Below are 60,948 nucleotides of genomic sequence, written 5' to 3' on the forward strand. Positions count from 1 at the left end.
ATTACGAGTTATCACAGACCCTGAGGACTTCTGGTACTGGCATTTTAATTGTTCTCATAGTCAGAACTAAAACCTATGACGAGGCCTTGTTCTATCACTACAGCCCTCGTCTGAGGAACAGCCTGCTGGAGAGCCTTTAGAGCTGCAGAGACGATTGATATATTAAAGAATATCAGTAGCACCTGAATTAGATTGATGGGTAAACATGATTGGGCAGAACTTGACAACAAGATGTTGAGGAGGACCATTTAATTTGAATCAGGTGTGTTGTAACAGGGAAAAGTCGAAACACCTGCAGGACTGCAGCCCGTCAGGACCAGAGTTGCCCTTTCCTGCTCCAGACCTAGCTTTTTAGCTTAGCATATAACTGAATTATTATTTTATTTTAGTTTTTTCTTCTTAGTTAATTAATTATGTACTTGTTTATTTTAAATGCTACCTGTTTATGTATCCTTTACAATTCTGTTTATTCACAAGCACATTGATTTTATAAGCTCATTTATAGACTTTTATACTTGTTTCTCTTATTTTTTATTATTGTTTTTAGGTATGCTTGTTTTTGTTGTTTTTAGCTCTTTTTTTAACTCTAGTGTTGTACTCATGCACATCCTCCACACCAGGAGCCATGCACAGGATAGTTGCCGTGGTGATTTACCCTGGGTGGATTTGAATCAGGTGTGTTGGAACAGGGAAAAGTCAAAACACCTGCAGGACTGCAGCCCATGAAGACCAGAGTTGCCCTTTCCTGCTCAAGACCTAGCTTTTTAGCTTAGCATATAACTGAATTATTTTATTTTAGTCTTTTTCTTCTTAGTTAATTAATTATGTACTTGTTTATTTTAAATGCTACCTGTTTATGCATCCTTTACAATTCTGTTTTTACACAAGCACATTGATTTTATAAGCTCATTTATAGACTTTTATACTTGTTTCTCTTATTTTTTTATTGTTGTTTTTAGGTATGCTTGATTTTTTGTTTTTAGCTCTTTTTTTAACTCTAGTGTTGTACTCATGCACATCCTCCACACCAGGAGCCATGCACAGGATAGTTGCCGTGGTGATTTACCCTGGGTGGATTTGAATCAGGTGTGTTGGAACAGGGAAAAGTCGAAACACCTGCAGGACTGCAGCCCATGAAGACCAGAGTTGCCCTTTCCTGCTCAAGACCTAGCTTTTTAGCTTAGCATATAACTGAATTATTTTATTTTAGTCTTTTTCTTCTTAGTTAATTAATTATGTACTTGTTTATTTTAAATGCTACCTGTTTATGCATCCTTTACAATTCTGTTTTTACACAAGCACATTGATTTTATAAGCTCATTTATATAGACTTTTATACTTGTTTCTCTTATTTTTTATTATTGTTTTTAGGTATGCTTGATTTTTTGTTTTTAGCTCTGTTTTAACTCTAGTGTTGTACTCATGCAAATCCTCCACACCAGGAGCCATGCACAGGATAGTTGCCGTAGTGATTGGGGGTCCCCCAGACTGCATCCCTAGGATGCGTACAAATTGAAAATCATTGTTACGTAAATATCATAAAATACCCCATAAGACTGGAAACTCCAGCCTTAATCTTTTGTGTATTTATTCAGTGAAATGTCTTATTCTCAACATTTCATAATTAGAATTATTTAAAATGACACACATTAGGACTATACTTCATTGCAGCTGTAAGCACACTGCTATTTGCTAAGGTTAGTGAATTTTAGACTCCATATATGGACGGGCTGATAGGCTTCTGGTAGAATCTAAACATAGCATTATGTAAGACACATTCTATTAGGCACAGTCAGGTCTTGACTATATGAAAGAGGAGATAGACATTTGTCTTTTTTTGGCCTCATGCACAGGTTATGAGGACACATATGAATGTAAGAAAAACTTTAGAAAGTGAATTTTGCATAAAATAGGACCGTTAACATTATCACATTCAGCTACCAGAATGTGCAACACTTGTATTTTAAGGATTTTATAGAAACTAAAAAAGGAAAAAGTCTGAGAAATTACTTATATTTTATATATATTTTTATTTTTATTGCAAGGCTGGAGAGAAGAATGTGCCGTAGTTGGTGTTGGCACAGCCGTCCCAGTATGAATTTGGATCATACAACGGGAAATCTGGAGGGTTGCTGCAACAGTCTTGAGAGAAGACAGTGCCGTAGTTGGTGTTGGCACAGCCGTCCCAGTATGAATTTGTGTCATACAACGGGAAATCTGGAGAGTTGCTGCAACAGTCTTGAGAGAAGACAGTGCCATAGTTGGTGTTGGCACAGCCGTCCCAGTATGAATTTGTGTCATACAACGGGAAATCTGGAGAGTTGCTGCAACAGTCTTGAGAGAAGAAAGTGCCGTAGTTGGTGTTGGCACAGCCGTCCCAGTATGAATTTGGATCATACAACGGGAAATCTGGAGGGTTGCTGCAACAGTCTTGAGAGAAGACAGTGCCGTAGTTGGTGTTGGCACAGCCGTCCCAGTATGAATTTGCATCATTCAACAGGAAATTTGGAGAATTGCTGTAACAGTCTTGAGAGAAGACAGTGCCGTAGTTGGTGTTGGCACAGCCATCCCAGTATGAATTTGTGTCATACAACGGGAAATCTGGAGGGTTGCTGCAACAGTCTTGAGAGAAGACAGTGCCGTAGTTGGTATTGGCACAGCCGTCCCAGTATGAATTTGGATCATACAACGGGAAATTTGGAGGGTTGCTGCAACAGTCTTGAGAGAAGACAGTGCCGTAGTTGGTGTTGGCACAGCCGTCCCAGTATGAATTTGCATCATTCAACAGGAAATTTGGAGAATTGCTGTAACAGTCTTGAGAGAAGACAGTGCCGTAGTTGGTGTTGGCACAGCCATCCCAGTATGAATTTGTGTCATACAACGGGAAATCTGGAGGGTTGCTGCAACAGTCTTGAGAGAAGACAGTGCCGTAGTTGGTATTGGCACAGCCGTCCCAGTATGAATTTGTATCATACAACGGGAAATCTGGAGGGTTGCTGCAACAGTCTTGAGAGAAGACAGTGCCATAGTTGGTGTTGGCACAGCCGTCCCAGTATGAATTTGTGTCATACAACGGGAAATCTGGAGAGTTGCTGCAACAGTCTTGAGAGAAGAAAGTGCCGTAGTTGGTGTTGGCACAGCCGTCCCAGTATGAATTTGGATCATACAACGGGAAATCTGGAGGGTTGCTGCAACAGTCTTGAGAGAAGACAGTGCCGTAGTTGGTGTTGGCACAGCCGTCCCAGTATGAATTTGCATCATTCAACAGGAAATTTGGAGAATTGCTGTAACAGTCTTGAGAGAAGACAGTGCCGTAGTTGGTGTTGGCACAGCCATCCCAGTATGAATTTGTGTCATACAACGGGAAATCTGGAGGGTTGCTGCAACAGTCTTGAGAGAAGACAGTGCCGTAGTTGGTATTGGCACAGCCGTCCCAGTATGAATTTGGATCATACAACGGGAAATTTGGAGGGTTGCTGCAACAGTCTTGAGAGAAGACAGTGCCGTAGTTGGTGTTGGCACAGCCGTCCCAGTATGAATTTGCATCATTCAACGGGAAATTTGGAGGGTTGCTGCAACAGTTTTGAGAGAAGACAGTGCCGTAGTTGGTGTTGGCACAGCCGTCCCAGTATGAATTTGTATCATACAACGGGAAATCTGGAGGGTTGCTGCAACAGTCTTGAGAGAAGAAAGTGCCGTATTTGGTGTTGGCACAGCCGTCCCAGTATGAATTTGTATCATACAACGGGAAATCTGGAGGGTTGCTGCAACAGTCTTGAGAGAAGACAGTGCCGTAGTTGGTGTTGGCACAGCCGTCCCAGTATGAACTTGCATCATTCAACAGGAAATCTGGAGAATTGCTGTAACAGTCTTGAGAGAAGACAGTGCCGTAGTTGGTGTTGGCACAGCCGTCCCAGTATGAATTTGTATCATACAACGGGAAATCTGGAGGGTTGCTGCAACAGTCTTGAGAGAAGACACTGCCGTGGTTGGTGTTGGCACAGCCGTCCCAGTATGAATTTGTATCATACAACAGGAAATTTGGAGGGCTGCTGTAACAGTTTTGAGAGAAGAAAGTGCCGTAGTTGGTGTTGGCACAGACGTCCCGGTATAAATTTGTATCATACAGCGGGAAATCTGGAGGGTTGCTGTAACAGTCTTGAGAGAAGACAGTGCCGTAGTTGGTGTTGGCACAGCCGTCCCAGAATGAATTTGGATCATACAACAGGAAATTTGGAGGGTTGCTGTAACAGTCTTGAGAGAAGAAAGTGCCGTAGTTGATGTAGGCACAGCTGTCCCAGTATGAATTTGGATCATACAACGGGAAATTTGGAGGGTTGGTGTAACTGTTTGCAGAGAAGACAGTGCCGTAGTTGGTGTTGGCACAGCCGTCCCAGTATGAATTTGTATCATACAATGGGAAATTTGGAGGGTTGCTCTAACAGTCTTGAGAGAAGAAAGTGCCGCAGTTGGTGTTGGCACAGCTGTCCCAGTATGAATTTGGATCATACAACGGGAAATCTGGAGGGTTGCTGCAACAGTCTTGAGAGAAGACAGTGCCGTAGATGGTGTTGGCACAGCCGTCCCAGTATGAATTTGTATCATACAACAGGAAATATGGAGGGTTGGTGTAACTGTTTGCATAGGAGAAAGTGCCGTAGTTGGTGTTGGCACAGCCGTCCCAGTATGAATTTGGATCATACAACGGGAAATTTGGAGGGTTGGTGTAACTGTTTGCAGAGAAGAAAGTGCCGTAGTTGGTGTTGGCACAGCCGTCCCAGTATGAATTTGTATCATACAACGGGAAATTTGGAGGGTTGCTGTATCAGTCTTGAGAGAAGAAAGTGCCGTAGTTTGTGTTGGCACAGCCGTCCCAGTATGAATTTGTATCATACAACGGGAAATTTGGAGGGTTGGTGTAACTGTTTGCAGAGAAGAAAGTGCCGTAGTTGGTGTTGGCACAACCGTCCCAGTATGAATTTGGATCATACAACGGGAAATTATGAGGATTAATTTAACTGTTTGTAGAGAAGAAAGTGCCGTAGTTGGTGTTGGCACAGACATCCCAGTATGAATTTGCATCATACAACGGGAAATTTGGAGAATTGCTGTAACAGTCTTGAGAGAAGAAACTGCCGTAGTTGGTGTTGGCACAGCCGTCCCAGTATGAATTTGCGTCATACAACGGGAAATCATGAGGATTACTGTTGTAGGGTGGAGAGATGAAGGTGTCTCTGGGAGGAATCAGGTTGGAGTTTGGTTGGACAACTGGATAATGAGTATAATCTACAACCAAGGGTGGAGTGAGTTTGGTGTTATCAATGGCAGGTTCAGAGGAAGAAAGATGGGATGTCTCTGGATATAACTCAGAAATGTTGACAGGATAAGAGAGTGTTTGAGCACTGAAGGTGGAGCAAAGTTGAGATTCCTCATGAGATGGATGTGAATCGAAAACTGAAAATTCATCTTGGTTCTCAGGGAGACTCAAGGGTTGAGCATGAATCAAATCCTGTGTTTCTTTTTCCTTTTCTATCACATGATTTAGCTCTGCTCCCAGTTTTTCCTGTTTAATCACTACTCTCTCCTCTTCAACCTGTTTTTCCAGCTGCTTCGCTTTTCTCTCTTCTTCCAGTTGATTTTTTTCCTGCTCCAGATGTTTTATCTTCTCTAAGAGTTCATATTTCTCCAACTCCAACTCTTTCTTCTCCTCTTTTAGTTGATTCCTACTGATTTCCACATGAGTTTGTACTCTCTTTTCCTCCTTCACCAAGTCTTTTCTCGCCTTTTCAAGCTGTTTCTTCTCCTGCTCCAGATGTTGTTTCTTCTCTAAGAGTTCATTTTTCTCCAGCTCCAACTTTTTCTTCTCCTCTTTCAGTTGATTCAAGATTTCCACATGAGTTTCTGCAGTCTTTTCCTCCACCAAGTCTTTTCTCTCCTTTTCCAGCTGTTTCTTCTCTTCGTAGAGTTTATTATTTTCCTTCAACAGCTGATTATTTTTCTTTTCTGCTTTTTTGAGCTCACCTTCCATCATTTTAAATCTCCTGCTCCAAATTTGTTGTCTCTCCCTATATTTTCTTTTCTCAAGCTCAAGTTTTCCGTTACTCTTTCCCTCTTCATTCATTTCCACTTCAGGGTGTATTTTCCCACCTTGCTGCTCCTGGACTTGCTTTTCCAGCTGTTTACTTTTCTGCAGAATAGATGTTTTCTCTTGCCTCAACTGATCTCTCAGCAGCTCCAATTCCTCTCTCTCCTTTTCCAGTTTTTTTGCCTCCATGCTCTGTTCTTTTTCTTTCCTGCTCCAGAGAGATTTTTTCTTGCTGAGTTTAATTTTCTGTTGGTCAATCTCTCCTCCTCTCTCCTCCACTTTGCTAATTTGATCCTCTAGGTGTTTTCTCTCTTTTTCTAAATCAGCCTTCATTGCCTGAATTTCTCTCCTTTCATCATCAAAAATTTTCATCTTGTTCGTCAGAGCTTTGTTCTCTTGTGACATTTCTTTGATCAGATTTTTCATCGTTAGCCAAATTTCTACCTGTGTTAATTTTTCCTGATCAGTGGCTCCAAATGCTTCCTCCATTTCCTTCCTTTCTCGTTCAAACATCTTCTGTTTTTCAGTTTTGCTTCTCTCTTTCGGACGAAAAGCCTTAGTGTTTGTCTGTTCCAAATCTTTTACTTCTCTCTGGGTTTGTGAGTTTTCACCCTCCACTTGTTTCCCCTCTTTCAGAGCTGATTCTGTTTCTGGTGAATATACCTTCACAATTTGGGAGAGGTATTTCCATGTCGGAGATTTGGCTTTTTCCTCCCACAGTTTCCGTTTATGTTCTTTCTGGAAAGCTATCTCTTCAGCTAATTTCTGACTTCTTGATGGTTTCTTATCTGTCAGTTCACAGAGGTTGTTCTCCTCAGACTTCTGCAAATTTTCTTCATAGTTTTGGCTCTTGGTGGTACAACTCTTCTGGTTTTCATCAGAGTTTGAGCCTTTCATGTTACCGCAAAACTTGAAGCCGTTGCAGTCGGTTTTCAAGGAATTGCTGCTCTGACTAGATGGATTTATGTCAGATTTTGGTGTCTCGATGCTAAACCTGAAGCTGTTAACAAGGCTGGTTGTTTGAGCCTGTGAGGTTTTGCTAGCACCGTTAGAAAAACTGAATGGTCTGTTTCCTGATGCCATCTTAACAGATATTCAATAGTATTTCTTGTCAACTTATCTGTAGAGAAACAGAAAAGTTTTGAAGAAAAATGCTATATTCTCACCAGTGTAAAATTCTTCCAAAGTGTCGAGGACGTGTGCACGCGATCGAAGGTTTGGATGATCTGAGAATCTTTAGAATTTTTCAGATATACTGAATGTTTGACATCATCAGTCATGTGACCAACATCAAAGAATTCTAGAATTTTATTACACAAATCTTTTGTTTAAGCTCCTCCCACAAACGTGGGAACAGGCCACGCCCACAAATAACCTGCCCGTTTAACTAAGAATTTAAAAAGCCGTCTAACTATTGCAATTATTTTATTAGATACTGTTTCTACAATAAACACTTAAAAAGTAAAAATGACTAAAATGTGTCAAACTACAAGGTTATAAAACATGAATGTGTTTTGGTCATACACATTTAATTTATATCCTAATATTTATATATTTACTTTGCTTCAGCATTTAAAGCATTGTAATTGTACATTTTTGGCTTTTCTAAGAATGAACATGAACATGGTTTGTTGTGAAATTGAGTTGCAGGGAAGATCCTGGGCGAAGCACAGTTAGCGGGATGTGAACTAATACTGATCTCCTCCAGGTCTTACATTCACATTGTTTTAGTTGAAACTAAAACAATATGAATGAATGAATGAATGAATGAATGAATGAATGAATGAATGAATGAATGAATGAAACTTTATTGTCATTGCAACAGGTGCAACAATTTTTTTTTCTAGTACAAACCAGTCAAAGAGTAGACAACAGCAACATATAAACAAACAGGATCAGGCAGACTGAGGCAGCCACCGAGCAGTGCACCATTTTCACAGATCATATTTAGTGATGTGATGTATGTAGTATGTTTTGTTGTTTTTGGCAGAAAGAAGTGACATAATGACATACCCTATTAACATATTACAAATATATAAGAGAAAAAAAGGTAGATGGAAAAACATGTTTTTTAAGGTACATATATGCCAGTGAGATTGCTGTTATATTATCAATCTCTTCTATCAACATATACTGATTTTATTTGTTTTTGCTTGACTAAGCAGCATCCAGCGACTGGACAAAACGCTGTCGTTGCCTGGTTCTGTTGCTGAGAAACAGCAACTCATTACTTTCCTCTCTACCTACCTACCTACCTACCTACCTACCTACCTACCTACCTACCTACCTACCTACCTACCTACCTACCTACTGTATATTAAAGGCCACAAAGAAATTAAATATAAAAAAAATCCATCTTTGTTCATTAATTAATGTGAAAACTAATTAAAAAAATTATTTGTGCCCTTTTACAGGAGAACATTTTACCACGTGATCATGGCTGCAGCTGATTGGTGCTGAACTATAACCTTCAGTGGAAGTTGTATTTTCAGCTGTCTTATCAATGAGCAAAGATAAACAAAAAGAGAAACAGGAGGCTTTGCAGAGTTGGGAGGAGGAACTTGATGAAAGAGCTCTTAATTTTTATTTTTGAAAGAAAGCAGGACTCTGAAAGTTTTTCTGCGTTATAATCATTCATACAAAAATAAATAAATAAATAAAAAAAAAAGTTTTTTGCCAGATTTGAGGATGACTGAGTTTGTTCAATGATCATAATAAAACACAGCTTTTGGCAAACTGGCCAGCTCCAGTGCAGATTGTTCAGACTCTGTCCTTTTTCTTTATAAAAATGTTATTAAAGACAGCACTCTGGCTAAATGCTGTATCATCTCTCTTTTATTTGTCCAGAATTTCAATAAAGGAGGCCACAGTCAACAAATCAACACCTACAAAGACACACGCAAAACATTTAACATTTTAGTGTGTAAAGCACAAGTGTTAAAAGAACTAATAACAAAAAGAACTAACAGGTTAAATGTTTTCTTTAAATAAAAGGTTTGTTATGGATTCACTACAGAATAATTTTTTTAAACCTTAACTGTGACAATTACAACCACACAGAACAAACTATCAGAAAGGGTTTGGACACCCCAAAACAATGTATTATGACTTCATGATGATGATATGATGGGCTGTGGGAATAAAATGTTGATTTTATTGAGTGTAGTACAGAAAAGATTTGAGTAGCTAAAACTACAGCATAGTTTATATGACTGGGAACAAGAAAACCCAAAACAAAAGCAAAAATGTGAGTGTGGTAACCTTAAAATGTGCAGCCCCTTTTGTATTTGTGCTTTTGTTTTTAATTCCCTTATTTTAATTACATATTTCATATTGTGAAGTGGTGATAATCTATGGGGAATTGAAGGGCGGAACCAATGACGCATACCAGTGTTGCACACCGTTTCCTTAAGGTGAGGGACTTCCCCCCTCCCCTCAGAGGAAATACGGGATGAGAAATACGTGGTTCTGTCTTCATTCCTGCTCACATTTTACCTGTGTTTTCCAGGTCAGTACTGTGTTAAAACTACAAAAAACTGTCTATTGAAGTTAGACCTTATGTATTGATATTATTTACAGCGTTAATAGCAAATTGCAGCGTTAAATGACGAGTTAAAACTATGGATGAAAAGAGTCACATGTCACGGCCGCTGTAAAAGGTAGCAGTTTTCACGTGGCCAGCATCACGCTGCATTGACACTCCTGTGAACCTCTGTGCACAGCATTAGCTTTACTGTTTACAATAATAAGCATGATTTAACTGCTTGGCCCCTGAATACTTGACAATGTGTTGCGAATTATTGTTCTTTATGTTGTTAATAAGTTTGAGAGGTGTGTGAATCTGTTTTGACTCTTTGAATTAATTAGTTCGGTTCTAAACTGGTATGTCCCGTGCAACCTCTTAGTGTCAGTCATTGGCAGATCTGTTCAAGAACTGCATTATTTGGGTTTGCAAAGCCATGAAGTTGTAAATACATTGTAACTTGTAGCTCTAACCACCTTGCTATTGTGGAGGAACCAGCAAAGCTGCTGATAAAGATAATTGCACAGAGATAATTGTGTTTTATTTTGGATTAGACTGTGATGAAGGTTTGTGAGAAAAGAAATCTGAACTATGTGCTTCAAGGCAAAACAAGGACTTCTCATTTAGTTATGGACCTTAAAACAAATGGAGACACTCATGCAAGGGAAATAGTGGATGTTTATGCTATGTTCTTTGACACTGTAATAAATTCAGAGGAAATACGGGATGAGAAATACGTGGTTCTGTCTTCATTCCTGCTCACATTTTACCTGTGTTTTCCAGATTGAAGAGACCAGGAAATCTAATGTTGCCGTGGTTCATCCTTTTTTTGGGGACCCGTAACATGAGCACTAATTAAAGGTTAAGTGATAGTTATTACACTAGCAATAATTGGATTATTAAAGTATTCTTTATTTAATCTTACCAACAGCAGTTTCCACAAACTAAAAGCAGCTGTATGCTGGCTGGGCCAGCTCATGGCAACAATGGCAGCTGCTCTGGAAAGTTGTGGCAGTCCATTTTCAGACTATTTTATAAAATTTTCCATGAAATTTCCGATGCTTCTCAGATTAGAAAAATACAATTACTTTGTCAGCATTGTGTGTTTATCAACTCAGTTTGTCAAATTCTCCAAATAGTGCACTTGATCCATTCAGTTTCTTTCAGTAATGTTCGTACTCCGAGTATGACATATTGGCACGACTGTGATGCTCGTGAGGTGCGCGTACACGTGACTTGGAAGTCGTGGTGCTCTCACGAAAATAAGGCTCCCCAAAATGTTTTTAAGTGATCACTGACATACAGCATGGTCTAACGGTAGGCTATTAACAACAAGGACTCTATACTTTTATAATACAAATACAAGTCGAGGCTGAAAATAAAATGACAATAATCCTCTCATTATACTTACTGTAATATATTAGCGAGGCTGAGGCAGGAGTAACATGCAACCACCTTTATTCTTGTACTGCACATCTTACACTAGACTCCAGATACAACTTCCGGTTTCGGTAATACCCATGCATCAGTATCCAAATGTCTGTAAGGATGGTTAATACACCACATCATCCCCTTTCTTAACTGAAAATTACTTAACTCAACTCTTTGATGTAATCAGTTTAATTGTACCAAAAATGACTTCAACAAAGACTGAATAACAACAGCAACTACTAGTCAGCAGATTTAAATAACAACTAAACATAACGTCCACTGACTCAGTTAAACATCGCATTTATACCAACATTTAAACTATTAAATTAAATGCATACTGTTGTGAAGGACCCCTCGGAGACAGGACTGGTTTAACAGGTTTTATTCTGAACAGAGTAACTGGCTGAAGCAGGAGTCTTTATGATCTCGAAGGTCTTCACAAGTCCAAGTTGACAGCTTGGGGAGTCGGGACCGGGACGGGGAAGTGGAAAGATTCAGCGTGCTTGAACGAGGTCTGACAGAGACTGGTAGGAGAACTGGAGCTTATAAGTCCTGGAGCCGGGATTACTTGCAGGTGTGCTTAATAAGTATTTTGGAGAGGGAGAGCGGCGGTGATTGGCAGGAGCAGGTGTAGCAGAGTCTGGTGCAGCGGTGACACATACGTACTGAATGTTTAATATGGTCACAGAATACAGTAATAATTACTGCAGATATTGTTTAGGTGGTTTAATTACAACGTTTGAGCACCTAAGGATCACAGACAGAGACTCTGGCGAATGGACCGTTTGGGGCTCAGGTGAGCAAACAGTCTGAGGCTCCGAGCAGTCCCAAGCCGTGTCACGTTCAGCGTCATCCGCCTGCTCAGTCGACAAGCTTTTATCCCTTGCGTTAGGCACTGTTGTGACTCGAGCTCACAGCTGACCAGCGTGGCGTCTATGTCGTTTCTCAGAATCCTGCTCTCTCACTTTGTATGACACTGAGCCAGTACATTTGGTCACTAATCCTGGAATCCACTTGTGATCTCCTCCCACTGTACTACGCAGGTACACAGCATCAGCCGCCTGAAAAGGACAGTCCACAGCTTTGCTATCATGGAGGTCCTTCTGGTGATACTGGCATTTGCGCCCCAGTTCCCAGGTGCACAGCTGAAGGAAGTCCAGCCTTGTTGGCACATGTCTGTGCAAAAATAAATCTGCTGGAGATTGCCCGGTTGTGGAGTTAGGTGTCGTCCGACACTTTAGCAAGAACAGCAAGATCTTATCCTCAATGCTCAAGGACGTGTGCGCAAGTTTCTTTAAACTTGTTTTGAAAGTCTGTACATATCTCTCAGCCAGACCGTTAGTCGCCGGGTGTCCAGGAGCGCAAGTGGTGTGTAGAATGCCGTTCAGTTTGACAAAGGACTGAAACTCCTCTGACATGAAGGTGGTGGCATTATCAGTCACCAGCTGTGCTGGAAGGCCAAAAGCAGCAAACAGTCTTTTGAGTCTGGTAATGGTTGCTTTAGACATCACCTGTGACATGCGAAACACCTCTAACCACTTGGTCTGAGAGTCCACAACAATCATGTTGTTCAGAAACGGTCCTGCAAAGTCTATGTGTAGCCTTTTCGAGGATTCCCCCAGAAACTCCCACGGGTGCAACATGACTTGTGGCATTTTTTGGTCAAACTGACAGATCTCGCATGCTTTACAAATCTGCTCCACATCCAAGTCAAGGTTGGGCCACCACACATATTTGCGGGCTAAGGTTTTTGTTCTGATGATACCTTGGTGCCCTGTGTGAATTTCATTTAGTAATGTCTCAGTTTTGAAGGTACGATGACTCTGGTTCCCCACAACACACAGCCGCTCCCTGTGGATAGCTCATTTCTTTTTGTTTGGAAAACTTTCAGATTCTCTTCAACCTGTGCCGGCCAGCCCTCCATAATATACTTATACACACGCGACAACTCCTTGTCCGTGCGTGTCGATGTGGCAACTTGTGTGGCGTTTAGCGGTGCTGCCTGGAAGTGTTCGGTCATCGATGAGCGGATTATAGCTGAAGTCACGGCTGTCCCCGTGTCACTGGTTTCTGGCAACAGGCATCTGGAAAGTCAGTTCGCATTACTGTGTTCCTCAGATTTGCGGTAAGTTATATGATAGTCATAAGCTGATAAGATAATTGCCCACCGTTAGATCAGTGCTGCCGCGAGAATAGGCAAACTCTTATGTTCTCCAAACAGCGTTAACGGGGGGCGGTGGTCCGTGACCAAAAAGAAAATGTCTGCCCCATAGGTGCTGATGGAACTTCTTAACCCTGTAAATCAGTGCCAGTGCATCTTTTTCGATCTGAGAATATTTTTTCTCGGCAGGGACCAGCGTTCTTGAAGCACAAGCAATCGGACGTTCCTCGCCGTTCGGTAGGGTGTGTTGAATGACTGCACCTATTCCACAAGCAGATGCGTCACAAGCTACCCCGCCCCGCTCATCCAACACATGTCCCAAATACTGAATTTGAATTTTTCTGAACTCACATTTTGCACATTTCTGCTGTCCACTTTCCTGGAGGCGTCGCATAACACTTTCAGGATTGTGAAGGTGCCCCTCCTCAGAACAACCCATAACCAGCACGTCATCCAGGAACACAACCACAGGCAAGTCTTTCATCAAATTTTCATTAATCTTCTGGAAAGTTGCAGGTGCAGAACTGATTCCAAAGGGAAATCTGTTGTAAACAAACTGCCCCTTGTGTGTGTTAATGGTGGTGTATTTCCTTGATTCGTCATCCAGTAACACTTGCTGATAAGCTGCCGCCAAGTCGATTTTTGAGAAGATTTTCCTTCCACTGAGTGTTGCTAACAGTTCTTCTAAACAAGGTAGGGGGTAGCTATCTGTTTCAACAGCTTGATTTACGGATACCTTGTAATCCCCACATAAGTGCAGTGATATATCTTTTTTTTCCACAGGCACTATTGGTGCTGCCCATTCACTGTGCTTTACGGAAGAAATGATGTTTGTTTCCTCCAGACTCCAGAGCTCCTCCTCCACTCGCTTCTTCATGGAAAAGGAAAGGAGTCTGTGTTTGCAAAATTTGGGAGTTATTTCAGGTTTAACGATGATGGAGGCTTTAATATCTTTTAGAGTTCCCAACTCTTCTGTGAATACTTCAGAGTATGTCTCCAGCACATCGTTAAGTGTTTTCCTCTCATGCAAATACTTGATCTGTTGCCAGTTTAAGTTGAGGTATTCAAGCCAATTTAGACCACAAAGAGTCGCTCTATTTCCTTTAACAACTAACAGTGGCAAATCTTTTGACTGTCCGTCATGCACTACTACACTACTACAGTTCCAGCACCGTAAATGGAGCTGAACATATTTAATCTTTTCTTTAGGAAATATAAATTATATAATGTTTGCATTGAACAAGAAAATGACTAAATTACTCTTTTTATATATATATGTATATATATATATATATATATATACATATACAAGGCCTGAAAGAAGAACTTGAGAAGGCCTGGAAAGTGAAGGCAACAGTGGTGCCCGTGGTCATCGGAGCACTCGGGGCAGTAACCCCCAAACTGGAAGAGTGGCTACAGCAGATCCCAGGACAAACCTCAGACATCTCGGTCCAGAAGAGTACAGTCCTAGGAACAGCAAAGATACTGCACAGAACCCTCAAGCTCCCAGGCCTCTGGTAGAGGACCCGAGCTTGAATGGATGAGAGACCGCCCACGGAGGGCGAGGGGACAATTTTACATTATATTATATATGTATATATATATTGTTTGTTTTTGTTTTTTTTTCTTTTTTTTTGGTCCAAAGCATAATTTTTTCCACTTTAAATGCAGCATGAGGTAAATAAGTGAACAACTAAGAGACTCTTCTTGTAAAATTTTGTCTGCTTTTCAATGACGAACCTGGTTATTTACAGAATGTAACATCTTGTCTTTTTATCTCCATAAACTGCACAAGTCTCACTCTCATAGTGACTTTTGAACATTTAATTTCAGGATTTGTAGAGAGAGTTGATCTCCCAAAACTCTGACCAGACATTTAGAATTTTTTTCAATCCCAGATCCATTTGCTGGTGTGTTACACAGCGCCATAAAGCAAAATGCAACTGACATGTGATGGTCTGTGCTGGAAGAAAAAATAAAAAAAAAGTATAGTTAAGTGCAGTTTCTTGGCCTTGGGACACTGGAGGACAATGACAGCCCCAGGAGTCTGCATAATGAATAACATTTTGTCATCAAAACGACAGCGAAGCATGAGGTCAGGAAGTTAGGTAGTGTTGCTTTAACACTAGAAGTCCCAGGAATTTTGATGTCTCCCTAAAGTCCCAGAGAAGGGTCGAAAGACCTTTAGTCCAAACTGACGACTCTGCTGGCAAAAATTAGCATCTCTTCATTTGTAAATGCAGCCATTACCTGAGGAATGCACCCATTGCATCCAGCCCCTCCTTGTTACCTTGAAACGTCTGGTAAATTCTGTGGCAGTGGGGGATGGTGGGCTGAGGGGGATAAATAGTAGCTAGCTTCACCTCGAACAAATAGAAGGAAGCAAAATGCAGAGGCGGCTTACAACTCAGCAGGCATTGGACCTGATCCTCAGCGATACAAACCCTTGTGACTCAGATGGAGAAGAGATACAAATTCAGCTGGATTCGGACTCTGACTCTGAGCAGTCTTCAGGTAAGATTTGAAACTATTATTGAACTTTTTGGTATGACAAATTTCTTTCTTTCTGCTTTGTCCTGTACTGTGAGTTGCAACACTGGAATTTCTCCATTTTGGTACAAATAAAGGATTTTTTTAATCTTATTTCCAAAACATCCTATTTTCGTCTTCTGAAATTGTGAAATTGTTTACCTTGCAGATGATGAGACTGCTCCACTGCCAGAAAAGAGGGCTCGGTTGGGAAGTGAGAGGACAGAGATGGCTAAAGATGGCACAGTGTGGCATGAAGAACAGCTGGGGACATGTCTCAATTTCACCCCAATAGAACCATACGGCACAGATGGAGAGCCAACTGCTAAGGCCAGAAGAAGTATCCGGACTCGTCTTCAAAGCTTCTTCTGTTTTATAACACTTGAAATGCTTCGTAGCATTCAAGAATGGACCATTCAGCATGCACGGCAAAAGGAGCAGGCAGATTGGTTCATGAACCTCCCAGAACTAATGGCATTTATTGCAATTATTATCTTGCGGGGGGTGAAGAAAGTTCCATCACTACGTGACAATTGGTCAGCAGAGCTGGGAAACCCACGAATCATTGCTACTATGGCCCGAAAGCGCTTCCAAAACATCATGCAACACCTACGCTTTGATAACATGTTCACACGCAGTGAGCGAGTGGAGACAAATAAGTTTGCTGCAATTTCTAATCTGTGGGAATCTTTTGTCAATAACTGCATCAGATCTTATAACCCTGGTCGACACATCACTATTGATGAACAGACTCGCTGCAGTTTTCTGCAGTACATTGCAACAAAACCGGACAAATTTGGCATTAAGTTTTGGCTGGCTTGTGACTTGAAATCAAAGTACATTTGCAATATCCTGCCATATCTTGGCAAGGACCCCAGTCGTCCCAGTGGAGAGAGACTCTCTGAGAGTGTAGTGATGAGGCTGATGGAGCCGTTCATGGATAAGGGCAGAACTGTAACAACAGACAATTTTTTTACATCGCTGTCCCTTGCGCAACGACTGCTTAGCCGGAAAACCACCATCCTTGGCACAGTCAACAAGATTCGCCGGGAAATTCCTCAGTCAACTAGACTGAAGGACCACACTAAATTCACCACTCGAGTGTTTTCCACCACTGGTGCAACACTCACAGTATATGCGCCGAAACGGAAAAAGACTGTCTATCTTCTCAGCAGCATGCACAATGTGGTTGAGACTGAGAATACCACCAAAAGGAAGCCAAACACTGTCACACAATACAACACCACAAAGTGTGGTGTGGGTGTGATGGACCAGATGGTGCGGGAGTACAGCGTGCGTGCAGGAACACGGAGATGGCCAGTCGCCGTGTTCTACAACATGATCGACATGGCGGCACGGAACGCTCATGTTCTTCATAAGGAATGCACCGGAGTGCAGGAGAGAAGAGTGGACTTCCTGGTTGAGCTCGCGAAAGAGTTGGCCAACTCTCATGTGAGTCAGAAGAAGGCACATAAGGAGCAACTGCTTCAGCAGCAACCTCCCACACCTAGCCCTGGGAAAAGGGCAAAATGTCAGGTCAACCATCGATGCAAGAACAATTGCGCAACTGTAAGATGTGTTGACTGCTACAAATACACATGTGGCAAATGCAGGATGGAGATACCATGGAAGTGCCAAGCATGTTTGGACTTAGCACAGACGGACTGCTGAAAGAGCAGAAAAGCCATTCACACAAGGGCATGCCACTGTAGCCTTGTGTAAATATTTGTGAAATTGTTTCATTACTTGCATTATTTTAACTGTTTTGTTGTTTTTTTTATGACAAAAATAAAAAGCATTGGAAAAAATTCACAGTTGTTCTTTTATATCTTTGTCATGTTGACATTTATGCCCTCTTGACTTAGACACTAATGCTTCTGGATATTTTACTCACAGACCCTGCCTGTACCACCACAATCAAAAAATGTTCATTTTAAATATTCAAAATTGTTCATTGCTTGGGCTTTTTGGACATATGAACATTGGGTTAGAAAGTTTGAAAAATTGGTAAAAAATTCTGAAAAATTTGTATTTTTTCATTTGTATGAAAAGAGGAGAGCTGGACCTTTTAAAGTGATTTTTCAAATATATTTTTAATTATTTGAAATATACTAGAATGCAGGAAAACCTTTCTGAATCTGTTTGAGGTCTACTCCAATCTCATACTCAGGGGACCAAGCAGTGTCTCAAGCCAAGCTTTGGGCAAAAGTTGACAGTCCAGTTTCAAGAGTCTACAGTGTCTCCCCTAAGTATGCGCCCTCCTGGGGTGTGCCAGTAATTGACTCGTCTACAAACAAAAGAAGCTGTTCGCAGCTTAAGACAGGATTTTAGCTAAAATCCTACTGGTCAATCGACCCATCTCTGGGTTGTAAAGGTAGAAAGGTCAATTGACCCCTCTCTGGGACTTCTAGTGTTAAATGTAATACTGGTTTGTGCTTGTCTTACAGAAACTTGTCCAACACTGCCCCCCTGTGGAAATTTAGGGTGCATTTTGATGCAAAGTCCACATTTATTGGGCACTTTTGTTGTATTTTTTATATTTTGTGTGTGTGTTTAATTATTGAACAATGACAATGGACTGGGTCCAAGAACGATGGTAAAACTGCCCAGCTTACTTGTTGGTCCTGGACTGAGCTGGTTAACAGTTGGTCAGTGTCATACTGAACCACTTTTTGGAGTAAAAAGGCCAGTAAGAGACCCTGCCATTTGGTGAGAAGACATTAGGCTGCCACCACCCCTAAAACCACTGCCAGTGGGTCAGTGAGTGGCTCACTGGCAGTAGAGGAGTCAGATTTCACTGCAGCTGGATTGTAAAATCTAACTGTTTAATAGTTATAAATTTAATTTCATATATAAAAGGTGAAAACGCTCCTCATTTCCTGTCATTTCTCATTCATTCATTTTCTTTAATGCTTGTTCCAGTTCAGGGTTGTGTCAGAGTTCATCCTGGACAAGTTGTCATTTTACAGCAGGGCCAACACAGAGAGACAAACAACCATTCATGCTTACACTCACTCCTCATCATCTCTCAGTATTTAAATAAAGTTAGGGGGAAAACATGTATATCCTCCATCTTTTCAAAATCATGTTTAAATGATAAGTCTTTGTGAGACAAAAGTTGATAATGATCTATAGTCTACTTCTCTCCCTTTTAAATGGCTGGGGAGTGGTGTTTAGAATAAAGGGTAGAATTACAATTAAGATCCAGACTAAAATCAGATGTAATCAAATGTTACAAAATATGTGATAAAACTATTCTTGGGATCTATATAATTTACTCTTCATCCCTTCATATAAAGTTGCACAAAAAGTAAAGTTGGTTGATTATTTCTCTTCTGTAATAAAACTACTAGCTGTTTAATTATAAATCATTAGAAAGCATGATTAGTCACCTTTACAACAAAGTATAACTGGTAAGGACTGTTTCTGTGGTATGAACACTGTTAAACATGTGGGTACTACCCCACCAAAAAATGTGCCAAAATCCCCTGTAATATTCTCATGTTGGTGATCTTGTTTTAATTTAACTGGTGGATTTGATAATTGTACTCTCCCACTGCAATACAGAAACAAACAACACATTATGGTCAGTTTTTGCATTATGTCACCAGCCTGGTCACATGTTGCTGTAGGATGGTGTCCCATTCCTCTAACAGGAGTTGTTGGAGGTCAACCAGTGTGGTTGTGTTGGTCGCTGTAGGAGCGACAGCACGCCCTTGCTGATCCCACAAGTGTTATTTTGGGTTAATCTCTGGACTAACGGTGTTGCTCATTCCACAGGAGCACGGTCCTTGCAAGTTATACCTGTAAAGGTTGCAAGGTGACTAACCAGGCGTTTCAATAATGTATAATAAAATAATTGGCATGATTAAAGGGGAGAAATAATCGGCCAAGCCTTAATTTCCTTACTTGCTGTGCTAAGTTTAGATGATGTCAGTGAGCTTTATCACTTCATGTAAGACTTCAGAGGAGCAACAACAAACTAGTAATGAATCAAGTTTCCATAACTCTGTGCAAGAAATGTCATGGATTGTGGAAGCTGAAGATGAGGAGGTGAGACCAAAATGCTGGACTGAAACACCAGAAGCAGATGGAGGTTTAACTAAACCAAAGCCACAACTGTAGACGAGACCACACAACTAACACACAATTAGCTGAATAAAAGTACCACCTGGAGCATATATACAGAAGGACTAATTACAAAAGAAGAAGCAAGTGTGTGTGAGAATTAGTGACGGGAAGCAGGAAACAAGAAGTAAAGCTCAAAGAATACACATGAGAAAAACAAAATAAAACAGGAAGACAGAAATAATAAAATGACAAAAAAAAAAAACAAGAAATAAAAGTTGAAAACATAATAAACGGCTACAGAAGAAAACCAGCAGGTCATGACTAGAAATCTGTCACTTAAAGGGAAGTTATGAGACCAGGCTGCAACTATTTGCCAGATTAGCTGCAGAATGAGATCATGGGCTGTGTGGGGGTCATGTTCTTCATTTTCTGGTTGTACTTTTGGGTTGTGGTTCTGGTTTTTGTCATTAGTTTCTGTTTTGAGATCATGGTTTGGGTTTTTGGTTTTTGTTAGTTTTTTTCTTGTGTGCTCTGTGGTTTCTGTTTCTGCCTCGTTAGAACACCTGGTCTAATTACTCATCCAGTTCACCTGTTCCCCATTACTCCCTCCGTGTATATATGTCCTTGGTTTTCAGTCACTCCTTGTCAGATCCTCTTATGTGGTCATTTGCGGTACATGTTGTATGGATTATCCCTGTCTTGTGTGGTTCCCTGTCTTGAGTTTTGGGAAATAAACCTTTCACCGATTCTGCCTCCTGTCCTGACTGCTTGTAATTGGGTCCTCACCTCCACCACAGTTACAGCAAAGACATGGAGGCAATATGCAATGTTCTTGGCTTGGAATGGATAGACAGCAGGAGTATTTAAATATTTGTCTTGTTTTTCTGTTTGAGTGATATTTTGAGGAACAGACAGCCAAGAAACTTGGACCCTGGGCTTTACCTTTTATAGGCGACCTTCATCGCATGCAACCTGCCCTTCAGCTAGTGCTCAAAGCAGAGATGGGATTTATGGCTCTTTGAAGGGAGCCGGATCTTGAGGAGTCGTTCTTTTCAAAGAGCCATTCAAAAGACTGGTTTGTTCTTACAATATCTTACAAAATTTCACAATATATGAGAATGACAAACAATCAAAACATGTACCAATATAAAATCTACAAGATTTTTAAAAATTATAGGAAAATATAGATTTTAAAAAAAGGACAAACCTGAGCAGTCAGTGCAAATTCTAGTAAATCTTTTAGATAGAACTCACAGTATTTGTTTCCGAACAATACTCTCTGCCCATAGATGCTACTGCAAACAGTACCAAGCTTTTCAATGCCAAATCCAAAATGGCTGCCATCCCAGAACAACTACCAAACGTTTGGGTCTGAAATCTTGGTTGAAATTAACGAAGTTACAGTAAGAGTGCTATTTATTTTGTAGCTTATATTTCCAAATGAATATTTACTGTATTGAAGCGTATCAAAGTTTATAGTAAAACTACGTCAAAAATGTGTAAATCTAATATGATACTGCAGGTTTAGAAAGTAATTGTAAGTCCCTCAGTTATTGTTTGCATTTCATGATGCAATCTGCATTATGCCAAACCCAATACCAAATTAAATGTTTTCATTATTTAATTAAGCTAATTAAAGACTGAAATGTCATCATTAATATACATTTGGTGTGTTTATGTTTTAGGTTTATACAACTTGCTCTCATCACTTGGATCTTCCAATGACTTCCCTGCTAATTATTGACATAGCTCATCAGTTTTCACACAAAACATTAATTGGCTATTATAAGGTGTGTTATCATCTTCAATTCTGAGAGGAAATTAAGGCAATTTCTACCAAAAGGCAATATAATATAACATAAGGGCCAATACGCTCGTAAACAGGTTACTGTTTGAAAAAAATAACAAATCAAACTAATTGAAATGTTTAAAATATTGTAAATGCAGTGGACCCCATTTGTTTTTGTTTCTAAAAGAAATATTCTTGTTGCATAATTAACATAAATGCCTGACGTATCAAATATGATTGATACAGTGGTATAAATTTATAGCTGTCATTGTTTTTGTATAACCCCAACAGAACTATAGGGTAAGATATTTTTTTTATCCCAAATTCATATATAATCATTCTTATTTCTGCACATGCTGCAGCTGATTATAATCCACAATTCAGCTGTCAAGGCTTGTTAGACAGAGTTTACTTATGTCCTTAATAATGTTACTTGTCCATTTCAGTGTATAGCTTATGCATGTGACAGGAAATAAGTCAGTGTGTGTTCACCTCAATAGTGATGATGTTGTGGTTGTGTTGTCTGTAGTTGAGTACAATAGTTCTTGCCTTTTGGCTGTACTGAGTCAAAGGTTTATGTCCCTTCTTTAGTGTGGTTTACTTGTTCATGGTGTGGTGTTTATATAGTCATATGCAACACATATGTTATTATTATGGGTGGTTATGTTATGTAGGAGGTCAGATTTCCCATTAAATTGTTTTCATTCAGACCATGATGAAGCAGCAGAACACTAACTGTGTATTTCCTCTGTACAACATATTGTCCTTTAGGATTATCATGGGGCGATTAAAGAAAGGACAAAGAGCAGAAACAGATCTCTGGAAAAAAGCAGGAGGGATAAATGTAGTGATACAGGCATTTGTTGCACATGGCTTTGGAGAAAAGAAAATTACAACTAATTCGGAAACATGGTCTTTTTTAGCTCAGCAGCTTTTTAATGCTGATTCAGAAAAACTCTGTAAATGGTTGTGTGTTATATGGAGCCAAAACAGAAGAGAGATTAGAGGACAGGTATTGATGAAACAAGGAGAGAAGCAGCAAGAGAAAAAAATGACTGGTAGAAGAACGAAAAAGAGATGCTCTCCTACCCCTGCTGAAAGTGACACACAAGTAAAAGAGGAGAATCTACCAGGTGATACAGAAGAAGAGATAGACAACGTCAGAGGGAGAAGAAAGGATGACAGAGGCTCTCTGAAATCGGTAGAGTTTAGAGCAACAAAACCTGGACCTAAGGTTTTCAACATTGTTATTAAAAGAAGGGCATGGAATAAAATAAAACCTTTGCCAGGCACAACAAGCCTTAGGCGACCATGGACAGACATACTGTCCAAAGAGTTCATGCAAACCAACCCTTGCTGTAATCTCACCCTTCCTACATGTATCTGCAGTGTGCACATTTAAGAGATGCAAAGCTTTGTATGTGTTCATAAGAAAACAAAAGCCTGGAACTATGAAAGAAAACATAACAATCAAAGTGCTCAGATATGGTGAAGTCACCCATCCAAAAAAAGAAAGGAAATTCCGTCCTGCAAGCTACAGAAGACGAGGGGAAATTACCAGAGCTCTTTAAAAAGGTGTGAGCAACTACCATTATCACCAGCTCAGCAAAACACACAAGGATGAAATTTCTGCAGGCAATATCACAAGGAGTCTAACTAAGGATGTCTTGAAAATGATATCATCTGAATTGAAAAAAAGTATGCGACTCCATGATGATGTTTTGCTGGAACTAATGCTAACACAGTACCAGTGCAGTACCAACATTTCCTCAGGTGGTTACATACAGAACCTGCAGGTGGACCCATTTGGCCTTCATATATACATGGATGCAAGTATACAGATTTTAGTGGAGCTTCTTAAACTCACGCCAGTTACCCTCCACCTTGATGCTACTGGCGGAGTTCTTTCAAAGATTCCTAATAAAAAAAAGAGTACTCTACTATGTTCTTGTACTGCCAGGGAAGGGCAAAGATAGGCCACCTCTCCCCATCTCTGAGTTAGTATCCAATGAACATGCCATCCCAACTCTTACGTATTGGTTGATGGAAACAGTCAGAGAAGTTTCCAAGTATACATCACGTAGGGTAAGGCAGGTAGAGACAGATTACAGCTGGGCACTAATGAATAGTGATGCTACTGTCTTTCAACAAGGAGAGTATTTTTGTCTATCTTGAAAGAGCCCATGATGTGGTAGCAATGAAAAAGTCCAGCAGTGATCTTCACAAGTTCACTGTATGACATCTTTGCTCTGCCCACATTCTTAAAGCTGTCTCTCATGGGTTTGGAAAAAGGCAGCAGACAAAGGACTGCAGGAGTACGCCACACATTGCTTTGCTGTGCTGTTGAACAGTACCAGCATGGATCAAAAACATGTGTGTGCTTTTCACTGCAGCCGAGGACAGTGATCTGGTCAAACATGCCAAGAGAAGTCTGGACATGTGGATAGGCCATATCAAAGACGTTAAAGACGGGCATGTGGAAGGAACCAATGATGACCATGAATGTGAAACAAACAGAAATGCAAAGACAGTATCTGGACAATCTCCATTTACCAGCGACTTTCAGGCTGTTTATCACCAGACAAAATGTCAGATTGAATTGCAGTCAGAAACGGGGATCAAAAACTGTTATGCCTGTCCTGGAATACTGGATGTTCTTTTTGACCACTATCTAGGCATATTTCCACTGTGGAGTGGGGTATTACTTGGCAATCTGTCTGGATATGCCAAAGATAGAGTCAGCAATGGAACAACAGAAACCCAGAAGACCCGAGAAACAAACTGCCATGTTGAGATGTGGTTCAGGATTGTGAAACATTCCATCCTGCAGAAGAAAAAGTACCTCCGTCCAGCTGATTTCATACATAAAATGTATGGCTCTCTGCAAGGCAGATACAAAGAACACATAATCCAAAATAACTTACCTGACTCTTTGACCACCAGGACTCCAACGTCTATAAAAAGCTTAGACCAGGCAGAGGAGCAATGGGCAAAGAGAACCAAAAATGAGGGCCCTACAAAGAGAGTATCAAAGTACTTTGAGCCACCAAAGAAAATGCCAGTGCCAAAAATGTCTTGCAGAAGGCCTAAAGCAAAATACAAAGATACTCGGATAAAGCGTGCTGGAAAGGATGATGCCTCAAGTCCATCCGACAATCAAGCAACCAATCAGGAAAAGGTATCGTATAAAAATAGTTTATCATTATTGTTGTCGTTTTTTACTGTACATGTTTGTCCCATTGTGTATATATAATACAATATGTATCCCCATCCATTCCAAAAACCCTGTTTATTTAGTTTGATTTCACCTAAAAGTTGATGTTTCATTGAAGACTTATTGTCTGAAATTGTTGGTGCTTATTACAAACTTCTTATAATGTGTCACATGTTAAATTCCAGTTTGTGATCCTTATTTATTTCTTTAGACTATTGAGTGCTTCTTTCAAGTGGCAGTGAAAAACAGAGGACCTGGACACAGTATATATGTATTAAACCACTATAGTGCAGGGGTGATAATGAATGGTACAAGATCAGAGATACGTCGACAGAGCCTCCCAAAGGTACATTTAAATTACATTTTGATTATGTATAATAAACTCTTCAACCTAATGTATTGTTTATAAACTAATGTCAGATGCTCTATTGTAGGTCAACTTTGAGGAAAACATTTCAGTTATTAGTTTTCTGAACATCAACAACAACCACTGGAAGTTTCTGGTTTGTCTTTTTACATCAATAGTAGAGATAATTAATCCAAGCATTCAACACAAGTTTTTTGTATTAAGCTAAACATTTTTTACAGTATCTGCATGCACCAAGCAGCCAGGTATTTGTTGTGGATCCTACTGGACAAAATGAAAAGCTTGATTCAGATCATGCCGCAACCAGATTCAGGTAAAAGTAAATTGATGCATTTTTTATGTTGTATTTTATGTATTTAATTATTTCTTCAAAATATTAAAACCCATACATCATTTGTACAAACTTCTCTAAGCTCTGGAATTTAATATCATCTTAAATACTTTTAAGACATATCTATGCCACGCAACACGACAGCAATGGCCATTGTTTTAAATGAAAAGCTCATCATAAAAAATGATTATTTATTACATTTTGTATAAGGAAAGATTTAAATCCAGTAAAATAACCATGCATGTGCTATTGTATTTAGATTTAGATTTCCTTTTGGATATATTTTGACACTGAAATTGTAATTGGTACAGATAGTTGTGCTAGCACACTATGTGACAGCTTACCATCATTGGTGTGGGAATGGGTGAATGAGAGGCCAAATTATTAGGTCTTTGGATAAAAGTGCTTTATACGTGCATTCCATTTACTATTTACCATTACTATCATACAAACATAAAGTAATCTGGGGCAAACATATCTTTTCTTAATTAGAGAATACTTCAAGATGCGAAGGACATGCCACAGCACAAGTGACTGGGTGGACAAAAAGTGGACAGGTGGGGTTATAAACCAGACCAGGACATAACATAACAGGACACCTTCAGCTGTGGAGTATTGGTGATGCAGGTGAGTATTTTATGTATTATAGTACTCTGTCAACACATGATCCTTCAGTTTAATGCAGGATTTTCTATTAAAATCACAACATGTTCTGCATGATGGTCCAGATGGCCATGAAGGTGGTGGAAAACCACCCTTATGTCCCCGAAGACATGAACATTGACACATCAAAAAAATCAATGTCATCCAAGCGACTGGAGATGGCAGCTGAGATTCTGGAGAGCTCTGGTGTGTTAATGAAAGAAAAGTTAAATCAATTTAATAGAAATTTAACTTTTATATTGAAATATACTGTACATGCTCTTTGTTGCAGTTTTTGATGAAGAGAGAGACAGACACGCCCCCTGGAGGTGGCCCAAAGACGTGTGGGTCAGTTATTTTATTTTATACAACACAGGTGTAGAAGGTGATTACCACAAGATTGCTTCCTAAAACACATGTTTTTACAATGCAATCAGCATGAGCTAAGCATATCTATACATTATCAGTATTTTGTATATTTTCAAATATGTCACAAGTTGCCAGATGAGTAAAATGGTGTGAATGTGAGTTTTAAAATGACCTTGATCTACCATGTCACATTTGTAAAGAATAATGTGAGTCCTTTATTATCAGATAATGAGTAAAGATTTTATAATTTAAGGTCAGATTATCTGAACTCAGGCAGTTAAGTCCATGTATAAGATTTTGTTGTTTTGATTGTTTGTTAATTACCTTTTAGCTTCAGTGTGACTCATGCAAACGATGGTTCCACCAGCTGTGCCTTGGCATGACTACAGCACTCCTCAACAGGTTTAAGAAAGGAAAATGGAAGTGCTGTCTCTGTTGCTGATGTACTTTTGTAAGTTGTAAAAATGTATCTTATTTTTATACAAACACAATAGAATATTTTACTTTGAACAACTGAGACAAATACCATAAAAATGCATGTGAAAATCTAAAATGTTGATAAATCTATTTTTCAGAAAACCAAAGAAGTTCCACAACATCTGGGATGTGCTGGTTCCTCTGTTGTTGTGTCTATCTGCTGCTTTTTTTCATACAGGAGGCCTTTTGACTCTATATACATACAAGGATACACATATTTACCAATAAAAACTTTTTTTGGCAGCACATAGTGATTTGAGGTGTTTAGGTCATGTGACTAAAAAGCTATTGAAGTTTAAAATATTAAAAAATTAATATAAAATAACGTGAGATGAAAATGGAAAAAACAAAGGCTGTGCAACGTGCACAAAGAAATGTTGAATAGTTTAAATTGTTTTGACATTTATATTTCATGTGGTTGAGGAGATATTGTTTTTAAAAAATGATGGTATCTGTAATTTGCTGACGGTCCCTAACTTTGCACCGATAGTGAAGACCACACGACCGTTTCATCGTGCTTCTCAAATCCATGACAAAGAGCATAGGCTCGGCTAAATATGACGAGGAGACTGGATGCGCGAATATCTGTTGAATATCGAACGTCAAACTAACTTTACCACGGTAAAATAATCAAATCAAAGTACAGGAGTCGAAAAAGTCGGGAAAAGTAAATTAAGAGCTGGAACAAGTTCAGTACAGGATCCAGTGTCTGAACTTGTTCCACTGCTTTGTTGGGTCCTTGTCCACATGAGTCCAGGTAATAATAACAATAATAATAATAATAATAATAATAATAATAATAACAATAATAATAATAATAATAATAATAATAATGATAATAATAATGTTAAAATCTAGACAGTGGGCTACTCTGGGGTTTTGTGTTTTTGTAGACCTTTTAGAAGAAGATTTTTATTTTTTTTTTAGCTTTGCACTGGCTTAGAAAGGTGATATTAAAATGGACAAAGACATTTGTATTGAAGGAATATGGAGTTTTACTTGGACTTGTCCAGTATAACCACTGTCTTTCTTCTCATCCACACATCTTAATTTTTTCTGGTTTTCATGCTCCTTCCTCGTCATGGTTAACTGTTGTGGTTGTTCTCTGTTCATGTCAACAATTTTCAGACAAAATGCTTTTTGTGTTTGGCTTGTTTCACGTAACCTGTCTTGGTGACCTTCTGCACTGGTTTAATGCATAACAACAAATGCCAAATATCAGTTAAACACAAATACATCTTCTGTGTTCAGTTTGCAGAGGAATATGGGAATATTTTTAGCCTTCATCTCTTTGGCAAAAGGGCTGTGATCATTAATGGCTACAAACATGTGAAAGAGGCCCTGGTCCAACGAGGAGAAGACTTCACAGATCGACCTATTACACCAATCTTTGAAGAATTAATTGGAAATAACAGTATTGTTTGTTACATTTTGTTTAGAAAAGTTGCTAAATTTACCTACATCCACAACCAATAATCTCAATGTTTTTATATATTTCTTTAATTTCTTGTAAGGTCTTGTGACGTCACATGGTAATCCATGGAAGCAGTGGAGGAGATTTGCTCTTCATACACTCAGAAACTTTGGTTTGGGCAAGAAGACCCTGGAAGTATTCATCCAGCAGGAGTGCCGATATCTCACAGAGGCCTTTGCAGACCAGCAAGGCACGAATGAGTTTACTGGAAAACACTTGATATTTTTCTGTGGCTCATCACACACTTACTATTTTGACGTAAGGTTTTACTTAATCTCTGTTCCCTTTTTTATTTTACAGGCAAGCCTTTTAATGGCCAGATACTGATAAACAACGCTGGTTCCAACATCATCTGCTGCTTGGTGTTTGAGAATCGATTTGAGTACAATTACAAGCAGTACCAGTCTATTCTTCAGGGCTTGAATGACATTGTGTGTTTACAGGGAGGTTTTATGACACAGGTGAGCCGATCTAAAGACAGCAAGTGCAGAACTGGTGATTAGAATTGTTCGGTGTATTAAAGGTATCAATCCACCTACCCCCCCCACCAGGTGTGCAGTAGAAACTTAAGTGGATAACAGCTATAGTGTTCACAGACTGAGAGGATCTGGTGTTTGTCTCCATGCTCTGTAGGTGTACAACACAATTCCTTGGCTGATGAAGAGGATACCTGGACCTCATCAGGAGATATTTTGTGTGGTACCAAAGATTATTGACTTTGTTGAACTCAAAATCAAAGAACACAGAGCGGACCTTGACCCCTCATCTCCAAGAGACTACATCGACTCCTTCCTCATTGAGATGGAAAAGGTGAGTGTTACCTGTTTGTTTTTTTTTCTTTTTTAAATCTAAATACATTAAATTCTTACATCTGTCTCTTGTCTGCTGATAGACGGAGGACCAGGACTCAAGTTTTACCCTCAGCAGTTTGTGTTATTGTACCCTGGATCTGTTCCCTGCTGGAACTGAAACCACCACAACTACTTTACTCTGGGGGCTGCTATACATGATCAACAACCCTGATATACAAGGTGTGTGTATGAGTAATATCTGCCTACCTGATTCTCTTATGAGCAGCTTCCCTTGACTTTATATACAGTGGCCTCTCACATGTCAGTCCTTTTGTCCTCTATACATCATATTTTGTCCCTGTTGTCTCTGTGTGCAGAGAGAGTCCAGGCTGAGATAGATGCTGTGATTGGTTCATCCAGACAGGTGTCTGTGTCTGACAGAGAAAACATGTCCTACACTGATGACGTCATTCATGAGATACAGAGAATGGGTGAAATCCTCCCTCTAAATGTAGCTCACATGACAAACAAGGACACCACACTGGACAAGTACACTATCCCAAAGGTAAATAAGTCTGTATTCTTCAATTAATTCCAATTAATAAATAAATAGCTGGTAATAGTTGGTTAATGACGTCTCTTGATCATACTCTTCATGTTATTCATACTGACTCATGTTTCAGCTGATAGAAATGTTTAACGGTGGCTTCATTCTGACTAGGAACTCAGTATGATGAATTACTAATTACATCATAGTTAAAATAAATGCCTGGATTTAAATAAGTAAAAAAGTAAGAACCTCCTAGTAGAAAAATGCTGCAGATTCATCTGTATCAACTAGAAATAACTTATTTAACCCTGCTCAAGGCAACTTTTCATTCTTTAAACTGTGATCATGGAAATGATGTGATTCATTCACAACGGATCTGCATCAAGTAGACAAATAACTTAAGAGATTTCTGAAAGTCTCAAAACTTTCCAATGTATTATTAAAACGTGGAAGGAGAACCATCGTCTTCAAGGATGAATTTTGGTCTGAAGAACATCTTGAACGATTGTATTGATGAGATTTTTGGTGAAAACAATCTGAAAAAAGACCAACAGAAGAACTTGTGGCAGTATTTCATAGTGATGAAGCCAGGCAGCCGCATTGAGGAGCTGTAGCCTCTGTATATGAGGCGGCTGCTTAACCAGTGGAGCTAAATGCATTATACATTTTTTATTGTAATTGTACAGTCTTTGAAGGAATTTCAGGTGATACAAGTCATGATAAAAAGCTAAACATAATTTTTTTTATTATTTTTTTTCTGTAACAAATATATGATAGCTAAGATAAACGACAACATTTATTTTACTCTTGTAATTGTGTGTTTTCTTCAGGGCACTATGATTATACCAACACTTCACTCGGTCCTACATGATAAACAGATGTGGGAGACTCCATATACCTTCAACCCTCAACATTTTCTGGACCAGGACGGTAAATTTAGGGAGAGGGAGGCCTTCATTCCTTTCTCTGCAGGTTAGTCAGACACTACAATCCTCCTACTGTCAGTTTTTTTCTTTAAAAAAAGTGCTCTAAGATGATTAAATAAAAAGATGAACATGCAGGTTCAGCTCAGGTTAGTCCTCCATCAAGACAGATTTCAAACAGCTAACCAGAAGAGATTTCTCTTTTTTATTATCATCATTGTAGGAGCCATTTGTTGTTTTTATTGTCACTTGTGTTTTTTGGTTTGTATTATCATACTGGGTGGCAGTAAAGAGGCGCACCAGGTGTATTAAATTACAGCCACAGGTGATGTGGGTTTTTTTATTAGCTTGGGTGCAGAAGAATGACACAATTTTTACCGCTATCACATTTTTGCTATTTGCACCTTTTATTTTCATCATAAATGTGACCCGTCATCAGCGCATACTATAAGATAAAATGGAAAATAAACGGGAACTTCACCCAACTTGTTCAGTGAGTTTTGAATTGCTTATTGAAGCATGTTATAGGCGAGGCAAGGAAAGGGCAAAGCAGTTTATTTGTATGTCAAAGTGCTTTACATCAAACAAAAGCATTACAGATATTAAGAAATAGTAAAAGGCAGCAACACACAGCAAGAATCACAATAAAATAATAAATGACATTAAAATAATTAAAAGCAAGACGTGTTAAAAAGTTACCGTGCAGATAAACAGATTTCTCCCTCCACCCAGCTGAGTGGCTAAAAGCCGTAGGCACTAGAATCATTATTATCCTACACACAGCCTGTAGGCTACATTTTAATGCTAATGACTTCATGTGTTATTAGTGACATGCATGTGCCATGAGAGGACCATGAAGTTGTATCTCTGAGCTCTGATGTTAACAGGTTTCCCACTGGAAGTCAGAAATTCATCATATTGTTCAAAAGGTGTTCCTGTGTTTTAAAAACCCATTTTAACCCTTTACTACTGCTGGAAAACCCGTAACACTGTACATATGGAACATACAAATATCTCTGGTTTGTAGAATTTAGAAATAGTAAAAACGACATTTTCTGGAGACTGTGCTGGAAAATTCAGTCAGATTTCTCATGAAATTTTGCAAAAATATTTGTAAGGCCAAGTATGACAAATTGTGCACTTATCAGACGATTAGCTGCCACTGTTGGGATGTTATATGTAGTTATGTTATTTCTGGCATACGTGTATGTTCTGGCTGGCAAACTGAACCTTTGACCGTAACAACAAGGGGGGGTAATCAAATTCATTGTCTGTGATACTGTTTATTTCAGCAAACAAATAGTATTTCTATAAACAATCTTCCATGAATATATTATGAATATAATGAAGAAAACTCTTGTGTTGTCAGGTCAGCGTGTCTGCCTCGTAGAACAGCTGGCCAGGATGGAGTTATTCCTCTTTCTCACCTCCCTCCTGCAGAGATTTTCATTCTGTGCACCTGCAGGGCAGCAGCCCAGTTTGGAGATCATACTGGGAGGCACTCGCAGTCCCAAACCTCACCTCGTCTGTGCAAAACCACCTTAAACGTCCAGTCATCCCAAATTAAGAATCTTAAGAGGACCACTAGATTTATTTTGCTATGAATAAAATCAAAAATACCTGCTTAAGAAATAGTGATGTTAACAATGTTCTTACTTTAATTTAAGTGTAAGTTAAATGACTGAATATGAGTCCTGCTGTTAAAGTGAAAGCTTCAGTCCCTAAAATGAAAATCCATGTTCACTGATCCTGTGATAGAAGATGAAAGCAGGTAAATGAAACCTGTAGCTTGAGACTCTTTTTAAATAAAGCCAGATGCAACTAAACTGGTTGGATGAACCTTCACACCACAAGTAATCATATAAATACTACAAAGTCAGCCCAGCAGTTTCTGTTTTAGATTCTCGTTTCCTAAACTGGATTTTTATGCAAGAAAAACAAAAATTTTTATCTGTAATTCCTCCTCCAATTTTAATGTAAATACTCTCTAAATAAAACGGACACTCTGCCATAGATCAGCATTAATTATTTATCTGTGATCTGCATATTTTTAATAAACAATAAATGAATCAAAACTTTATCTGCATGTAAATTTCCAAACTACAAATACAGAAATGATGTTTTGTAGAATCAGTGTCAAACGGACCTAATAAAAGGTCTTTGAGGCCGTCTGCTGCCAGTGTGCTGTGTGTGGAAGGATTTATGTGGCTTGTGCAGCAACTTTAACTCAAGCAATTTTACAGGCTTTAGAGATTCCATAAAGATCAAATACAAAGGAGACTAAAGAAATTTAATTGCACAGTAAAAATAACTGTAATAAACGCTCTGTATGTTTTCAAGTTTTGATCCAGCGATATGATAATAAAATGTGTTGTCCTCAGAATTTATGTGCTAATTTTTTAACCCGTGGCAAAGACAGAGCCCTAAAATCTGACCTAGATGTAGCACTAGATTCAAAATAATGTGGGGAAACCATGTCATATTTAGTGATATTTAGCTACATATCAACTTAGCGAATCAAGATTTTCACATTGGAGCTTAAAAAATAAATTATAAAGATGCTCCAAGTACCTCAGTATCAAAGTTACTTTGCACTGACTAAAGTAGCCGGAGCTACATGATGCAGTATCATTTTAAAAGAAGACTAGAAAGGCCTCCAGCTGATTTTAAAGTAAGGTACAGCATGAAAATGTGGGGAAATGAATGCTGTAACCAGTCTTATTTTAAATAGAAAGATAGAAGAATGAAGAGAAAGGGAGATATTTCTCACTTTTTTCAAAGAGGAAGGACACAGTGCAGGGCCCTTTGTCAGCAGCCCCAACATCTACCAACATGTAGCCACACAAGTCCTTGTGGTCAGACACAAGGATCCAGACTATCACCACCAGACAGTAGGAAGAAGAAGAAGAAGAAGATATACTTTATTAATCCCTTTGGAATTCCTCAGGGAAATTTGTGTTTCCAGTACAACCCGTCCAAGACTAGACAGCAACAACATATAACACAAACAGGATCAGGCATACTGAGGCAGCACCGTTTCTACAGCGCTCCTTTGTCTTAGATATAGGAGAAAGATAACATTAGGGGAATCAGATGTGGCCGGAGAGAAAAAAAGGCATCTCCACACTGAGCCTAAGGGCCCATTATTGAGATACAAAAAAAAAACACTCCTCGGTACATAAAGCACATAACTCAGACATTCACAACATCAGAAACACGTGGCGGGGGGGGTCTCCCATCGCAGCAAAGTGCAGACGCAGCTGAGCGGGTCCAGTCAACCCGCCGCCCGGGAGTGGAGGGAGGGGGGGAAGGGACAACCAAGGCAGTGAGTCTTCGGGGGAGGTGCATCTGTAGTGGTGTATGTGAGTGTGGAGCGTGTGTGTGTGCAGTAAGTGAGCATGTGAACTTTATCCCAGTTCTCCATCTCCAATCTCTGCCACCTGATGATAGTGGGCGTCCTTGGCAGCTGATCCAGGTAAAAGTCCACCGCCCGTGAGGAGGGTGGGGGGAGGGTGGGGGGACTGAGCATCCGTCAACATAACATTCCAGGGAGCTTTTTAACCAGCCATCCAAGGCCAGAACTGAGGAGCAACTGATCCTCCTACAAGTGTCACAAACAACCAACCTATGTTTCTATGGACCTTTTTAAACGTGTTGCAAATTTTTCCACATGATGATTCAGATTATTAATATAAATATGTTTAATTTCTCATGTTTCTCTATTGTGGCCACAGTAAAGAGGAACACAAAAATATCCTTTGTTAGTATATGATCCTCTCTCTCTCTCTCTCTCTCTCTATATATATATATATATTTTTTTTTTTAATTATTTAAAGCAATATTTCAGAGTGGCTACAGAGTTAGTTTGGACATGATCCTTAGGGGAAAAAATCATTAACCAAATTGCAGGAGGGTGGACGAGCTAGACTTTGGTTTATTTTCTCTCTATTAGAGGAAAAGGCCATTTGAGCCTAGAACTCTTTGTCTGAGATGTTAACTGGTTTACACCAGCCCTTCACATTGGTCCTACTGATCGCTTTAATACCATTTTACTCATTTGCACCACTCCTGAAAAATATCCTGTACAAAGGTTAGACCTTCAAGTATAAGAAAGTATATATTATATAGTAGAAAGGACACATTCATGTAACGCTCACATAGCAGACACATTGAATTAAAATATTATAATTTTTGTCACATAAGTTTTTCTGTGTAGTTTCTGTGTCTTCGGGGACTTTAATTGACAGCATTTTCATGTGACTGTTGCACCTCAAACACTTTTACAATTCCTTATTTCACTCAATTTTCTCAGACTTGCACTTGTGTAAAAATACCATTAATGCAGAGGCTTTTACTGGAAAAGCATATGGATCCATCAGTATGGTTACTTGTCCTTTAGCTGTGCTTTGCTCTCTTAAATAAACATTCAAACATTAAAACATGATGGATTTTGGAAGATTTTCAGACTTTTCTGAGAATATAGTTTGTATATGATTTATTTTATTGTAAATATTTTATTAGCAGACACAGTAAAGGTGTATTTGAAAATGCAAACCTGTTTAATTAGATAAAACATTTAGAAGAAAATATAGATTTACACAGTGTTTGGGAGGACAACCAGCTTCTGCCTAGCCTAATTTCAACACCCAATCCTGTCTTTACTAGATATATTTGATATTTCTGCAGGAGCTTTGATGCATTCTTCTAATTACTTTCACATTCTCGGGTTGTGTGTGATGGGACATATTAGTAAGTTTGGGAAGAAAAAGTAAATAAATTTACCACTGTGTTTAAAATGAATTATGTAAGAGGTGTTCATAGTCACTGAGCTCTAAATGAACTTTTCTGATCAACAATCAATGTGGCTGATAGATTCCAAAAGTTAATCACAATTTCCACAAGCTATACATTTACATTTTGTTCGTTCTTTTAATAAAGAATTGATAACAAAAATAAAATAAACAACAACAAAAAAAATTCTGTGGGGAAAGCCGGCCAGACTATAAGTGCAACTGAATGCATTTAAGCATAAATGTTTCTTTAAATTGGTTTTATTGGTCATTTTTTCATAAAAATACTGAATAGAAATAACAGCAACACAGTTTCAATGTTCTTTTTTCCAGCAAAGAATAAAAGTAGGTTTTGCTCTTAACACACTTGAAATGATCAAATTTACACTTTAGTTGTTTTTTTTTTTACAAAATTACTTAAATGTTATTGTCTGCTCATTGTTGTAGACTTTGTCCACAACCTCCTTCCTTTTTTTGTAGCCAGCCTTGTTCTTTACGCCATCCAGCCGCTGCAACATTTTGTCCTTCCTTCCAAATATCATTTTGTTTAAATTTTGCTCCTCATTCAGCTGCAGTTTGTTTAGTTAGTACTGCATAAATGACAATATGCATGCAAAAGTGCACAACTAGTAGATGTACACTGTATATTTTCACACAGTAAAAGAGCTCGTATCTCACTTAAATGATCATATTGGAGAGGGCAGGTCTGTGTCATGTCCAGTCAGTGGTTGCAAACATGTGTTTACTAAAAAGTCTTCATTTACTTCTCACATGTGTAGGAAGCATAAAGCATGCTCCCCTGATGGTGCTGATAACATGTACAGGGAAACTGGCCCCCAGCCCCCAAATGTCATTGCCAGTACAGAAGATTGAGAAAACACACATGAAGCCGAGCCAACAGCTAGTGCAGCCAGTGATATGCCAGAGAATGATAGTCAGTCTTATCTTAGAAACATGTGTCTCTTTTACCTTAAACTCCAAGGACAGCTGCTTATCCCTGCTTCTACTGTACAGACTACTGTGGAGGAAATGCAAAATGTGCAGGAGTTAGGTCAAGCCCACACAATAACTAAAGTAAGTTCTTTATGAAAAAATGATATGAGCTTATCAGATGAAGCAGTCACTAAAATCTGTGACTGCATTAAAGATTCCGATTTGTTCTCAGCCTGTCATCAGGGACATTTAAGAACAACACACTCCAGAAATCAGACATTCAGAAAAATTTTGAAATACACCAAACCTCAAAAAGTGTCTCTGGGATCGAATGAAAACATGACACAAAAACATGCTTACTACATACCAGTGGCAGAAACACTGAAGAACGTTTTACAGTCACATTTATGGAAGAACACACAGTCACAGCAGTTTGGAGATCCTGATGTGGAGGTTTTTACGGATTTATATGATGGACAAACTTTCAAATGTCACCCGTTCTTTAATGAAAACCCCGACAGCCTTAAACTGATTTTGTACCAAGACACATGTGAAATTGTGAATCCCCTGGGTTCTGCTAAAAAGACACACAAAATTCTAGCAGTCTATCTTTCATTAGCAAACTTACCCATTCATTTACGTTCAAATACTGATAATATGTTTTTAGTCTTGTTGTGTCTTGAGAATGACTTTAAGCATTTTGGAAAAACCAAAGTTTTCTCAGAGTTGTTGGCAGATGTGAAATCCTTGGAGACAGATGAATGAATGTAGATGGAGAAACAGTAAAAGGAGGTCTTTACTGCATTGTGGGGATAACTTGGGTTCTCATTTCATAGGCGGGTTTACAGAGAACTTCAGTCGCTCTCAATATTTTTGCAGGTACTTCAGTTTGAGGCTGATCCAGATGCTGCGGTCCTCCACGCACCACAGAGACGTATGACGCAGCTGTTGCTGATCTCCAGGCTGATAACATCCAAGACGTTAGAGGAATAAAGGTGAACTCTATCTTTAATATCCTTGAGTCTTTTCACGTATCCCAGCCTGGCCTCCCACCTTGTTTAGGTCATGACCTCTTTGAGGGAGTCTTGTCATATGATGTAGCACTGTACCTGAAGACCTTTATAAAAAGAAAAAATGGTTCACATACTCACTCTTAAACAGGCGCATCAAACAGTTTAAGTATAAAGGATCTGAAGCTCTCACAAAGCCATGTGCTGTCAACCCTGACGGAGTCAAGTTATCAGGACAAGCTGTTCAAAACTGGAACCTTTGGAGAACGCTACCAGTTTTGATTGGTGACAAAGTGCAGAACCACGAGGATGAAGTATGGCAGTTAGCTCTTCAGCTGAAAGACATTGTCCATCTTATTTGTGCTCAAAACATTTCCTTGTCCCAGATCGCACATCTTGACACTTTGATCCAAGAACATTTGGAGTTGAGAAAGAAGCTCAAACCCAAGCACCACTTTTTAGCTCCATTATTCAGCACTGTTGTTGAAATTTGGTCCACTGATGAGGTTATGGACGCTTAGGTTTGAAAGTAAACACAGTTATTTTAAAAGATGTGCTAGACACTTAAAAAACTTGAAAAGCATTTGTCAAACCTTGTCAGAGCGTCATCAGATGTATCAGGCATATCTTTTAGCTGGGCAGGAAGGCAGTAAAGTGCTGCAAGTGAAGGACAGCTGTGTGTTTTATCCCAACCTTTACAGTGATACTATTAAACATACAGTCAAGGAGTTAGCCTTTTCAGAAAGAAATACCACAGTTACAACAGACATTCAGTACAAAAGCACTGCATATAAAAAAGGACAGTTTCTTGTGTACAGTAATGATGAGTATGTGGAGTTTGGTGAATTTCTTATTATTAAAAATGACACATGTGTGTGTGTTTTGATAGATATCCACAAAGGCATCTTCCTCACAGAACACCATCTGTATTGTGTGACCAAGGACAGTCTTGGGTTACAGTGTGTTAACATTCATGACCTGCACGATTTCTATCCTTTGGTATCGTACGTTCTTGATGGATACCAAGTCGTTCCACTGAAACACAGTATTGTGGCAAAATAAAGTCCAAGTGAACTTACTTAGTTCTCACTGTAAATACTTTGATATTAAATGTTACTTCATGCATATTCCTGCTCTGTTAAATCCATGGACTGTATATTTTTGCTGTTCGGGTTGAAGGTGGCATTTCTTCATTGCAGATATGAGTGACTCAGAGCGAACCTTCCTAGATGTTGCCATCATTGAAGTCCTACCAGAACTTCCAGCAGTAAACAAAAACATCCTGGTAGAGCTCTTGCAGTCCATTGGAGTTGAGACGTTTGATGATCTACGCTTGGGCATGGTGGGTGGGTTATGTGTGACGTGACTGTGTGATAGTGAGTGCTTGTGGGTACGGCGCAGGGGAGGGTGTGAGTGTGGGGTTATATGAGGTGGAGATTGGAGTAAGTGGAGGGTGGGGGGAGGGGGTCGATGGTGCCCTGGCTCGCGGAGAGTGTGGCTGTAACATTGGGGTGTGTGCTGACCTACGCCAGGTGGTTGTCTGGGGGGGGGCTGGTCCTCCTAGGTATGGTGTGGGCCCTCTGCCTTTCGGGGGTGGGGGGGCCGCCTCTGGGCTCCTGGGGCCCTGGGCCCTTTGCTTGGGCCGCCCTGGATGGTTGGTTCCTGGCGGGGCCGGCGGCTGCCGATCTTGGCCCACTGGGACCTGTGCCCCAAGACTGTGGGGGGCTCTTGCTGGTCCAGCAAGATCACATAGATTCTGTGATTCAAAGTAAATAAATAAATAAATAAATGAATCAGATTATCAAGAGGAGCCTTGTACGATCTCAAAAAATTGTGTGAAATCCTGCAATGACTAACTATTCTTTTTGAACCTTGGAAATACAATGAAGTGTTTACTTTTATTCTCATTCCAGCCTGGGACCGACCTCATTGCTGATCAAAGGACACGGGTGGAGGAGTGTGGAACGAGAAGGGTCACCCGCCAGGCCCAAGTAGTTGCTCTTGAGACACAGTGATGGCAGCCAAATCTACCAGCAGGACTCCCTTGTCAAAGCAGTTGTGACATCTGCTTTATTAAGGTCTACTTCTTTTTTAATGTGGAATAACCAGCAGAGGGTGCTGATGTCTGGACATTCCTACAGATGGATGTGTATGGCATCACCATGCCCTATGTTGTGTTGACTCCAATTTTGTTTAGGTTCAGACCAGATTGTGGTATTAGACTTCATCATGTTCAGATAAAAGAAAAAATATTGATACTCTTGAAGGTGCAAGTATATTGTTCGAAGTGCAAATAGACTGAGCTTGTGATGATATTCATAACCAGATCATTATTACCCTATACAATGTGATGTTTAAACTAATGACCATCCACGCTGCTATAGGAAGTAATAATAAATGTCACACATACAATGTTCCAAACTTTAGACTCAAGTAAGGTATTTGCATTAGCTTGACAGGTTATATAAACTTTTGTATGTGAGTGCGCTATTGGTGTTATTATGAAGTGATATAACCAATTAAGACAAGTAAATATTTCTTCACATTTGTACATTGTGTATGTATGGATAATCTTGTTTTTAAATTGCAGACTGAAGAAAATAAATGGCACTGGAGGTAACCTTAGTGGTGACATTATTTGATTCCAAATACTAGTATTAAATTTTAAGCATTATTACCAATATTAAAATAACATAAAAATAATAATATTTGGGTCAAAGTGACGAATTTGTATAGGTTTGCTCCTTCATCAATGTAGGTTGGTTGAGAAACACTAACACACCATTGGTTGTTTGAAGGGGGGCTGAGTGGGGTTCTGGGAATTGGTAGGGGGAGGTGCTGGGGTGAAAGACTGGGACGTTTGTATGTTGTGTGTGTGTCTGTGTTCATGCTGTGGATGGTGTGTAGATGTGCGTGTGTGCCTGCCTGGGTCGTCCCCACGGGGCATGGTGGGAGGGTTATGTGTGACTGTGGGATAGTGAGTGCTTATGTGCATAGAGCAAGGGAGGGTGTGAGTGAGGGGTTATATGGGGTGGAGGTTGGAGTAGGTAGAGGTGGGGGAGGGGTGTAATTGGCACCCTGGTTCCCGGGGTGTGCAGCTGGAACACCGGGGTGGGTGCTGGCCCACGCAGGGTGGTTGTCTGGGGGGTCCAGTTCTCCTAGGCATGGTGCGACCCCTTAACCTTTGGGAAGAGGGGGGTTTCCTCTGGGCTCCTGGAGCCCTGGACCCTGTCGGGACCAGCGGATTCTGATCTTGGCCCACTGGGGCCTGTGCCCCAAGACCGCGGGGCCTCTGGCTGCGGGTATCCTCTACCACCCTTTGGGTGGGGCTGGGTCATCTTCAGGGTGGGGTACCTTGGGTTTGGGCTCAGGGGTTGCTGCTGATGGCCGGGGTCTCTGGGCTGCTTGATCTGATTTGCATCTAGCCTCTGTAGAGGCGTGGTCGCATTTGTATGATCTCACTCACGACTCCTCATCACTAATCACTCGTTATTCCTCACCCTCTACATGCTGACACAGTTGGTTTATTCTCTAAGAGAAGATTTTTCTTTTTTTCTTTGAGTTTGTATCCGGCTGTTGTTGTGATAGGTCTTTTTTGATTTTTATTATTATTTAAGAACTCTTAAGCACTGTCACCTCTGGTTTTCTGTAAAAGCCATAGAAAAAATTCTGGTGTATTAATATACAAACATAGCAGATTGTTATCTGTGGATAGTGTGGATTGAAGGGTCGATGCTATTGGCTGAGATGATTTTGTCTCATCCTTGTACTTTCTGCTTTCCCTTTTGCTTCTTTTTAAGGTCATCCTTCTTTTTCTGTCCCCTCCAGTTAGGTCCAGCAAAATGACATATTTTCCATATAAATAAGTAAATAAATGAGATTATAAAGAGGAGCCTAATACCAATAAGCCTCCCCTTGGCAAAGCAAATAAGGCAAGTATCATTGTGCTTGCTATGATGCTGGACAGGAAAGGTTAAAAAAATTAATAAATAAATGAGGAGCCATGAAAATTTTCTACGTGATTAAAACTTCAGGGATTTTACACTATTTAAACCAAGCGGGACAATGTGCTGTCTTCATAGTTTTCCTCAAAGCTGCTACGAACTCAGTTTTCATTTCCTCTATGGAGTTGTGGAGCGTAGATATGTCCAAATTCAGATAAACAGTTGTCACTCTGGTTGTTGGCACTGGATGGTGAAGAGTTATTGATTTCAAAATACTATCAGAGGCATCATGAATGAGACGATACAGGTGGTTTATCGTAGAGGTTTCTACATCAGCAGAACTGTTGCAACACCAGTGTTACTTGGCACAGCCATGATCTGAACACGTTGCTTTCACAGACTTATGTCTCACAGTTTCTTAAAAAAGTTTTTTTTTAGATAAACTATCAGAGTCATCACGAATGAGAACGATCAGATCGTTGTTTCCAGGCACATCACTGCACAGAATGAGCTCCCTGGTCGGGCAGACGTCTGTCTCGCGGTTCCTTAGACAACTGGAGCGATAATATTACTTCATATTGAAAACTTAAAATTCAATTTTTTGTAGTTGTGGAGATATGTCCAAATTCAAAAACAACTATCTTTGTAATTGTCTTTCGGTAAACTTGCAAAAGTGTTTCACGCAAATATAAAATTGTACTTCTTTTGTAAATGTTTTGTAAATACAAATATGGTTTCTATGATGTATTTGCATCGGGACAACGTAAAATTGTTGCAGTGGATCTAAATTTGTATTGCGAAAATGTAAACGCGTTTCACCACATGTAACATTGTTTTGCACTTCCCTACCACCATAAACACGTTATCTGAACTTGACTCCATTCAGCGTGACTCTATTGAGTAAAACGGTTTAATCAGGATCACCTGAATTTTTTTAAAATGTCCTGTTTTTTTTGTTTTGTTTTTTTTGTTTGTTTTTTTGTTTTTTTGTATCACACCATTTCTGGCTCTTAATCTAGGAAACACTGCAATACTCACATTGCTATTTCTTTTCTTTTTTTTTTTTGTAATTGAAATTTTTATTATTTTACATGTTGAACATTTTAAACATGGACAACATTACATGTCGTTGCTTCAACACATTAAGATTTAGGGTCTATTATTGATAGCCATCAAAAATCTGATGACACCCAAGTGTAAATGTGCAAGTCAAAGTCCAAAAAAACAAAACAAAAAAACCCAACATATCCTTCTTCATTATAAGCCTCAATCCAAAACCCGTCCCCATGATTTGTTAAAATCTTCCACGTCATCATTAAGCCTGGCCAAAGATTTCTCATATGCCACAATCCTTAATAAAATTCCCCCCCATCTGTTAAACTCTGGAGAAGCCCGATCCCTCCACACACTAAAAATTACTCGGGCAGCTATAATCACCCCACTTCTTTGAAATTCCCAGTAAGACAGATGAATCCCCTAATAAGCATAATCTTTGTGACATGGATATTCTGATCCATTTCCCTATTCTGGCCAAAACTTTCTGCCAAAAGGGATATACTGCCCCACATTCCCATATAGCGTGCACAAATGTTCCTGGTTCTGAGCGACATTTCCAACATAAATTATTAGACATAACACCCATTCTGTGAAGTTTAGAGGGAGGAAAATACCACCTATGTATTAATTTATTCTGAGTAAATCAGCCCCTAGCCTCCCTGACATATTTATTGGCATGTGACAATATCATATTCCAATCTCCTTTATCCATCACCTCGCCGAGATCTCTCTGCCATATGGTTCTGAAATTTTTACATATATTTCAGTTTACAGAAAACAGCTACTCTGTCATTCCTGGTGACTCTAAAAATATCATGCAGACTGTACTTTAATTTACAGATATATTGGCATATATCTTTCTTCCTTTTGGTGGCATATGCAATTATTAAAGCATACGCTTTGGACGCTTCTCAGACCACGGCAACTTCGTCCACAAAGTTAAGCCCATTTTAATTTAAAAAAAGAATTTGAGTGTTAGCTCCTTTGAAAAGTTCGCTTTGTTATTTCACATGTTTACTGAAGGCCACAACTCTAACAAAGTAGACTGAGGACATCGAAGTTATAACTGCAGTTTATGTATATGCCTCAAAATTCCTGACATTAATCAGCGGGTTTAAGGCCCTCTAGTGTGCAGCCATCTTCCTCGGTGGTTCCACGTAATCTAATGAAGGTGCTTTTGAATATGCTTGGAATAGACGACCTTGTCGAATCTTTAACCCAGACCACTCCTCTTTAGTGGTTCATATTGCTTCTATAGGCTATAAAAGTGGCTTCATAGACCCTCAAACACAACGTTTAGCTAATGCAAGTAATTGACAACATTTAGCAGTTTGAAAGTTTTATTAATTGTTTTTAATGTTTTCATTGATTTCTTAGTGCGTCGTTTATATTTTCAAGGTTGCAAAGTAAAGAACTGTGACTTTTAGTTACCAGGAATGGGCTATTATCCAAATTAAAAACAAATAACTCATCAATCATGGGCACATACAGGCTACTTACTGAGAATTTTATTCCTACTTCAGCCGAGTCAGCTCAACAACAGGGAGGCTATTAACTGCCTCCTTGATCCTCTTCAGTGTAACGTTCTTGTGCACATCTTTGATTCTGGTGTTTTGTCTGCCAAACAGCAGCTCTTTATTTTTTTCCACCTCACAAGTGAGGCTTTCAATCTCAACCTCTGAAGAGCTTCTTGTTTTTGACAAAACATCTCTCCATGGTTTGACCTCACATGTGGATCCAATCATAAGATCATTCCTGCAGTCAGACGTGCGCTCATTTCATTTCAATGTGGACCATTGTGCCTGTCTGTCATGTTCACTACAACAACTAGTTTTAATGCAGCTTAGGAGGGAATGTCTTCATGGGCTCCTGATAAACAGGAAACTCTTAAAAAAATCAACATAAATGAAAATAAAGGGTGGAAAATATTGGCAATATACAGCTTGTAACAGAACACAGCATGGAGAAAACAGAAGGTGTGTCACTGTGTTAAATAAAATGTCATTGTCATTTCTGAACAAGATACCTGTATTCAAGGTGAGATGTTACACAATACTGACCTCAATAACACACCTCATCAAGCCTGCATCTGGGCTGCAAATAACACTAAATCCAGGTTTCTGTTCAGTACAAAGTGGAAAGCAGAACTTTACTTGTTTATGTTACATCCTCTGTAATCCCCCCCCCCCCTATAGTAAAACTTCCCTCCCCCTTTCAGTGCACCAGCTCCAGCTGGCTGGTGGAAAAAGGCAGGACCCCGCTGACATAGTAGGCGATGCCAAGGGACAGAAGGGCAATGACCACCAGCAGCAGCAGGACCCTCCAGAAGCCCAGGTCCTCCACAAACTCCTGCCAGGTCGTCCGGAAGCTGGACAGGACTCCCTCACTGCTCTGCAGATTGGGGTTGAGTAAGGAGTGGCTTTCCATTGCACTGAAACACAGAGGATAGGAGAGTTTACTGGTGAGGTTTAAAACATAAAAGCTGCTTGACAGAGTCTTTCAAGTTGTCCTCAACCATCACCGACAACAGAGCTGGGGGATAAATAATATATTAATATCCTTTATCCCCCAGGAATATAAAAAATAAACTGAAATTAAATGTTGATTTTTTGTGCTAAACCTTTTTTACTTGATCCATGCATCAAAGTTATCTAGTCATAACATTTATTTTGATGCCCCGTTGTATCACATGTCCAGTGGGCAGGACGTGACATAAAGCAGATGATAATGGAACAAAAATGGTCCAGTTACATCAGCAAGGGTCCAGTAGTAGTTCAGTAAAATAATTGGTCTACAAAAGTCTTTTATCCATAAAACAACTTGTTTTAGGTGAGAATTGCAGGATTTTAAGGAGTGAAGTAACAATTAACTCTTGTTCCAACTGTAGCCCCTGTAAAACATCAGTTAATTTTGTCCCTTACTAAGTCTGATCAATAAAAACGATTAAATACATATATAGATAAATATAAGGGGGGAAATTTCCATGAAAGCAATATAATGCTAATGATAAGAATATCTCTTTGAAGATGTTCAGCATCACCTTCTTCCTCCTTTTTGTTTACTTTGATTCTCTTCTTCTTCTTCTCTGGTTTGTTCCTTTCTTGTATATACACACACACACACACACACACACATAAAAATAATACAATGTATATCCATGTTCCCTGTGTCCTTGCTTACCTCTCACTATCAGCCATCTGCATGGTCTCCAGTTTGGAGTGGGCTCCCCTGTTGAAACCCTTCACTTCCTGCTCCTCCAGTCCCTCCAGAAGACGAATAGCGTCCTTGTTGACGCCGCGTCTTTTTGCCAGAACCAGCGGAGTGGACCCATTGTGGTTACTTTGATGCAGAAAAGAGAAAATAAAACATCAGAGTGCACAAACAAGAGGAAGGGAAATAGCAGATCAAAGTCTGTAAACTGTAATTTGCCCCCCTCTAACTGACACTGAGCTCCACCTGAGCTGCACGTTCAGACAAAAGGGGAAATCAGCAAACAACATTAAGGAAATAAGTGGTGTTAAGAATCACCGAGTCAAAGTGAACCTAACTTATAACTTAAACCTTTTATCTGATAACTTCTATCCAAATATTAGCCTCAGCAGGTACATGTGCACCGCGTTACGGTCTGCGCAGCTATTTGTATTCAAAATGCTTGTTTAAAGCTTGTTTCTGGTCAATGGTTTGGCTCCCGGTATAAAATGCCGTCCTTACGCCGGAATTATTGCCGGGTGCGTGTATGTCACGTTACAGCTGCGCCACGGTTTGTTCCGACCTGCGTGGCGCGGCATTTTATACCAGTAGCGTGTCAGGTGGAGTCCACGCGAGATCACAAAATCACAGGAAATCACAGGTACAGTGTACATTTTAGGACATCCTCTGAGTCAGAGTCAGGTGTCAGGACAAAAGTCATCAGGTATCAGGAAAAAGTTGTCAGTGTGGGAGTTGGGAAAAAAGTTGTCAGAAAAAAAGTTGTCGGAGTCGAAGTGTGTCTCAAATTGCGCACTTCTATACTTCGAACACTACATTTAAGTGCTTAGTGACACAGAAATTTCAGTCATCTTGCTGACGTAGCGGAAGGGGAGGGACTTTCAACCAGTTTTTCAAAGCTGAATAATGGCAACTACCGACTCAGCTGAACCGATGCAGGCGATGGCTGTTCTCTACTGTTGTAAGTATGAAGATATTTGATCGTAATTCTAATATAAACTGCAGCATGCTTCTTATCTCTTCTATCCCTGATAACAGTTATGGATCTGATCATTTGTTGGAGGCTGCAGTAGAGTTAGTAACGTAAATGTTAGCAGTTTTATAGCCGATTTCGCGGATCTAGATGGGCTATAAGTGTTAAAAATGATTAATGCTATAGGTTCCGTATGTTTATTCATGATTGTTGAACCTCCAGATCTCTGGTCTCTGGTGTAAACGAAATGGTCCTTGATCTGAAAACTGATCTGGAAACACCGCTAGTTTAGAGAACCGGACGGTTTCCATGGTAACGCTGACTAAGCCGTAGCTGATTGTATATCACTTTAGAAAAGCGTCTGCAAAGTATCCATAAAGTACATATATACATATTAATGTTTGCTTTTATATAAACTGACATTGTGTGTTCACCGTAGGTCACTGTGGCATCAAACCCCCGAGCCAGCAGTGGCTCTGAGGCGTTTACCACCTGAGGGCTAGGACGCTGCTGTAGAGAAGAAGAGGCGACAAAATTTAAAATAAAATGTTTTCTGCATCCCTGTTTTAGCGTCTTCATTACTGCATTTCATATTTTAAATGATGGTTTCTAGTAGAATCGGTTTCCTGTTGCAGACGTGAAGGTATCAGTGGAAACACCAATAAAACACATGTATAATGTAAAGTACTTTAATTCAGTGAAGATATCTTTGCTTATTTAAAAGCTGTTTTTTAGTGTTTTAAATTGCACTTTATACTAACAGGTATGAGGGAGACATGCAAAGACACATGAACGTGTGCTGATGGTTTCTATTGTTATCTACTGAGATAGATTAATACAGTGGAGGCCACGGTTCTTTGTTTCACTAATGAGGCCTTTTAAAAGGCATTTAATAGCATAAAAGTATGATGACATTTAAACACGTATGTTAACGTGATTGTAGATTTTGGAAGAACTTGGACTGATTGTCCTAAAAAAAAGTATATTAACGGAGCGGCGCTGCTATTAGGCAGCATGTAGGAGGTCATAGACCTTAAAATAAATAAGCATACATTCTAATTCATGTGCAGCCCGAGGAGGATCCTGCGTTGGATGCGACAAAGTTTACAGGTGCGGTTAAGTAAGGAGTAAACAAAGTAAAATCAAGAGTTGGAAATTCATTCTGTAAATCAAGAACCATCGTCAAAAGCTGGTACGTCACTACCGGTAAGTGCAAAACGTTAGTGCTCAATTTGGATCAGCACTTATCCACGATGTGTTTGAGACACACTTCGACTCTGACAACTTTTTTTCAAACTCCGACACTGACATCTGACAACTTTTTCCTGATACCTGATGACTTTTGTCCTGACACCTGACTCTGACTACGAGGATGTCCTAAAATGTACACCGTACACAGGAGAAGTGGAGAATCTTATGATTCTCTACTTATAGGATAAACGTCCCGTCATCTATGCTGAAAAAAAAAAAAGAAACACAGAGACCCCCTCACCAGTTAAACACATAATGCTTTCATGGTTCCTCATTGACTAAAAAATAACTGAATACTGGTGGAAGCCGCAGCGCAGCCGTAACGTGCCATAGTTGCACCTGGTATAAAACAGGTCATACTGGGCGCGCCGCCGTGCGTTTCAGAAGCATTACAGAAGCGCGTAGTTTGTACGGCTGCTAAACATACAAGCTGTGTCTTTTTATGACGGAACATGCTTCCAGAACGCATCAAACTCAGCAGTTCAGATAGGGACAGGAATTCAGATGTGGGAGCACTAGTAATTTTCAAAATAAAAGCCCCCGTGCAGATTTGTGCTTGCTGAACCATTACGAGGTCGGAACGAAACCTAAAGGATGCTACACAGCAAGGCAAAGGACGCTAAACAATGATAAACATCACCCTGTTCCAACTTTTTACAGGTGTGTTGCTGCCATCAAAAGAGCTCATATTTTCCATGAAATTCTATAATGTCTCGGTTTCAACACCTGATGTTAAAGCTGAATTATGTTCTTTGGTGAACAAAATATGACTGGATAAGATTTACAAATCATTGCATTTTGTTTTTATTTACATTTTAACACTGTGTCCCAAATGTTTTGGAATTAAGGTTGTAGTAGCTCACCAGTGTGTTGGATATGCACAATTTTATTATTTTTTTCCAAGAAAGACGTAGGAGCACTACCTGGACCAGGACAGAAATTTCTCCCTCAACTCCAGCTTACACAGGTGTTAACACAGCTGATACTTGCAAACACAGAAAGGTTCCTTCAGTGAAGATATTTTCTCCATTTTGGTCAGAGAAATTTTACCATTCCTTCAGCTCAGACGTGAGACATCTGTCTCACTTAAATAACGTAGAAATCAGACCAAATGCAACATGATCGTTAAGACTGAGGCTGCTTTGAAAAACATTGGATTTGGATGTGATTTTGCACCACTTTTGAAAGTGGACTGGGTCAAATTAGAATATGAAAAAAAAAAAAAAACAAAACAACTGATTTGTGCTCTTCAGGCTGTCACGAAAGAAAAGATCCAATATGGGTCACATGTGGGCTATAAAGTGTGATTTGGGCCACTTTTGCCTACAGTGTAAACGTAGCCTTAACAACTTGACATGAAGCGAAGCAGACAACAAATACTTGCCAGGTCTCCTTGTATCCAACAATCTGGACAAACAAAGCAGCACTTAAACACACCACAAAGTCAACTTCTAACTGCCAGACAGACAACACACACATACAATCAGCACCTGCAGAGGACATAAATCACAGAAAGAAAAAATAAAGAGTTTTTTGTTTTTCAGTAATGCCACACAGAGTTGATAGATGGTGGACCGAGGCTGCGCATCAGCTTTAGTTTTTGAAAATAATGATCCTCAGTGAGGGAGGACCTGGATCTTTTAAAACTTAAAGCTTGTTTTCTTTTCTTAATTATATTTTGTTTGTTGGCACTCGTAATTCTGGCACATTTTTTCATAGCCATAGTTTAAAGTCAATTCAATTTACAGGCAAACACCGCAGGTTACTAAGTCAGTTGAACCAAATGCATCCAAAACTACTAATATTAAAAAGTGGAATTGAGGTTGACAGGTTATAACAAGTATTGCAATTCATAAAACAAGTTAACCTTAATGCTTTTACATAATAACCAGATCCTTTACCAGACTGACAGTTTTAGCCGAGACTTTCCCATCAACAGGGATGCGGTGTCGCCGTGTTTTACTTTTATTTCTATATTTCACCTTTTTTCATGAATTGATGCCCTACTTCATCATAGAAAATAGCAGATCTATAAGTTCAGCATAAAGCAACATATTGTGAGCTTGTAAGGGATAGTTTTAGATTTGGAAGGTTTCCAACCAACAGCAAATACTTTATGATCTACTCAGTGTGATGCATTACACTATATATATATATATATATATGTATATATATATATATATATGTATATATATATATATATATATATACATATATATATATATATACATATATACATATATATATATATATATATATATATACATATATATATATATATATATATATATACATATATATATATATATATATATATATATATAGAGAGAGAGAGAGAGAGAGAGAGAGAGAGAGAGAGAGAGAGAGAGAGAGAGAGAGAGAGAGAGAGAGAGAGAGAGAGTCTAAGTCTCAAGTCACTTTTAGTTTTAATGAGTAATCTGCAAAGCAACTCCTGCCATTGGGTGTGCTTAGAAGATGCATTATAATATCCAGGGAATTTAAAATCTGTACTCACCCTTTATCTGCCAGCATTTAGTAACATCATTGAACAGCTTAAACTGAAATACTCTGTCTCTCTTCTCTGGATGATTTCTTCACTTTACTAAATTTGGTAAACCTGGAGATGAACATGGAAATTTATTTAGATTAGTAAATATGTTCTTCTGAAGTTCTTATACGTAGAGAGGAGGGCCAATATGCTGCACCAACTGTCCTGCTTGTTTTAGACATTTTCCTGCAGCAACACACCTGATCCATATGATAAGCCTCTAATGACCCAATAAAAATTAGACTCAAAGAGTCTTGGAACAGGTAAACATGTAAAATCTGCAGGACAGTAACTCAACAAGTTTCCTGTTGGTAATCTCTGCACTAGTGCGTCAGAAAAATATTAATATATTTTTAAGAGGCTTGAAATATCTGAGATTAGTACAGAAAGTATTAATTCTAAACTTTTTTTTAAACTGAAAAAATCTCTTTATAATTTAATAATTTAGATCCAGGTCTATGCAGGTCTGATAACTTTTACATTCCCCAAGCAGACGCAGTAAAACCGCGTTGTTTACTGCAGGTTTGATCCCAGTTCAACGTCATCATAGTAAATTAAGCCGTTTATGGAAACTGTTCAGTATGTCTCATTCTTCTTCTGAACAGTGGAGTAGAGCCAATCTGATGAGTTAACATTATTTTAGTACAAAAACAGTAACAAGCTAACGTATATGCAGCTGTGGCTCTAAACTCGTTGCTAATGTCGATGCAAACATTAGCTTCATATTACAGTGACTGACCTCTCCAGGTGTATTTTAAGGTGGATGAAGGTGGATATGATGGATCCAGCAGTAGACGTTGCATTTTGCTGGTCTTATACCCGTCCCTCTTTAATAAGTTTTTAATTTCCAAAAGTTACAGCGGTGCTGAAGCTGCTGCTACGTTCACTCATGCTGTTTGTTAATGTTTTGATTGAGTGCGCGTGTACTTCAGACACGTCTGTGTGACGTTACATCTAGAGAAATGACAGACAACACAGCCAATAGATAGGAGATCAGACAGAGACAAGTCTCCTATAACACCCCCCAAAAGTGGCTGGATTTGTCGGTACTCCTGCTTTAACAAACAGGGTTTAAATATGGCGACAGTCACTAAGTTGGCTGTATTGGGATGCAATGGAGGCAGGTCTACTTCCAGTATTTGCCTGGATTCACCATCGGAAGCGGCAGAAGTGTGCTGTCTTTAGGAACATGTGAATTACAGTTCGTTTTGCTGTTCGAAGTTAAAATCAACATTCTGTATTGTACAACCAAACCCTGCTTTGCTCTCCAAATGTTTCCTTGTTCACTTGATCAGCTGAGCTCCACAGACCGACACTAAACGATGTCATCGGCCTGGAAACGTGTGATCATGTGATATCACAATATTACATTGTCCACCAGTGTCAAAAACTCTACCGGTGTCACGTTCCCAGGCCCTTGGCCTGAGAACGTGGTTTAGGCAAAGACTGCTGTGCGGTGCAATTGGCTGCCGATCCGGCTGACACCGCCCTCCCCCGTTCCTCCCGGGACACTTGATTTAGAAGCTATTGAAGAAAATAGGCCTCCAATAGTGATTATTGATGACTTTAATAATAAAATAATATAAAATATGATAAGAGATAAGAAACCAGAGGGCGGCATAGCTCAGTGGGTAGAGTGGTCGTCCTGTAGCCCAAGGGTTGCCGGGTCGATCCCGGCCCGAAGAGCTCATGTTGAGGTGCAAGACAGCAAACTTCACGTGTGTGTGAATGGGTGAATGTGATGTTGCTATATAAGTACAGACCATTTACCATTTTACAGACCAGAGAAGAAGAGGGTCGGCAAGGGAACAAGAAGGCAGAAGAATAAAGAAGAGCATAACTGACTGTAGAAATTACGCAAGCTTTTAAATAAAGACTGTACATGAGTGTTTAGAGCTTGTTGGGCAGTTGGAAATAACTTTATAGCAGTGCATTACAGCTGTCAAACGTTGTCTGAAACTGATGTTGGCTCACGGTAGTAGTGAACTCTGAACTTAGCACTGCCCACTAGTGGAGGAATAGACTTAACAACGATGGCAACTTAAAAGACGCATGGAAGTATGAGTACGGCAGCGTATGATGACATTTTAAACGGACGTCCCTGTTTACGCATGTAAGGAAGCATTAATGGGCATTAAGCCTGCAGACGATAGTGAGCAATGCTGAAGAAAAAAGAAAATGTTTTTACCAGATATCAATCTTTAACCCGTTGGAAACCAGAAACTGTATAGTATCCACATGACCACACAGGTGCAGTGCTGTATTCCCTTGATAATCCGTTGCCAATAGATCGGCCCCAAACTTGTGTAAGAGGCGACATATGTCCACATTTCCACGAGCGGCAGCTAGGTGGAGGCCCGTGCGTCCGCGGTTGTCCCGGATGTTGGGGTCGCATCCTGTCTCCAGCAGCCTCTTGGCAAAGGGCAGGTCTCCATCAATGCAGGACTGCAGCAGAGGCACGCTGGTCTGCGACGAGTCGTTGATGAAGACATAGGACATGTCCGAGTGGGTATCAGAAAATTCCAGCGTACCTGCAGTAAAAACAAGATCATAAAAGAAACATTGAGATAAGAGTAGACCCTCTGTGGGGAACCTCTACTTTCTAAACCACTCTGATTCCCCTTCACCCCAATGGTGAGCCAAAATCACATCAAACAGCACAGACAACCTCTGGCTGCTCTGTAGCAAGTTTGGCAGAAGCACACCTAAGTAGAGATAGATGGTGCACATTCAACCCCCTGCATATCAACAAAAACACTAAGGAGATGATGATAAGACTTCAAGATGAAACAGACTGGACACTAAAGTGGCTGGAGAGAACAAGCTCCTACACCTACATGCAAGAAAAGAAAGAACCCAAAGGTTGGGATTCTCAGTTTGCAGGTCTCTGCTAAAATCTTTCTACATTCATACATAGATATACATACACACACACACATATATATATCATTATACATGACGCTGCAATGTGTTGCTGCAATGTGACGCTGTGTCTTTTTCACACACGCCGGGACACCGGCCCAAAAGTAAAGTAAAAAAGAAAGGGGGCAAAAAATATATATATATACACATATATATATATGTGTATATATATCACAGCCGGCATACACACACACACACACACACACACACACACCTAACCCAATGATCCCTGGTGTAACACTTGCAAAGGCCTTCCAAGAGTTTCTTGTTTTGTTTTGGACGACACTCGGATATAGCTTTGCATTCTTCGTATTGAGTTGTGTGGTTCCGATATTTGGCAGAAAAGAATTCTAATATAACCAATTACTCAGCCTATATATATATATATATATATATATATATATATATATATATATATATATATATATACATACATTATAAAACAATGGATTTTATGGATTATAAAACAAAAACTGAAAGCCCAAGGCTCCCAAACTTTCTGGGGCAGATGTATGATAGTTGAACTTTCACATTTGACATGTGTAACCTTTTGTCTAATGGCATTCAGAGTTTCTCATTTAATAAAAACCTTTAAAATCCAGTTTAGTTTTTTTTTTTCCCCCCATTTGAACTGTTATTACATGCTGACAATATACAGTAATGTTAAATAACTGCCAGATATTGAAAGCAGGGGTAATCCTGGAAAAAGGGGTAAAAGCATTTATTTATAGCACATTTTCTGACACATTTGCAGCCAAACAAATATAAATATATCCATGCGGCCTGTTTGAGGCTTAGGTGTTAAAGGGTTAATAATGTGAATTTCTATCTATCTATCTATCTATCTATCTATCTATCTATCTATCTATCTATCTATCTATAAATAAAGTTATGATGCGTTTGAGTTGCCTCGTAATTCCGAGCGGTGAATGACGTAACGTCATTCGGTGCTGCGGCTTCCTTCTCTCCCCTCCCTCTCCTGTTGCTGGTTGTCTGAGGGTGGATAATGCAACGCAAATCCGATGGGAACATATTAAAGGCTGATAGAGAAAAATCTTGGCCGATTTTGAAATTCGGACCGGATGCATTTTTTTTACCCCTCAAAAGTCACCTTAATGACACACACACACACACACACACACAATTATATGTACATATATATATATATATATATATATATATATATATATATATATATATATATATATATATACAAATTTACAACGTTATTATTCTCGGCTAACTGTTTAACCAGTACATTACCTAACGGGGTTGAAAATATAGAAAGAAAAAATAATACACCATCATTATAAAATATCTTTACTACTGACATACATAAACATTAACGCTAGCCAGATGCTAATAACAGACGACAAGCTAACAGACCTACAGTTAGCCGGTTAGCTAACGTTTTGCGCATAGCTTGAAAGATACCAACTAACCACCCCATCGCTTAATGAACAAAAGCGTGTGTGAACGAAGCGTTCACACCAGCACAATCTAGAAGCAGTGCTACTGACCTGTTAATGTGGCCCAAATTACGAGAAATATACAATAGACACAAGCTTCCTTTGGAGCTAACGTCGCTAAGACTGATGTTGTTGTTCTGTGATGCTAATTTAAGGAGTTTGGTCTTATATCGCCATCTACTGTTTGAAGCATGTAGCTGTTATGAGAAGAAGCGTCAATTCTTCCACACTGCCGTTGAAACTCAACATTTCAACAGCAAATCCTGTTTAACTGGAAATGGAGAAACAGAAGAAAATAGATATTTATGGATGATTTGAAAGAAAGAAAAGATCAGGTCTTCATGCTTAATATTGAGGAATTCAGTAATAACAAACTGGTTTGTTGGGAGCTATGTAAAAATAAAAAACTATTACAATAGTACTTATCCAGCTTATTAACAACAAAATAGACAATTTACCTTTTGCACATGCACACAGTTTAACATTAAATGGAGTGAATATTTTGCACACACACACGCATACAGACAAAAATCTCAAAAGTCCCTGCAAGATGTGATTTTTTGCAATTTTGCCATTTGTAAAATCAAGTAATTTAAAGTGAAAAGAAAATCTGAACAAGCAAAAAGAAAATCTGAACAAGCAAAAGTTTGAACAACAGTTTATAATCCAAAATATTTAATTATTTTTTTTTTCCATACTGAATACTGCATTATTTTATTAATAATTTTGGTAATGTTGAAGACAACTGTTTCACACTGTTCAAACCTGACTGCAGCCAAGGCTTGACACGTGAGGCTGCGGTGTTAACCACGACAGGATTAATCAAGTGTCTATCTAAATGATTTGGCTGGGGCAGGATAGATCTGTCTGTCTGTCTGTCTGTCTGTCTGGCCTGCACTGGTTTTACACTATCACCTTTCTGCTGTAGCACCGAAATTTCCCCACTGTAGGACAAATAAAGGATTATCTTATCTTACATAATAATTCACACACTGCAGGGAAATTTATGAAATCACATTTCACTAGTATGTATGAAAGGAATTCTGCTAGTGTGTGAGAGACAAATTTTACTTTTGAAATCATTTAAGTTGTAATGGATGTCACGTAGTAGAAAAAGACAGGAGTGCATTTTCAAAACAAACTGAAAAGGAAGAGGTTGGATAACACTGTCACAAATGTTTCACAAAGACTTATGCTCTATTAATATCTGCTTAGTCGCCTGGAAATAATCTCAGTGAAGCTAGAAATGGTGAAATCAAAGCCTCATAAAACATTGTGTCACTGTGACACGACTGCAGAGAGATGGACTCACTGTATGGAGGAGTCATCACCCAGAAACAGCACTTTTTTAAAACATGTGTATTGGTATTGGACCAAAGTGTTAATTTCCCTGAAAGTCTTTCTTTTGACGACGGTGGAGTTTTTCCGTCTGGGCCCTTTGTTCACAGCAGAACCGCCAACAAGGATAAACTTTCATAAAAGCATGATTTTAATTTGCTCCTGGGATTCCATCTTCACAGGAGGCTATTTAAATAAGCCAGCCCCTCTTCCCCGCCTAAAGTCATGCTTTAGGTGTGGAATGATATGATATAAAGTCATGCTTTACTGCTGACACAACTAATGCTAATGCTAACTCTAAGGGATGAACCTAAAAGTTTAACCCCCTGTTTTCTTTTTTATGAGTGGGGTGAAGAGCTCTGCCACATAAAATTTTGTAAACATTTTGCTGTAAACGTGCGTCTTTCACCATCTCGGTATCTTCACTCTTACAATCGGAGTCTGGTTTTAACTACTCAGGACAGGTCTGAAATGGGACAAAAAAATCGGCTCGGGCATTTTGAACCAAGACTAGCCCAGCAGGTATTGATGGAAAGACAACCTATGAATGAAATAATAATTTTCTTATGATACTGCTTATACACTGTCTTGTTCATTTATATGTACTTGTCTCATAAACTTAAATTAACACCATCCTCCTTGTCCCATTATTCTATACAGTACTTAGTAGAAACCTGGAGATATGTAGATGATTAAAGTGAAAACTAATAATAATAATAACTGTAGGAGTAGGAGTGCCTTTTTTAAGTGTTTGTATATATAGTTTGTTTGGGAACTAGGTGGCAGCATTGTGTACCCTGTGTCGCTGCTTATTTAAGTGGGAACCTTCCTGCAGGTGAAAGGTGTTGCTTGTAGGAAGGTGAACACAGTTTTTGACCGTTCGTTAGTCATTCATTGATGGTCCATTCACTCCTTACACCTTAACGTTGGACAAAAGAATGAAACATTATTGCTGTATGGCTTTGTGATACTTGTGCATTGGGAATGGTCGGTGAGCACTGCAATTTATGAGATTCATTGAACACTTTGAATAATCAAAGAGAAAAAACGACAAATATGCCTTGGACTTGGCTTTTGTACACAAGTACGCCAGCGACAACAATGCGTCAAGAAAAGTTCCCATTAGCAGCACTTCAGGCGCTTTAAGCAGTAGGCTTAGCACCTTTACAATAATAATCAAATAATAATAATAAAATAATAATAATAATAATAATGATAAAGTAACATTCAGAAACCTTTATTAGTCCCTCAGTGGGGAAATTGTTTTGTAGCAACAGAACAGTTGCAGTAACAGAAGCAAGAAGGTGTGTTCAAAAAGAACACACACACAAAAATAATAAGTAATAATAAGTACAGTATATGGCCTGACAGGTATTCAAAAGAAATAAAATTACCAAATAAAATGTCTTTAAACTGGAACAAATACATAAATACGGCAGCTTAGCCTCCTCAACTGCCCTGCTGGTGTTCTGCTGTGGGTGGTGATATAAGAACGCCTGTAAGATGGCGGCTCAGGGCGAGCAAAGTAGTCTATGCCCCGGCTTTCTCGCTCCTGTTCTTCTCTCACTGGCTCTTCCATCTCTCACCCCTGTTCTTTTATTTCTCTCACCTGCTCTTCCATGTCTCTCGTTTGCTCCTCAGTCTTTCTCTCCTGTTCTTCCATCTCATGGAACAGAATGCAGATTTTTAGTATTTTAAAAAATCGTACTCTAAAAACTAACAACCACTAATTAAAAGTTTTTAAGGAATGCACCAGTGAAAACCATCAACAGTAAATATTATAGTAAATCCTGTAATACTGAATAGGGTCCAGGATCAATCAGATGCTGTCAGATTATGTCTGAAGTGGAACTGAAGGATCTCACATGTAGCCTAATCAACGATATAGGCTAGGACAACAACATGTATGACTAGGTAGGCTACCCAAAGTTATTTGTTTATAGATTATAAAACAGTTGTCCATTTTAACTGTTCCTAGGATCAAAGTGGCGGCCCCATTGACATTGGACCAATGCACCGTCTACATATGTCTATGACAGAAACAGCTCAGCAGTAGAGAAACCCGCCATGCTAGCTAAATAGCATGTATAGCTAGCTAAATTGTTAAATGGCCTACTTTTAACTCCTGACTGTTTTAAAGGTGTCATCATCTGGTCTTTTCATATATTCATTGCCCTCTAAGTGTCTTTAAATATTTTTTTTGACAATTTTTTGAACAAAAAAATCAGACATAGAGCTCGTTCTGACCCTTTGCTCATACCACAACTTTGTCTATGAGAGTTCATACAAGCTTTTGACTAATGTTAATGAGGTGCACGCTGAATGGCCGCAGGGAGGCCAGAATGGGAAGGGGGTCTGGCCCAGTGCACTCCAAAACACCAACAGCTTAGTGATAGCAACCAAATAATTTAAGTGGCAGAGCATTTCACCCACTTATAAAAAATTTAAGAAAACTCATTTGTACTTTGCATTAGGCTTGTCCTTTAGCATTAGCTGCGTCAGCAGTAAAGCATGACTTTATATCATATCATTCAATAGGGGCTGGGTTATTCAAATAGCCTCCTGTGATGACAAAATCCAAGGTGCAAATTAAAATTCCGTGTTTGCGAGAGTTTAATATTGTGAGTGATTATGCTGTGAACACAGGACCCAGACGGAAAAACTCGACTGTCTTCAAAAGAATGGCTTTCAGGGAAGTTAACACGTCAGTGCAATTCCCGGTTGATGACTCCTTTAAGAGGTATCAAGCAAAACGAAAATAAACTACACCCAAACTTGATTTATATCTGACCCAGTTCATCACTTACCAGAAGTTCAGTTTCCCCAACAGTGGCACTGACGGCCACCGCCAGTCTCACCTCCTTCCTTCCCTTCCCCTCATTCACTTGCCTGCCACGGCCTCACCTGTGGCTGAGGAAACTCCGCGACTAGCAGAAATTTTTTTTGTTATTTTTAACACATTTAGTTGCTTCTGCCTGATGGGCTTGCCTCTTTCTGTCTTGATTTTTTTCAGGAGGGGCATCGGTCCTCGGCTGTAATTGGTCCAGCCCAGAATCAATCATGACTAGTGGGTCGATCTATCAGATTTTTGTACCAATGGGTATCATACCTTTTATAATTAGTACCATTAGTGGTCTAAAAAAATTATATATATACATACATATATATGTAATTACCAGCACAATGTGGGTCCTTAGGCAAGACCCTCGGTGCTACTGCCTACCTCATATGATGAGAGACAAGGGAACACGAGACATACCGGCTCAAACGTCGGCCAGTCAAACAAGGTCTGCATCTTACATGATCATGGGCTGTGTATGGGTCATGTTCGTCATTATCTAGTTATGGTTCTGGGTTATAGTTCTGGTTTTTGTCATGATTAGTTTCTACTTTAAGATCATGGTTTGGGTTTTTGGTTTTGTCATGTTAAGTTAGTTTTTCCCTTGTGTGCTCTGTAGTTTCTGTTTTTGCCTCTTTAGAACACCTGGTCTAATTATTCATCCACTTCACCTGTTTCTCATTACTCCCTCCATGTATATATGCTCTTGGTTTTCAGTTACTCCTCGTCAGATCCTTATGTGGTATATGTGGTATACTCCCTGTCTTGTGTGGTTCCCTGTCTTGAGTTTTGGGAAAATAAACCCTTTTATCTGCATAAATTCTGTCTCCTGCCTGATCCGCCTGCATTTGGGTCTTCACCTCCGCTCACACGTGACAGCGTCAGGTGATGGGGAACCAGAGCACCCTGGCAAGAAGTGGGCTACTGGAACATGATGGAAATAGACGAGAGGCGAGAACAAGGCTCTGTTGGAATGCTACTACTCCAGTAACCCTAGTCAGAGGGGTTACATGCAGAGAATGTGGGAAATATGGAATCTTCGAAACCCACAATCAACACTCACTGCCAAACAACTAGTAGCTCAATGTTCCAACATCCACAGACGGCAACTGCTATCACAGCTTGAGACTGACGAGGTACAACACAAATGCTACGGCAAGGGGGAGCCAGGACACCAGGTCAGGGGGGAGTTAACAACAAAAACTCCCTATCCAGAGATTGGGTATGAAGCCCTAATAAGCACAATCAGGCTGTGCGAGGCAGCGACTGACCTAAGAGATAAGATCATGGCAAAAATGAGCATCAGGCAACCCCGACGCCAATTACAGAGATTATAAATATTAATAAAATATTATAAAGATTATAAAGATACATATCCACCATGGAAGAGGAGGTTGGAGGCTAAAATCAAGGCAGCTCGGAGAGAAGTGAGCCAACTATCAGAGCTCCAGAAAGGTGCAATGAAAAAACAGGTACCCAGGAGGTACAGCCAGATGCCCATACCTGAAGCACTAGAAACTGCCAAACAACAACGCCAAGCCTTGGCCACCCGCCTAAAGAGGTACATGAGAGAAATTGAAGCAAGGCGAATAAACCGGCTGTTCTCAACTCAACCAGCTAAAGTGTATTCTCAGGGGCAGGGTAATAACAACAGGGCAGACCCACCATGCTGGAGACTGAACAATACTGGAAAGGCATATGGGAGAAGGAGGCATTGCACAACAGCGGTGCACAGTGGCTGATGGATCTAAGAGCAGACCACCTCCCTGAACAAGAACCAGTAACCATCACGGGGGCAGACATTCAACAAAGAGTCTCAGCTATGAAGAACTGGACAGCACCAGGGACTGACATGGTTCACACCTACTGGCTGAAGAAGCTAACTGCACTCCATGAGCACCTGGCAGCACAAATGACCCAGCTGCTAAAGGATGGGACCCA

At 39.6% G+C, this 60,948-nt stretch overlaps 2 protein-coding genes, 1 long non-coding RNA gene and 1 pseudogene across 3 annotated transcripts; 3 read left to right on the top strand and 1 right to left on the bottom strand.

The window, feature by feature from the left end:
- Positions 1-20,610: 20,610 nt before the first annotated feature.
- On the top strand, positions 20,611-32,541 carry LOC121639339 (annotated as a pseudogene).
- Positions 26,011-27,170, top strand: LOC121639578 (PHD finger protein ALFIN-LIKE 2-like). The gene is made up of 5 exons (XM_041984907.1): positions 26,011-26,128; positions 26,230-26,350; positions 26,436-26,491; positions 26,844-26,963; positions 27,088-27,170. The coding sequence occupies exons 1-4, from the start codon at positions 26,123-26,125 to the stop codon at positions 26,952-26,954; spliced, it is 294 nt and encodes a 97-aa protein (XP_041840841.1). The 5' UTR covers positions 26,011-26,122; the 3' UTR covers positions 26,955-26,963; positions 27,088-27,170.
- Positions 32,542-44,636: 12,095 nt separating the features above from the next.
- ankrd46b (ankyrin repeat domain 46b) lies at positions 44,637-55,017 on the bottom strand. Its single transcript, XM_041984885.1, has 4 exons — positions 54,882-55,017; positions 52,628-52,970; positions 45,641-45,799; positions 44,637-44,891 (listed from the first exon to the last, which is right to left on the bottom strand). The coding sequence occupies exons 2-4, from the start codon at positions 52,936-52,938 to the stop codon at positions 44,675-44,677; spliced, it is 687 nt and encodes a 228-aa protein (XP_041840819.1). The 5' UTR covers positions 52,939-52,970; positions 54,882-55,017; the 3' UTR covers positions 44,637-44,674.
- Positions 46,275-48,096, top strand: LOC121639593. Its single transcript, XR_006010218.1, has 2 exons — positions 46,275-46,310; positions 48,040-48,096. It is a non-coding gene; the product is annotated as an uncharacterized LOC121639593 (long non-coding RNA).
- Positions 55,018-60,948: the final 5,931 nt, after the last annotated feature.

This window comes from Melanotaenia boesemani, chromosome 5 (genome assembly GCF_017639745.1).
Source record: "Melanotaenia boesemani isolate fMelBoe1 chromosome 5, fMelBoe1.pri, whole genome shotgun sequence".
Lineage (NCBI taxonomy): Eukaryota > Metazoa > Chordata > Actinopteri > Atheriniformes > Melanotaeniidae > Melanotaenia > Melanotaenia boesemani.

Bases quoted from the DNA above. Each gene is read 5' to 3' on its own strand.
- LOC121639578 (XM_041984907.1), top strand. The intron at 26,351-26,435 runs GTGTGTTAATGA...TCTTTGTTGCAG, and splicing joins TGAGATTCTGGAGAGCTCTG to TTTTTGATGAAGAGAGAGAC. The intron at 26,492-26,843 runs GTCAGTTATTTT...ATTACCTTTTAG, and splicing joins GGTGGCCCAAAGACGTGTGG to CTTCAGTGTGACTCATGCAA.
- ankrd46b (XM_041984885.1), bottom strand. From the start codon at position 52,938: ATGTCCTATGTCTTCATCAACGACTCGTCGCAGACCAGCGTGCCTCTG. The intron at 45,800-52,627 runs GTAAAAACATTT...TCTGCATCAAAG, and splicing joins GGGTTAAAGATTGATATCTG to TAACCACAATGGGTCCACTC. The intron at 44,892-45,640 runs GTAAGCAAGGAC...TCTGTGTTTCAG, and splicing joins CAGATGGCTGATAGTGAGAG to TGCAATGGAAAGCCACTCCT.